Below are 71,983 nucleotides of genomic sequence, written 5' to 3'. Positions count from 1 at the left end.
CGATTCAATTCCAGTTTATGTGTTAAAAGTTCGGTGACCTTTTTCAGCAATCCAAAAGCAGAAGAGGTGAGGATGTCACATGACTTTTGGTAAGAGTCACATCATGAGTCACATGATTGTACAGAATCAAAGAAGCGACTTCTCACAAGTGACTTGTGGCTTCACTCTTTTATTTCTCTTTTATTGATATGCGTTTGTTACATTGGAACATTTGTAACATTTGGAACACGGTGGTGTTCCGTCATTCCAACGCTGCAACATTGTAGCTGTTGTTTGTGTAATGTTTTTACTGTGTGTGTTTCTGTGTGAGAAAAATTAATTGTGAGAGCATATAACATAGCTACTGTATATTTATTCTGCCTGTGTATATATAATATTCAGTTACTGTAGCTTCTTCACTGTTTTATTTATTACTGTTTTACAGTTTGTTGTTTATATTGTTTTACGATATCTTTAATGTGAACTTTACCCCTTTGCTGCTGTAATCCTGTAAACATGCCCACTGCTGGACTAATAAAGGATTATCTGAAATAAATATTTTAAATAATATACAGAATGACAAAGCAAATATCATGTCATGCATATTATGCAATGGATTATCTTTCTTATTATCCTATGTTTGCCCATCATTTATTTGTTTTATTATACACACAAATTCACATTGGGTGCTTTCACATTTTATTTAATTTTTCAATTCCAGTTGTGTGATATACGATTTAAATTGTAATAATATCTATTTTCTTACCATTCTAATATGTGTTACAATTATTTCCATTACATTACACATTTTTACAAAGCATAATGATCTTTTAAAATACAAAATCTTAACTAAGTAATGAATGATCTTGGTTTTATGTGACATTATATCCACCATTGACACTGTTAAAAAGGACAGTACCTCCACTGTAACCTCTTCAGATTATGGCTATTCGGATTAATCGTTAGAACACGGGTCCAAGAAATGCTGAGGTTTTGGAAACGCATCTTGAATCTGCACACAAGTAAGACATAATTAAAACACTTTATGTAATGGGTTATAATCAATTAACATCTGTGTAAAAATGAAAACAAGAAGCAGAATTGTTTTTGAAAATAATTTGCATTGTCGGAATATTGCATCTATACATTTCTATATGTATTGGACCTTTACTGCCTACAGCTTCAACAAGGAGTCGTATATTTGGCTGGCCTTGCTTTGTATTATGGACTTTGTTTTATCTTCAGGCCTCAAAACCTTGGGACTTGTTGGTCCTGATTTGAGACTCCAGTGCCTTGAGACTGCCTGAACACGAGCACCTGTGACGAGCAGGCAGAGGGAGTCACGACCTGTGGATGAGTTTTAACGCGTCAACGCAGGACGAGTATGACTCATGATGAGATCACCCTCACAATGGATGATGGATGGCGGGGGGCTCTTCTCTCTCCCTCTCCCTCCGATAGAGCACATGAGTCATACTCTACAGGAAGTGTGTGCCTTTATGAATGAAGCCTCACTGTTATCAGCCTGATTGGAGACGGGAATCGTGTACACATTCACAACGTCTGTGACGCCTGTGTGATGATGAACGCATTAGTTATAGCAACCAAGAGACCCACGAAGAGTCAAAGTGATGCAAACAGGTGCTGCTGTATGAGCTGTGGTGTTATTAAAAACGGATTAAATTCCCAGGCTGTTGAACGTGCGTCTTTTTATTCTGACGTCACACAACAACCCCTTCAACACGTTACTCATCACTCTGGCTATACTATATTAAGGACCAAGCTATTTGTGTTGGGGTGGGCGGGGGGGAGAAAATGTGTATCATCCTTATGTGGTCATGGGTAAATATAGAGAAGTTAAAAAAGGAAACAAACTGCACCACTGTGGTAGTTTGTGGTACTTATGTCATCCCGATGGTCTCGGTTGAGCCTATTTATAGAAAGTGTTGCCTTATACATCAATGGCAGCAACAGTGGCCTTTAATCCTCCACAGGCAGACGAGCATGAGTTATTGCTTGTTGATATGGCTTGAGACTGAATGACTCAGATGTGCTGTGGACGACCACGAAAACATGACCCCAAAATAGATGTTGCTGAATATTTACTGTTTATCGTATTTATTTATCGTAATAGAGCATCCTCAAATATGAACTTTGAATTCCATTTCGTGTTTATTTTGTTTATGGTTTTTGGCAGGTAGGTAGTAGGCTTTGAGTTTGTTTTTGTTTTCCATTAATATAAATACCACAAGTTGTAAACAGGAATTGAATTTCTCATAATTAAAAAAAAATCTTTTTTTCTCAGAAGGGTTCTGCAGAAAAAAGAAACACAAGCCTCCAGCTACAGAGCCCTTTGCAAATGAAAGGTTTCACAACAGTGGGTCTGTCTGCCAGGAGCCCGATCTGCTTGTTTTTGCTCTGAAACGTGATCGCCCCTCGGGACACACCACTCAGTCTTCACCACCGAGGGACTTCTCGGGAACAGAGGGCTGCATCTGCAGGACAAACAGCATGTCGCCCTCGCTTACTACCATCCTGCCAACTGCCCTCTCTGCCGGTTACCATGACAGCGTGGAGAAAACTCCTGGAACCAAAACACCGCCTCGACTCAAAGACGTTCCTTCAAAAGCTCGCCACACAGAATGTAGGACGTCGACTGAGATCAGATGTAAATATCAATCGAAACAAATCAATATTTTGCATGCTTCCTGAAAGAATACAGTTTGTTTCAGAAAAAAGTCACCAGCCCTTCTTTTTCTTCACAAAAGCACCAGGTGGGACCATACGGTGGAGAGAGCTAACCTATAATAATACACAAAAGGCTCAGCTGCTCCTTCCCTCACCTACTGTAGCCTCCGCGTCACCCTATCAACGGAGAGTTGCACAACAACGCCTGGCTAGAGTGTCAGTCACCATGGTGATGGAATATACGCTGACAAATGTTGTTGGGGGGGGGGGGGGGGATGTACAAGGTTTGTGCTCATTGCTAGCGGCTTAGTCTAGGAGGGAAAGAAGGCCGTGGCACAGATTGACCAGGGAGCCTCCAATCTTGCAAATATAGGTCACGGATCAAGTAGGATCTTTTTATTTCTTGAGATATTTTTAAAAATATTTTATATCGATCGAAAGTCACCGGAACGGGCTGATGTCTGAGTAGAGCGAGTGTTTCTGCAGAGGGTGGGATGTCTGTGTTTCACCACACAGACAGCAACAGTGTGTGTCACCCTGCTCCGGGTTTATTTCAAGTTCAAGCTGCTTCAGAGCGTCTGACGATCTGACTGTCACCGTGACTGACGATGTGGAACTAAAGCACACCTGGCCAAATACTGCTCCTTCTCTGTCTTTGTCTCTGCAGCTCTCTCTCTCTCTCTCTCTCTCTGTCATGACTCATATGTGCTGCCGTACGCCCGAACACAGACGGATTCATGACTTGATGATTTCTGGCCACGCCGTGAGTCAGCCCCAGCACACGCCTCCTCTGTGGTGGTGTGGGCTCAGCGAGTGCTAGTGGCCACCTCCCTGCTTTTGTCATCAGTTCTGTGTGCGCTCACTCGAAAAGAAAAAAAGATTCTTCTGTGTATTGTAAACTTTTATATTGATGCAATTACTTTTTTGTCTGGCATGAGTATGGACACTTATCTAGAATGTGCCTGTGGGGGGTGATCGGTGTGAACTTATTGGACAGAAATCGATGCACTTTCCTGTTATTTCTGACTTTTTGATCCACAGAAATGTCGACATGCTTGAGTGGGCGGACTCTGGACATTCAAAGTGAGATCCTATAAGCACCACTAGCTTCACAGCGGAGCGTTTAGGCCCAGAACAATGCGGCATGGCGCTATCAACACCGACCACACGTTTAACATATAGCACGTTTTACTGCTCGTAACAGATGTTCAATAAAAAGACGATTAAACACATTCGGAGAGGATAGGAACTGTTATTTTTATTCGGAATTCTTATCATTTTGGTGCCGGTGATGTTCCTTCAGCTGTGGCCAAAACCGCTTTGGGGAGCCGCCAAAAATTCCTCTATGCAGGAAAAACCCTGCTGATTACCTTCGCATTGAAAATGCCGGAAGGTTATGTTTTGATCGCCGTGTATTTATTTATTTATTTGTATGCGTGTTATTCGCAAAACTCAAAAAGTATTGAACCGAATCGCATGCAATTTGGTGGGATGATTGTTTATTATCCGGGGACCAGTTGATTAGATTTTGGGATCGATCGGGTCAAAGGTCAAAGGTCATGAACAGGTCAAAATCTTTCGCAGAACTCAAAAAGTATTGAACCGAATCGCATGAAATTTGGTGGGATGATTGTTTATTATCCGGGGACCAGTTGATTAGATTTTGGGATCGATCGGGTCAAAGGTCAAGGTCAAAGGTCATGAACAGGTCAAATCTTCTTGAATCACATGGAATTTGGTGGGATGATTGGTTATTATCCAGGGACCATTTGATTAGATTTTGGGATCAATCGGGTCAAAGGTCAAGGTCAAGGTCATGGAAAGGTCAAAATCTTTTTTTTACCATAGCACGATACATTTTTGTCCAATTGGCATGAAACGAATGCCAAAATGTTCATAATTCAATGCCCAATCTTGTGATATGCGAAGGTATGCGCTCTACCGAGTGCCCGTTATAGTTTGTATTTGTTTTGTACCTGGTAGTTTAGGGCTCCATGTTGTATCTTCTTCTTTATGACATACAGTACATGTACACATGCTAATCACATCATGAGCACCTGTTAGCACATGTAGTGATAACAGCAATGACAGTCGTTCTCTTTGCAGAGCAATTTTCATAGAAACAAATCAAGCAGCAAGACATTTACACAACTGTACACTTCTGTTTAAGAAAGAAGTTAAGATTAAATATTGAGAGGGGAGAAAAAGAATGCCGATGAAAAAAAAGCTATCCTACAAAAAAGAACATGAAACTATAAATGTTAACCTGCTGGTGGCAATGCGTGGACATTCAGGGAAACTAAAGAGTTATTAGGCTTCATTATCTGGGAAGTCTATTTAAAACATTACCCTTAATTACACAAAATACACAAATATTTATCAAGAAAAATGGTAAATTATGCAATTCACAACTATTTTTTTCTGGCTATGTTGGTGCATTTCTACCTTTCTGCGTAGCGTTTGTGTGAATACATGATTATCTAGTGACTGTCTCCCTTTGTGTCAACAGAAATACAGAAAGGACCTGTTCAACCAATCAGCTTGTAGCTTTTTTCTGGTAGGTGTTTTATGGGTGAGTCACACAACATTCCTAAGACCGACTTCAAACATTATGTTTTTAGAGGAGCTCATCAGCAACTAACAAAACGATTGATGATCGATTTCTTCGTGTATAAATATGATTTCATTATAGTCACAACTTTTTAAAATGAAATGGCATAAAGTAAGTAATTAAGGAAGTAAAGTTTATTCATATTTATAAAACAAACATGAATGCAGAGCCTCAGACCTGCAGTGACAAACGTACCGTATGTGTGTATGTGTGTACGTGTGTATGTGTGTATGTGCGTGTGCGACCCTGAGGCAGACCAGGTCAGATGGAGTGTTACATGGCCGGAGATCAGAGGTCAGAGCTTCGTGTGCCGGTTTTATCAAGCTGCAGCTGGGTGTGACGTACAAAACACAGACACACACACACACACACACACGCACACACACACTCTTACACTTACTCACACGCTCTTAACCTGCAGCGACACATTTGCACACTGCGCTACACTATGTACACTGAGATCACGGTCGTCTAGTTAATGAGTGTCCTTTAACTGCCTGCTCCTTGTTTTACTCACAAGGTATTCAGAGCTTCAGTTTAGGTGTGTGTGTGTGTGTGTGTGTGTGTGTGTGTGTGTGTGTGTGTGTGTGTGTGTGTGTGTTGGTTCTGTCAAGACCCCTCTCCTCTCAAACCGCTGTGTTTGCTGATGAAAGCAGAAAAGACAGATCTGGCACGTTTGCATGTTGATGAATGTGACGCAACAGAAGAGATGAAGTATATTGTTTTTCCTTTAAAAACAGACTTTCACTCTTTCTCACATCAAATATGTGTCACTCAGTGACGAGAAGTATTTGTTATAATTAAAAACTAATGAATTGGTCTTTGTAGTGTACAATGCGTATAAGAGTAGGGTAGTTTTTTTTATTTGTGCTGAATTAAAAACTGATTCAGTAAAGTTATTCCCACTTCTAATGCTTTATGACAAGTTAAAAGGCAAAGTGTCAGCATGACACGCCATTCAACAACGTGACCACCAACAGAGTAATGGTTACATGCAATTGACATGAATCATATATTTGGCTTAAATTTCATCTTTTTATTAAAACACTTGACAACACTCGTCGTAAATATACAGAAATAAGAAAAGATTTCCCTTCATACTGTTCTTAAAAGGTGTCTATCAAGAGCTACGGCTTATTTCATAGTAACACCGTGGGGTGGCGGAACAATGCTCTGATTGCGTAACACTTCTTCCAGCATCCCCGCACTAAATCAGGTCTCCCTGAGCTGGTGTAAAATATTAGTGTGCCATTACCCAAATGGCGCTGTTACCTCAATGAAGCAGGAGAAGTGAAGATCACATTTTTATGAAGAGCACTACAAACCAGCCCCAGAGTCGCAAATAAAATAAGTTTATGGCCGCCTGTAGATGGGCTCATCAAATATGTCTGCGTGTATTATTCATAAGATAACTACTTGTGAAAGGTATTGCAATCTTGTGGTTCATAAATCCGCACTGACTGTCTGAATACTGATGACTGCCCTGTTTAAAACTCTACAGGCTGTGTGTTTTACTGACTCATCATGTGCAGTCTGTGGCATTACACCTGCCCGGGGTATTCTAATGTCTGTTCCTTCAGTTCATGTGTCTGTAATGACCGGTGCTCCTAATATGACTTGTGAACAACACACACACACGCACACACACACACACACACACATACACACACGCATTATTCAATGCTTCACAACAATACCAGGTCTCTCCCCAGCAGGCTTGTGGTCCCAGTCGAGAGAGCTTTCAGGCTCCTCTTGGTCTGTCCTGATTAGCTGATCACAGAGATGCAGGTCAGGGGTCAGGCTCCAGAGGAAAGGTCGCCCTCCTCCTCCTCCTGGGGCCGTTCCTCCTTTTCAATAGCCCTAAGCTTATTATTTGATTACAAACTGGCTTCTATTAGATTTCTTTCATTTGTTTTGACCAATCAATTCATCATTTGATCTATAAAAGGCCCAGAATCCAACATTTTTATTATCAACAAGATGTAAGTACCATTGGGCATTGCTTCGGACATACGTCCATGTCCGAATCCGGAGCATCAGCCTCTGTTTATCTGTGAGCCTGTTGATAAATGGTGCAGCGCTCCAGGCATGCTGTAATGTACAGACAGTCCAGACCAGCTTATTGTGTCAGTGCCTCCGTCTCCCCAGAGCACGTCTGGTATGTAAACACTGAGGTGCCACACGCCTGGAGAAATATGTTCATCACGGCCTCTCCTTAAGCCTGTGGAATGTGTGATTCACACAAACACACACAGGAATGTGCACCTCCACCACTGGACACACACACACACACACACACACACACACACACACACATTCACACACATTCTATTGGCCGGTGACCACAACAACATTTTGTGAAAGTTTATTTTTGAACTTTGAAGCAGCTTCACACCAGCACAACGTCAATAAGCAACACAAAATAACATTTATTTATTATATATTTGTGTGATTATTCATGTATGTTTATGTTCATGTATATTTTTTATTTGAGATTTAAAATATTAATATTTATCTGCCACCTCTCACATTTCATGATGATGGGAGGGGGGCTCACATAAACCACCACGAGGTGAATGAAAAGAGAAACAACATGCAATTTAAATTTCAGTTAAAGAAAAGATGACAATTTATAGCAAATATTTTCAATAAAAAGCTGATGGAAGAGGCTCCGCTATTCCCCGTTAACGCATTCATAAATAAAATAGAGCAACACAAACAAACAAGCAGCTCGCGTGAACATGAGCATCGTGTTAATGAGAGGTTCCCGCTGCACAGTTGCATGAATATAATTAGACGTTTCCAGTCAGCTGATGTCTAAATAGCAGAAGAATGACCCAGTGATTGTAAAGCATGAATGAAACAGCTGGTGCTAATCAGCTAATGTAAGTGTGAATTTAGTGCTCGGCCTAAATTAAGGTTATAAAGGTTATTTTAAATCGGAAGCCAAAATGCCATGCACTCTATCTGTAGTTTCATTGGTGATTGATTATGCTGGCGTGATCTTATCCCGTTGTAGCCTATTGGAAGACGTATGCATGGTGTTCGTTGAGAGGCACAATGCACATTTACGTATTACTTCATTAAACATGTGGTGTCACAAATATAAAGTGTCACCAGGAAATCGTATTTCTTTTTCCCTCTGAGCCTGGATCACGGCACACCTGAGGATTCAAGTTGAGCCCTGCTCTGCACCCACAGGACCACCGACCGCAAAGCAGTCACCGCTAACGCTGAACAGATGTTCATCAGCCGGAGAAATGGGCTGAACTCCTGCTGCACGGTGACTGCTTTTATTGCGGCTCTCGCTGCGTTAAGGCGCCGCTGCAGTTTATTCGCTTGCCGCGATATAAAAAAAAAATCACACAACATACAAGGTACATGACCTAAATTCACTGCCTGGCTCTGCAGTAAGGGAAATAGATTTGTATCTAGGAGACATATTCTAAAATGGGTTACGTGTGTGTGACGGTTATCAGTGGCGTGTTAACGTTTTTAATGCTTTTTGCGGTTTGACCGAGATCTGGGAACTGCATCTCCCCTGGCTGTCGTCCAGCACAGTAAAAATGCTTCTCATGACACACAAAGAGGTTGAGGGGGATTGAGGGGGCCGCATGGAGCTCCTGCCGCTAACCCGGCTACGCAGATGGGTCATGTGGGAGGACGAGGGCAACGGACTTGGAGAAATAGAACGACAGGGAGAGATTAGCTTTACTCGGAATTGACAGTGACTTTTGTTTTCTTTCCTCCGCTGTGGGCAGGAGTTTAGTATGAGGGTCAGACGAGCTGGAAGCCTTTATCTCTCCGGACAGCAGTTTGGAGCCTGCATTTGCATATCATTAGCATTTTCACCGGGGATATGATTTATCAAACCACACAGCAATCAGTGAGAGGGAGAGAGGAAACCTTCATCAGCCAGGGGATATGAGGACATACGTCTGGCTGATTAGAGCAGCATTCACCTGCTGACTGAGATCCACATCTTGAATTAAGATGCCTCGATCACAGCAGGAGAGGCATCCAGAGCTGCTAAACGCGACCGGTAGAGACACGCGTCTCCACAGCAAGACCAGAATCCTGCTGGTAAATTACGGGTCACCCGGCATGAAGGAGACGGCGCGGAAGCTCGCAATAACAGCAACGCAAAGGTCACTGCAGCGAGGTCACAGGATGTGCACGTGTTTTACACAAGCTTTCATGGTGTGTTTGTGTAAGTGGCTCAGGCAGTGTGGGTCACTAGACCTAATCCAGTGTGTGGAGCGTTGCTGCTCTATACCCAGATCCATTTGATGAACTTCACGCAGGCCATTGACTGAGGTGACCTATGAAGTAGCTCAGGCTGACTCTTCTATGTGAGCCTACAGATGGATTAATTGATAACTGCTGCCCTTCAAGCTCCTTTTACATACTCCGTTGAATTTATAAGCAATATAAAAAAATCAACTATATTCAATGCACTCAAAGGTTTTACTGGGACCTTAATTTGTCTAGTATGACCTAAATCTTATGTGTGCTAATATTGTCTAACATTTAGAGTGATATTACTGTGTTGCTTTCTGTTCAACAGAAGTTACAAAGTAGGGAGACGATAGCTTTTGATGCACACAATGTTGCGTAATACTAGCAAGTTCGGATGACTCAATGTTTACAATCTTTCTCAGTAATGTCTGTAACACAAATATCTACCTAAAGTTTACTTTACTGACGTTGGCTCATGATACAGCCACACTGGTCAAAACAGAGCAAGTATGGCTGCAAAGCCAACTTGCTCTGAGCTAAGCTCGGGGAATTGTATTGCTTCAACTTTTCAATCTTCAAAGTTCTCCATTAGATAGACTCTTTTCTATATGTGAAGATACAGTGGCATAATGACCCACCTGAGCAGGGAAGTTGCTCTCCCTCTGTGTGTGTTGTAATCTGAGCTTCTTTTGTGCTTTGTTTACATAGCCGGGTCGTCCACGTGCGCCTGTGAGTGCATGTGAGCGCTCTGATTATGGAATATAGCACCTTTCAGTGCACTTTTTTCCGTTCTTTCAAACATTACATGGCGTCACATTAATACGTGCTGTAAGACTAAATGTCCTTGACCCAATTGATAATATTCCCATGGGGTTCATGGAACGGCTATCTTTTGTGATTATGTAAATGTGTTTGCATATTCTTTTGGAAATACCCACATGATGACACTCCAGTGAATTATGTACATAAAAGAAATACATATGGCCGAAAAGCAGTCTTTCTTACTGATATGCAGCATTATCCACAACCGCCTAATACTCACACTACAGCTATTAAAGGCATAACTATGTTGTTACAAACAATATGACTCGTCACCTCTCCCTGTATTTGTTTTGGCTGCAGGAGTCTTAGCCTTGGGGAGGAGAGCCCCTCACACTGACCCTTCCTCTACACGGCCTCCTCACATTCAGAGTTACATTCCCTTAAGAGGACATGCTATCACTACTTATTACACACACAAGGAAAGGCAGGGGGAAATAAGTAGGCCACGCGAGCATTATCTGCTTTTCATGCCGTGAAGTTGGTTCGGATCAAAGCCGACAAGGGCTGCATGTCAGAGAAATAGACAGCGGCATGTCTTAATGTGCACTGAACTGAGGAATGACACCATGTGTTAAGAGATCCCGCCACACACAACAGTGACACATCTGAGTGCTGCAAGCAGCTGATTTGTCCAGATAGTACTTATTTTATCACAAAGTGTTCTTTGAAATTCAAACAAGCATTTCCTCTTCATGAACTTCCTCTTTTCTCTGTTTTTGGAGTGGATTTATTTTTTAATAAGTGGAGCCGGGGAAATGCCTTCAGCATGCTGATGCTCAGGTGTGGTGAGAGATGTCCAAGATAACAATCAGTCAACAGATGGTCCACTGACCTCCCCATATGTGATTAGGCTTTTTAGTAGAGGCTTTCAGAAGATGTCTCATTTACTGCTTATTATACCGTCCACGGCTCAGTGTATTAGAGGGAGAGGCACTGGCACAGATTCATCCTGCTGCATGACGCAGTGCCTGCATCTGCTCTTTATCTAACGTGTGAGTAGAATCTGCTCCTATAGCATAACAAAGGAAACCTAAAATAAAGAAAAAATTATCAAAAAAAGTCTAGAATACATTTTTTCTTGTGTATCTGCTAGAGTTATGAAACCACATTTTTTGTCATTCAATTAGATTATCAATTTTATCTTAAACTGTCTGACTGGAAGGGACAGTCTTTTGTCTAATAAACCCAGTAATCTTCGTGAAATCCCTCAGTATCAACTTGGATTAAGTGTTCAGCTGAAGATCCAGCCGGCCGTTATTAAATGTTAAAGGGGCGTACGCCTAATCAGGCGAAGAAGTCCACTCTTGGGACCGTCCAGGGTGCGAGGCCTTCCTGCTGGCAGACTCCCGACCACCAGGCAAGAGCGCCGCGGCTCCTCTGTAACTCGGTCCCTCTCAACCTCTTCCAGGGCTCTTTTCCCAGGGTTCAATTATTTATCAAGCAACAGCTCGGTTCAGGGACCGCGTGACTAAATGTTACTTTTGTTGCCGACTGCTGCATACTTTATTCAGACACAGCTAGTCCGTCGAGCCCTGTAAAACACATGATGACTCAAGACGTTTGTCACTGTGTCAAACTGGTGGAACAGGGTAACGTGAGCAACGGAGTCTGTGTCCGTCATGTAGGGGTCACTCACAGTGTCTGCCGTCTCAGACACATGATCTGAAATCCTCTCACATCTCATATTTCCGGGGGAAACTTCCAGACAAGGGCAAGGGCGTGATTAAAAAGAAAAGAAAAAAGGAAGAAGAAAAAAATCATACAATCTCCTTTTTCCATTATAACGTAGATACAATAGTGCATTCATCAGGCTACACTCAGTGATCATTCCTCTGTAGGCAACGTGCTCCATTCCACACTCTGTGTCTGCCCCCCCCCCCCGTCCCCCCTCGTCTCCTCTCCTTCCTCCTGGTCAGCAAAATGCTGATATGTGCGTAAGTGTGCTTATTTTTTCTCATCCATTACCAGATTAATTAAGTGTGGATCTTGCCAATGCCCAGACGGATCCTCAATACTTCAAATGAGCTTAATTACCATGCACTCCCTAATCTCGTGCTAATTTAAAGAATTGCCTGGAACATATGACTGGACTCGCTTTATCTGCTCTGACTAGTTCCGCTCTGGCTCCATCAACCGCTCCTCTGTATTTCACGTTGAGTCGAGATATTTGACCGTTTTTTCCCTCCTTTTTTTGGATACGGTGCTTAAAGATTTCCCTGTGTTCTGTGACATGTAATGCTCCCTATGCATGGGGATCAGCTTGTGTTCTGGGGAGATAGTGCACTGTGTGCTGCCTTCTCAGGCGCTGTGTGTGTGTGTGTGTGTGTGTGTGTGTGTGTGTGTGTGTGTGTGTGTGTATGTGTGCACACTAAAGGCAGGCATTCTTGTAGCTCTTTGTTGTCCACATGTCATGATGGATTTGGTCATTGGCAGCAGTGAGCGAGGCTGACACGAGAGCATGCAGTATGCCTGCAGGAAAACACAAGCTCAGCCCATTGTGCCTATTTCACAGCACTCATTCCCCACTGCAATATCCCACTGACTAATATGCGGCGGGCTCACTGTGGAATGATGCAGATTCAATCAAAACATGCACGCTCAAATCATTTTACTCCTCAAGTGATACGCCATTTTCACCCTCCTTCATTCACTTAATTGGTGCTTTATCTCTTCATTAATTGTTTACCATTCTGTGTTATTTTAGTATTCCCATGGCTAAATAATCTAAATGGGTGCTTATTTAAATGCATATAACGCTCCCGGGCTAATTAATCAGCTAATTCCAGACGGGGACACATATGCCACACGGATATAATGTAAGATGAGAGAATAAATAAATGATGAATGGGTACATGCATTTGAATTGGTTAAGTCAACATACATACAGGACTGTCTCAGAAAATTAGAATATTGTGATAAAGTTCTTTATTTTCTGTAATGCAATTAAAAAAACAAAAATGTCATGCATTCTGGATTCATTACAAATCAACTGAAATATTGCAAGCCTTTTATTCTTTTAATATTGCTGATTATGGCTTACAGCTTAAGAAAACTCAAATATCCTTAAATATTAGAATATCATGAAAAAGTATACTAGTAGGGTATTAAACAAATCACTTGAATCGTCTAATTAACTCGAAACACCTGGAAACACATTTTCAAATGTTTGATTTTGTTTTGCTGTTATAAATCTTTTTTTTACTTGGTCTGAGGAAATATTAAAATTTTATGAGATAGGATTTTAGAGTTTTCTTAAGCTGTAAACCATAATCAGCAATATTAAAAGAATAAAAGGCTTGCAATATTTCAGTTGATTTGTAATGAATCCAGAATGCATGACATTTTTGTTTTTTTAATTGCATTACAGAAAATAAAGAACTTTATCACAATATTCTAATTTTCTGAGACAGTCCTGTATACATCTCATTTGGAATGGTGTGTGTCCAGGTGTGGGGCTTCTCACAGCTTTCCCTGTGCCCTCCTACCTGGAGAATGGCAGCTGATGCCCTCTGTGCCCAGGGCTCTCAGCACCCTGACCCACAATCCTCTTCTCCTGTGTTCCACCGATTCCACAGAGAGAGAGAGAGAGATTAATTCTCTCCATACTCCCAAATCAGCCAGCTCATATTTGCATAAAGATATCAAAGAGACTGAAGGAGAGCAGCGCAGGGCTTATGGGGTATATTCACTGCAATATGCTTCTCGTCTCTGCCTACTTAACAATTTCCCTCGTCTCACCTGTTTTTCCTTCATTTTTAGTGCAGACTCTAAACATGCGAGGTCCCTGGAGTCGTTTCTGAGGATGCTTGTACAACAGCAGCACGATAGATTTGTTTGAAGTGGCAAATTGCCTGATTCATCAACAAGGACAAAAACCCTATTGATGCCATCCATCTCTGACAATTGAAAAGCCCCCCAAATAAATCATTCATCCTGCTGTCAGTTAATGTAACGTGCGAACAACATGCATGCCCAAGACACTTAATGGATCCTCGATGGGGGGAAATAGCTGGGAATCGACCCATCCTCGTAGCCCTTGTGTGTGTGTGTGTGTGTGTGTGTGTGTATGGAGGGAGGGAGGGGTCCGTGGTTGTGTGTGCATGTGAGAGTGTTTGCAAAGGAGAATGGCATTGGCCTTGTCTTTGGTTTCTGCGTGGCTGACCGTGTTCAGGCCTCCGGGCAGTGCAAGAGAGAGAGAGAGAGAGAGAGAGAGAGAGAGAGAGAGAGAGAGAGAGAGGGGTCACATTCTGCTGCTGGGTGGAAGCCCACTGGATTGCCCCCGTCATGCGACAAACACCCCACGGGCTCTTGCAGGGGGACGGGAGTACGTGTGCATGCTCTCCCCCTTCCTGAGCACCATCTGCTACCCCACTACTGAGCCACACCGGATGGGGCCTGAGGAGGGGCAGCTGGGGGTGCTGCAGGGGAGGAAGGACTTTAAGTAGCCTGAGCACTGGCTCTCTCCTTCAAATGCACCCTGCAGGATTCTGTTCAACAAGATGTGCTCAGACCTGTGCACAAAACCCAGAGTGTGCGGTTGCGATATTGGACATTAGACCCTGATTTACACAATGTGGAAAATGTAATGGGCTGTGTCGACTCCCGCTGAGATCAGGATAGAATTACAGAGGAAGGGCCAGTACATTGTAATCCTGCTTTCACAATGCGGCCGCGTACTGGTCCTTTACAGCAGCCACCGGGGGAGGCACTTATGATTGTTCATTAGCAGACTCAGTCGGGGCTTGCGCTCGACCGACCTGCCGAAGATCCCGGATTACACTCTGCTGTCTCGCCTGCAGCCGAACCACGACTCGCATTCAATCGCGAAACCAGAGATGCAACATCAACTTGATGCTCAGATATGGCGGCGGAAAAAAACAAAACTGTTTAGCTTTTGTTTATAAACAAAGGAGTGTTTATTGCATGGCGTGCAGGCACAGGTTTTTTTTTCTCTTCTTCTTTTAACAATTTTTTTTTTGGATCACAGTTGCATGTGTGAGAGTGTCTGTGAGCACACATGGTTCATGAGCAGAGCCTAAAGCCATTAATGTTAATGTGTGTGTGCATCCCCTCACTATTCCCCCGCGCTGCTCTATATATAGGGCTGTAATGATAGCCAGCTCGGGGAGATGAGAGTAGTGAATTAATAAGCCTCTGTAGAAGATCTCTGCACCGTCTCTAGACAATGCGGAGGCTCACCGCGGAAAAGCAGGAGAGATGAGATGTTAAGATTTCTTTTTCTGCTTTTACACTGAAAGCTGAAAATAAATTGATTTTGAGTGGGGGCACAAATAGTTCCATTTTAGTTGGGAATTCATTTCGGTCCCAGACGCGTCTTGAAATTCTGAAGCGAAAGTCTGATTTTTTGAAGAGCCCGGGAAGCATTGTAGCATTTTTTACATGATGATGAAAGGGGTCATGGGGTTAAATTAAGGATTATAGGCATCGAGTCTCTGGTAAATCAGAACCAAACTGCAGCAACAATGGCTGAATTTGTTTTCGAACTAAATACAGAACAAAAGGAGGCAAAAATTAAATAATTTGTTGCGTGAGTGTGACCAGAATTAAGGGAATTGTTAAAAGATGACAGCAGCTGTTAAGCAGCTCCAAGCTGCTTCAAAGTTAGAGACCATGTTTTTTCTCGCTGTCCCTGTGTTACCTTCTGTTTGATTTGAGGACACGACCCCTCCCAATGTTTCCGCTCCTCTGATACTAAGCCAGATGAGCCAACGTCCAGCCGGAGAGGGTGAGCCGAGGACAAGATGCCCTAGTTGCTAGGAGTGATCGACTGTCTGTGTCTCCTCCGGGAGGGTGCACGCGTGTGAAGTGAGGACAACGCACAGCTCTCTGGCTCCTAGAGCTTTATGACACGCTGCGTTTTGTCCCCGGAGGTGCAGCGGCGACGCTCCGGTTCCCAGTGATCCGGCGACTGGGTGGCAAATGTGTCGCCCTCGTGTTACAGCATCATATCCCCCAGATACGTGTGCGTGGGTTCGCTGCCCAGCTCGTCCGGTTCACCGGAATGTTTGATGACCATGTCATCACAGGATATTGTTATTTTAGAAATCATGAAAACAACTACGACAAAAAGGAAGGCGTGGAGCAAAACTGTTACAGTCTCCCAATGTTCAACGGGTTCCCATTCAAATGTAATGACATCCTGGTCGTGATATATTTGCAAAATCACCACAATCTCTGAAATACAGATGAAATGTTGTAAACATTAATAATGTAAATAATGCTTTTCCCCGTCACAAATTAGCTTACGCAACGTTTTATCGAATTGTGCATGCTGTGGTTTGGTTAATTTGAGGCCGTAACACCTCACTCACAAGGTAAAACTAGGCAAGGCAATTTAAAATGAAAGATATGAAAAGAAACACAAGGTAACATAAAGCAATGTGCAAATAGGATTTTAACAGTGTAAAATAAAATAGAAGATACAAAACAAGCTAGAAGCACGTGAAGCAGAACAATCAGGAGAATAAACATGTCAGTTACAATGTATGATATGAATGAATGCCCCTGAGTTTAATTCAATAAAAGGAAAACAGAAAAGTCCGTTGAGTCGGCTGTTGGCTTCAGCTGTGGAATTATCGAACATTTTGCGTATACCTAACCGCACTGCATTTGCTTTCCCCCAGGCTACGTCTACATATTAGCCTACTGCCTGTTTCTAGTTGTCGCTATAATCTGTGTGCAGTGAGGAAATGGACCTTCTGTCATGTGTTGTGGAGCCGGCACTACATTAGATTTGCATTTTAAGACGGTGTGATCTTTTAACAGCATTTCTGATGGACAGGCTGAACTTACTTACAAAAAAAATCTGTTGTCCAGTTGCAATCTCAAGTCCAAACTGGATTGGCCTCTGCAGGGGTCACGACCCCTCTCTCCTGTTCACTTAAGTCAGTGATTTTGTGACACAAGCTCTTAATCCAGACAAAACGGAGAGCTTTTTCTTTCTTTCTTGTGGCCGCCGCCTCTCCAGGCATCTGTTCACCGCCATTAACATTCATCCGAGCAAAGTCACATTCAGGCGCTAATCAATTGATCAATATTTGCTCCTCTGTTGCATTTACTGCAAAGTGAATCAAACAATGTATAATGTCGCCGACTGCTGTGTTTTGCTAATATGCACAGTTTGTGCTCAAATGTCTCTCCGTTTATTTGAGGGCCATTTTAGGTTGCCGCTGCGTGGGATGCAGAACAGGTTCTTCTGTTTCCGTCTGAGATGATTGGAGCTCTGAGCGTCCCCGAGGACGTCACGGGAGCAGAGCAGACCTCACCTGTTTGCTTTGTGTTGACCATCTGTTAGAAGGACCAGCTTTACAATACCTACTTGTGATATAGCAGGATGAGTTTGTTCGGGAGGTGGGGAAGACGAATCGAAGCTAGCATGCTATTTATGTGAATTTGGCCATTTTCTAACATTCGATTATCCTTATTGAAGAAACGTGACAACAGGAACTACCTGAAAGTGAGCGGAAGCAGCACCAAAAGAACAACACTTGACACGTAGTCCGTGCACTGTGAGGTATTTAATCCTCATTCTTTTCTTGCCCTAAAGAGCTTTTTTATTCCAGGCCTCCCACTGACTACAGCCACACTGGCTCTTAGTTTTTCAAAGAGACCCTAATCATTTTAATATGAAAGCTGCTAAGTACCCCCAATAATCACTTTGATGAAATGGAGGACATTTAAACAGCCCCCCACCCCCACACCCACCCACCTCATTTCAGCTTTTCACCCCTGCCTTTGATCATTCTTTTCATCACTCCAGCTCCATTGACTCAAGCTGGTTTCTGATACGCCGTGTAATTTACAACCTTTCCGCTTTTCCAACTACATCTTGATTCATCTCTTTAGCTTTGTCTACCTTCTTCCAATCAAAGTGACCAATCTGGTCGATATCAGCTTAATGTTCTTTCTCTGTAGTTTTTTTTGGGTTGTTGTTCATGTGATACTTAAACAGCTGGTTCTTGTTAATAGCAATTCAACAACCAATTATTGGATATTGGATTTGTATTCATTCTGTTGCAAAAACACCTCCCAAACTCCAGTGGGATGCTCATGTTGCTTTGTGGCTGATGGATATGAAGGAAGACATTGTTTGCCAACTCATTAGCCATAAATACTTGATAAGATGTTTGTTTTTCAGGGTTGTGTTGGTTTGGGAATCCTTCTGCCCTGCGCTGTTAAAACATTACTTATTGTAGCTATAGGTTTATTCGAAATTATTTGAATTCTACAGGACGCATCTCAAAAGTTATCAGCTAGACCGTCCCGAGAAAATGAATCAACAAAGTGTACAATCACCTGTTTAAAAGTTTGTGCCAGCTTGAGCTCGTGCAGAATCTAGGACAAGGTTTGTCTTTATCTGCAGACCATAGCTGGAGCAGAAGCGGGGGGAGTTGGAATATAGATATATATATATATAAATTAAAAAAGTTATTATTATTATTATTTTCATAGAGGTCAGCATCGTTGATTCAATGACCTGTTATCAATTATTTGTCAGAGTTTCCAGATGTACATGTAAAACAATGGATGTGATTGTGGTTGGCGAGGTTGGTCTAACTGTAATAGTTAAGTCCAACGTTCAAAGTATTTATTTCACACAATTTTGTCCACATGTTGTTGGGAGTGCTTTATTGGAGCATTTTTCACATTATACCAGCATTATGCAATACTATATAATGTTTATATTTCCAGTAAATTATTCGGTATCCTTAAGATGGAATCCTCATTTGTTATGTGCTTATTCATATGGAAAACATCTAACGTTGACATTAAATATTTATAAAAATAGCTTTTTATCAAATATTCCATTTGCCACAGAAGAGATAGTCCACAGGAACATTATTAGACAACATAGTTGTGTTTACACTTTTTGCAGTAATATAATAACCTTGCACTACAGGCAAGTGCAGGGAAAACAGCAAGCAGGACCGGGGAGATATCAACCACTGCAGGAGTGGTTGATATCTCCCCGGTTCTGACTGTCTGATGTCCTTTTAGAAACAGTAACCTGATGTTAAGATATCTTTTTTTAAGGGTAAATGTATTGTATCACTACAGCCAATGTGTATCAACAATGGCTGAACTTGTGAATGGGGGGAGTATTGGAAGATAGGAGCTAAGGTGCAAAAAGCCACGCTCTTGCCCTTTGAGTTATATTTAGAAACTAGAAGTGGTGCACAAATTGGCTGTTTTGGTTCCAAAAATGTATTCATGCATGTTCATCAGGACCGTTGCTCCCTCTCAAACTCAATTTAACTCAGTGTCACAGTGAGAGTGATAGAAACGGTGCAGAAAGTAGTGCAAATGAGTCCTTGTTGACTTATTAATCACCTCTAGTGTGTTACCTTGGTATCTCTCTCTGCCTTTTGGCAGTTGCACTGCCTTGTGGTTTATTTATACCACATCTCATCATTTATTAAAAACTCAGTCAGTGGGGCAGGCGAAAGAGCATTAGGGAGTGAAGTCGACAGGCTGCTCGGGAATCATCCTCCCCTCGTGCCAAGTGGGGCTGCTTCTGCCCTCGCACATCGCACTGAGCGCCAGCAGCCCGCGGAGGCAGAGAGACAAAGGGAGGAAGACCGGGAGTGCCAGAGAGAGTTGCTCTTCCATCTGATGTCAGAACCATGACGGCTTTTAGGAATCTGGGGTCTAATTTTCATTTTTGGACAAATGCTTGTTGTTCTCTTTGAGGTCTGAGCAGTCTGTGGCATCAGATGACAAACTGAGCGCACATGTTTTCACCAGGCAGACAAATGACTTCATCTGCTCTGCTATGAAAACTATAAAACATCAGAAGAAGTCTGGAAATCACCACACAAATCTGTGGACGTGTTTTGTGTCTTTTGAGGACATAACAAGGTCGACAAAGCAAACTGTGATTGAGTATGAAGTATTTTGACAATGCATTTTTGAATTGTGGCTGCTGGAGTGATCAGTGACTTTCTGTTGAACTTTTTTTGAAGACATTTGTGTAATTCAAAAGGCATTTGGAAAACCTGTTTTCAGTGTGCTACACGATTTGGAAAGATCTAGAGTCAAATAACAATTACCCTCTAATTGGCTTGTATTCATACATATCTAATCATCTTTTAATGGGTCAAACCACAACTTTGTTTTCCCAATGAACACCTCTTGCATTTAAAGATGTAACAATGGGGATCGTTTTGTTTTCATTACTCCAGGTTTTGACAAACCAACTTCTGTCACTTCTCCAGTCACCGCAATACAGAGAACGACATTTAATTGGTGGTGCTCCAGCAAAGAGTGTTTAGAGACTACTTTACTATGGTAATCCAAAGTGAACAATTTCGATCTGGAATATTTTCTACAAAAACAAAAACGATATCCCTAAACCTCAGTAAATAAAACCTGACACTATCTCTCGGTGTATCATTCCAGGGGTGAACGGGGGAAATATGTTTTCTTAGAAATTGGATGAAATGACCCTTTAAAGATCTGTCCATTCCTTCTCATGCTGTCCTATTGTCCAAAGAGCAGGAAGACCAACAAAGCACAATGCAAATTCTTAAAATGTCCAAAACATCAATGAGAAAGCACAGACCCTGCGTTAACCCCGGTGAGGAATGTCACACGAGTGTTAGACACAGTGTGTGTGTGTGTGTGTGTGTGGAGAGATGGCGGGACAACGGGACCACCCAAAGATGTCTGTCGTCCCCCTGCAGTGCTCAGCGAAAGGGAAGTCCCTGTGTCTACTTAAACACAAGCGCACCCCAGATACATTTGTGAGTCTGTAAATGCAAACGTTTGTATAGGTTTGGTTCTAATAGCTTATTATTCGTTACAAGACAAATATCTCTATGTGTGACTTTGAGAGGTTTTCACTGTGAGAGGGTCCTGGTTTCTTTTTGAGTCGGCCTGTGTGCAGTTCAGATAACTGATTAACTAGATGCCAAGACACTGCCCGGCATTCGCTTATACCACCAGACAGGTTTTGAAAAAAAAAATATATTTGACATTGCGCCGCCGCCTGGATGACATTATATTTCATTGCTTTGTGGCAGAGGTCAAGTTTTTAGTTTTTTTGCTGACGCCCCCTGCACTGGCACCCCAGCTGCATCAACGCAGTAGCCACACTAAATAAATGAGGGGGGTCCTTTTTTCCCACAGTGCTGTTCAGGGAGCTTCCTCGACTTTTTGTGTGCAGCATTCTGGGAAAGGCTCCAACCCCCCTTGATGCCAACAAGTACAAATAGATGGAAACGTTATGGATGACCACGAGGTTCCCAGAGACACCATATAATGTATTGCATATTATAATTTAAGAGTTGTATATTGTTGATGTATTTATTCACTGATTATGCAATCTTTGGTTTTTAAAAGTCACCATTTCCAGAGTATGAACATTTCCATCTTCAGCAACATCCAGCATCAGTAAATAAAAAAAGACCGTTTCAGACGTCAATATTTCTCTCTCCCCCACCCCCGCATAGATTTGACCCAGGGATAGCGAGATGAATGGGCTGAAAACTGCAGCGGTCTTCTCTGCAAACGTGTAATTCACCCACAAAACACACAACTCAATCCATCGGGATCATTTAAAAGACGCTGCATCTCATTCCCACACGTATTGGCTGCAAGTCACCAGCACATATTGGAGAGTCACCTCGAAAATGTATTTAAAGCCTAAAACAAACTTTGATTGTGTAACTTGAGCCCTGCTCTCCTGTGACCTTTGGTCGACAGTGTCCTTTGCACAGCGCGAGCACCTGGCCGCAAGCTGCCGATTCAGCATTTAACGCGTGCTTTGCCTGTGGTCTTTTACAAACTGCGGTCGCTCAGCGGGAGCAATCAGCCGTCATGACTGACATAGAGATAAGCGGCCTGATAGAGATAGCATGGAGGAAAGACTAAATAATCACTTCGTATAGATTTGTTTGTGGGCTGTGTGTCCAGCAGCCCAAAACCTCAGAATTGCAAGTCATTTGACGAAGTATTGAGAGCCGGCCGGGTGGGATCACGATCACTCAGAGTGCAGAGCAGCTCAGTAAATCCTAACCTCCTTTGATGGAATGGGATATTAAAAGCAGCTAAACGGGGATTGTGTTGAAAGGTTAATTAAAATAACTAACTTGGTAATGCATTCATGCTGTCGACACTCTGTGGAGGAACTGGTTTTGTCATCATGTCCAGGTGATTAGGTCTCTCCCCTTTGATCTGTCTGAATGGAGAAGCATCAAAGGAAGCCTTCTCTGGCTCTGTGTGTGTTTCTGTGTGTGTCTGTGTGTCAGTGAGTAATGAATGGGGAGTGATTTCATCTTAAGGAAATTGTTTAACACACTGTAGTTCTGCCGCATGAATTGCCGCGCTCACATTTGAGGAATCACCAGTTGCTATCGTTAAGGGAGTCATTAGGACTTATCTCAAATGTCACTCTATTTCACTGCTGCACTTGCAAGGTGCTAAAATGGGACATGATTGAGCTCCGGTGTTTTCTCTGAGCAACGTGAGCGTTGGAGCCAAGACGTTTCCATTTCCCTCCCTGTAATTGAGAGAGCTCTCCATCATATTTACATTCGTAATGATAGGTAGTGCACCTTCCCCAGGCGGCGAGGCACTTCATTGACCGGGAGGAACTCTCTCATCTAAAGGCCGTGCAGAATACACACGGCGTCTTGAAAATGTTCCCGCACGTTCATTTGGCAGATGCTGACCCTCTGAGCACACAGGGGGGAACACAGGTGCACCATCGGCCCCCACCACGAAACTCAGATAGGAAGTCAGTGAGGGGATTATGTCATTGAAGGCACATTTTAATCAATTATTACTGTTTTAGTTCATAATTTATGGTTAAAGTAAATATTAGATGTTACATCACTTGTGTAAACATATCGTATCAAAGATTTAAAGCTTTTGCTTGAAATTAAAAAATTTAAATATGTCCATTGGCTTTCTGACTGTGTTTTTTAATCAGTTTTTTTAAATTGTAAAAACATATATAAAATGTCCTCATCTATTCATGTTCTTCCAAATAAAACAGCGTTGTGATTAAATTCACAAAGTATTTAGCTTCCATTTAGGGCTATGAGGTATTGTCCGCTGTAACATCTTCAGCAATGTTGTGGTGTTATGACAAGAAGATGACTCACAATTACACAAATACTGGGTTACACATGTGTGTTTTTCCCCCCTGATTTGGATATGTCTCTTAGTCTAAACCTCTTGGCTCTTTTGGGCATCACCGAACAGTTAAACTTTCATCCGTCCATTCCTCATAAGCACTTCTGCTGAGAGGGTCTCAGGGGACATTCAGAGGCACCATTTAATCTGCATGTCTTTGGACTGTGTGCCCTCTGCCCACCGTGCCACCGTGGTTGGTGGTGAGTAAAAAACGTCTATGTACTGAATAACTGTCTCATGATGTCAGTATTTGTAAAGTCCCGTTTACGGCCCTGATTGCCGCATGAGAAACGTTTTATTCAATTGATATCTGAGAGTAAGGGGGGAATAGTTGCTTGTGCACTCAGCACATATTGTTCTCATTTCCTTAAGCATACATTAGAGACACATGGCTAATGCTCTGTTCCATTCTCTGGCGGCCCGGTAAAACTGCATCGGCATTTGATCTGTAAAACTGATTGCCTCCAGTCATGCTGCTGCTGACGGACTGACCAAGTGTCAGAAGATAAGATCAGGACATCAGTCGTTGTTGATGAGGTGCCGCCTCCTGCACTGTAGACCTCTGGTTTCCTTTCCCCCGGCCATCTGCCAAGTTACCTAGTAGCAGGCAGAGGGGAAAACAAAACAGATCCCTCCTTGTTTTCAGATTGCTTTGAAGTTTCCACGGCATCAGCAGCATTGGGGTGTGGGTGGGGGGTTTGGGACACGGGGGTGTGCGGCGGGGAACTCCACCCTCCCCCCGTGTTTCGTTGTTGTCTTCTCGCTAATTGTCAGGGCTTGGTCTCGTACTTTCCAGTCTTTTGGTTTTACACGCTGACATCATACATTCCATTCGTGAAAATCACCTCCTGAAGCAGACACACTTGGTTGCGTGTGCGTGTGTGTGTAGTGTGTGATGTAGTGTAACCCGTGTCATTATCTGCTACGCAGACTGCGTATGACACAGAGGTCTGGTTGTTAGAGATCCAGAGGATCATCACTTGTTGGAGCCATATGATGTAATTCAGCTGTTTGAAGACCTTTCCTAAACTGCCTCTGCTCAAGGAATTGATTATGTATCTGTTACAGATTTTCCGTGCATTTTCACAGGACAGTGTGTTCCTGATGGGTCCATTGTGTTTCTTTAATATCGCGGCTGAAATAGCCAGACTAATGCCAGCAATAACTTGGGGAAGATTCAAGGGATAACATTGGGAAAGCCATCCTGTGTGTCTTTTCTGCCAGAGGGCCTTAGAATAACAGCCTTAAGATTAGGGAGGAAATATTTTCTGCTTTCGCTCACTGTTAGTACAGCTCACGAGAATTTTCTCAGCGCGAAAGAAGTCAGAATATTCCATGTGGCTGATGGTGATGAGTAACAGGGACGAGGTTTAGAGGACAGCCGTGTGACGACAGTACACCATTTGCAAATTGTAAGATGATATTTTTTTCCCTGAGGGAGGAAAACAGTCGACTTTTTATTCAAAGTACACAACCATTCAAAAGTTTGGGATCACCCAGACAACTTTGTGTCTTCCATGAAAAATCACACTTTTATTTATCAAATGAATATAAAATATAGTCAAGACATTGACAAGGTTAGAAATAATGATTAATATTTTAAGTATTAATTTTGTTCTACAAACTTCAAGCTCAAAGGAAGGCCAGTTGTATCGCTTATATCACCAGCATAATCGTTTTCAGCTGTGCTAACATAATTGCACGGGTTTTCTAATCAGATATTAGTCTTCTAAGGCGATTAGCAAACACAATGTACCATTAGAACACTGGAGTGATAGTTGATGGAAATGGGCCTCTATACACCTATGGAGATATTTCATTAGAAACCAGACACTTCCACCTAGAATAGTCATTTACCACATTAACAATGTAGAGAGTGTATTTCTGATTAATTTAATGTTATCTTTATTGAAAAAACAGTGCTTTTCTTTGAAAAATAAAGTCATTTCTAAGTGATCCCAAACTTTTGAACGGTAGTGTACCTTCGAGAAAAAGCTAAACGAATGCAGAACTCGAATCGCTGGTGTTTGTGAACACAACATAGTGGGAATACCGGCTGTCATTAAAAGCCTTAATGAAGGCAGTGTGCCAGTCAGTTGTTTGAGTTATTGTGTGTGTTGGCTCACTCTCATGGGTTACATGGGTCACTCGGAGGAGCAGACCGGTTCCAACTTGTTCTTTGAAGTAACCTGACTCTCGTCGCTCATCTATGGCTTTAACTTTACATCGAACACATCGTAGACACAGCCCGAGGAGCGAAAGCAGCATCGTCAGTGCTCCGTCTGCTCCTCACCGGAGCCCATGCTTATACAGTCACTGTATTTGACATGCTGATGCCTCGCAGGTATAACCAGATTTACCACCTTGGTTTAGCCTGTTAACATCTTAACATTTGAATCAGTAACTTCTTTTAAATCACTTCTTAAAACCCATTTTTATAGAGCAGCTTTTGAGTGATCCATTTAATTTTAAATTTTAAATATACTTGAAAATGTAATATTGGTTTCTTGCTGTTCCAATTGTTTGGCTTTGACTCTTTGTGGAGCACTTTGTAAACATTGTTTTTAAAGGTGCTATATAAATAAAGTTATTATTATTATTATTATTTGCTTCCGAGCACTAAACATGAAGTGGGCCGTTGGGATTGCTTTAGTTTGCAGATATCGTGAACAAATAGAGAATATGCCCTGCTGGTGGCACTGGAGGTCAAAGGGTCACGAACGTTATTTGAATCTTTCCTCTCAGGACCTTAAATATCTGTCGGAAATGTAACGCAGAACCACAAACGTCAACCTCGTGGTGCCGCTGGAGGAGTCGTAAACGTCAGTAAGCGTCAGCCTCTGAGGACAACGAATGTCTGCATCCCAGCTTCCCAAGGGCCACGCTACATTGGCCCAAACAAGGCTAGTTGTGACTGGAAGACCCAGCTTCATGTTTTAAAACTCACACTGTGGCCTCAGCAGCTGAGAGAAAACTCCTCCGCGGCGATATCAAATCACAGGGACTTTCCTCAAACTTGTTTTTGAGACATATATGAATAAACCATTAACTTTCTATGAACATTTGTACGGCTCAATTCTCCGGGTTTGTCCTTGTCTCCTGGTTGTAGGATGTTATTTGTTTCATTTAGCAGGACATGTATGTACAGCACCATAAAGGGCCTGACCCTGCAGCTGAGACAGTTAATGTGATGTAGAGGGCCAGGTGGTAAGAAAACAACTGAAAAGCCACAGTTAACCCACGAATGCTCGTTGTTTTACAGTGGTAAAGTTATTTTTATGAGTAGTTTGCAACAAAGCTACACTTATGCATTTGTCAAAAACATTCAATTTGGTCTTCATGAATTGTTTTTTAGTTGGCCTACTCCTACAGTGAATGTTACAGTGGACGCATTTTACATATAAAAAATATAGTTGCGTTAAATAGCTTTCTGTTATTCAAGGCACATGATGCAAGTGTGATTTTATCATAAACATAATGTAATGATTTCTTCATCTACCAGAATGTTGCCAAAAGTGTGTGTGGGAGTTGAGTTTGTGTCACTAGTGCCATAATTATCATACGCCAGTTTAAAATAACACGCAGAGCTGAAAACCCTTAATTAGAGTGCAAGGCCCCCTTGTCACCATGCACTAAATCTGCCACGCTAATGACAAACTTGTGAATTAGGAACACTTGTTCTCTTGCCTCCTTCGCCCTGACAACGTCTGTCTTTGTCATTTGTTCCATTTCCTTCTTTAAAAAAAGAAAGAAAAGTCATTCACAGCACCTGCAGTCGCATGTTTATCTTTTTTCACGACAGACTTCACCGTATCAGCTTCTTTTCTTCCGTGCATTCAAAGGATTTCAAATGAGTCCCCCCCCCCCCATCCCCCTCGCTGAGAGCCTCTCCGGGGGCTGATCTGACGCGGACCACATGCGGAGCTTGTGTATGATGGCATTGACTTTACATTCAGTCTGCTTATTCTCCCAGGGCTTTCCTCGGAGAGGTAAAATGAGGTTGGTAACTTTTGCCTCCTGTAAAAAAAAAAAAATTGTTAAAAAGCTCTCAGCGAGTTTTACGGATGCCGCGCTGATTTACGGGTTACGTTTTTATGAGTGGTGACAATATGCAGATGTGACGGACCAATTATTTAAGAGAACAAAAAGATTTGCGCCGCTTTAATGATGTGATTGACTAACATACCAATGATGTCACCGTGCCAGTGTGAATGATGTCATCCAAAAGAAAATGGTTGGAGCCAACAGAAGACTGTCTAGGAGCCAGAGCATTAGCATAGAGGCCAGACAGGTCCACTTTCAAACCCAATCACCCGAGCTGTCATCGTCCTGCCACCGCTGCTTGTTGCTTTGAGCCCCTGCCAGGACTCAGTCTCAGAATAACTCTCAAAATAATATTCAAAGAAATGGCTATTTTCCATAAAGATATTTCCCCCGCAGAGCTCATCTCTCTGCCTTGCTGTAATTGGGGTGTGACCTAAATATCTGACTGAAGCTGCACTTGTGCGAGTCTGCAGCCTCATTGACCTACATACAGGGAGAACATTGGTGAAGCTCTGCCGGAATCAATACTCCACAATGTCCTTGCACTTGGCACCGGGGTTGTCCTTCCAGTGAAATGCACTGTGTTGTAATTGCTGTGGGAAAACAATCATTTAGATTCAGTTTGTGAATGTGTACAGTGATACACACGCAGGCTGTCTGTACTTTATTTAATTTCAATATTTGAGGTTTGATATGTCAGCATTTGTTGAAGTTCACAGCTCTTCTCTACAGAGAGTTTAGTTACCACTCCCAGTGTATCCTCTTTAGGTGGCTGCGTCAGCTACTCAAAGAGCGAGTGTATGACGTGTTATTGGTGTCGCTCACGTTTACTTCTGACCTGTTTCTGCGTTCGCAGTCGTCCCACTAAGTGTTTCAGTTGTGCCGCTGTGGTTGAAGTGTGTGCCAGACGTTTGTGGTTTAAACACAACGCTTGCCACCCCGCCCTTCTTTTGAGCTGCGGCGAGCAAAAGGAGGACGATAAGGAGTATTCTTTAAAGAAAACTTGATTCTGAAAAAGCTTAATTCGCTTAATACCAGTGATATTTACCTGCACAATATAAATGAATGAGTCAAACATTATTCAAATGAATTATATTAACACATTGACGGTAAACAAGAGGCTAATCTGTCTGCATTTCTGTCACAATGCTGTCTATGTTCATATATAACTTTTGATATTCCCGTAAAATGTCCTAAATATACTGTATTTTGGGGAAAAAGGGAGTGACATGTTCAGAGTTTATCAGCATGGAAAAGTCCTCCGTTAAAACAAGGAGATACAAAGGCTGCTATCAAAATTCATTCGGGCTATTCCCCGTGGTCTTGTAATTGATCGTGACAGATCCACCTCCTGTTGATGACGGCCTCTTTCCTACTGTGAGCCCCCTCAGTGAGTGGGATTGATTTAGGACTTCCTCCATGCTCTTCTTCTCAGCCTTGGCAACAACAATAAACCCGGCTCCAGCCTGATGTTCCTGTTTCTTACCCCTCCAGGGGTACCCAGGCTTGGTTTGGTTTACACATGGCCTGTAATTAGGAACATCCTCTGGGTCCTGTAATGTCCATGAATTAGGAATTGTTTGTGAGGAGATGACCAGCACGGGTGTATAAAGTTAGAGACACTGCAGGAATAAATGTGTCTTTTACAGCGTGTGTACGCAGGGTTTCTCACGTTTTTAATTAAAGGGCCGTCCTCACGAAGATTGTTTTCCATGGGTGAGAACTAAAGGCCAGGCTAATTAGAGGTTGGGCACCTTGTGGCCATCTAATGTTCGGTTCTATGTGTGCTATTAGATTTGACAATAGATTGCTGATGCAAGCGCATCTTAAGATATGCCGTTGCTCTACTTTTGAAGATCATTGAAGTGTCACTGTGTAAATGGTAACGACTGTGTCAATGAAATGATCAAGACGACGTGGCATACGGGGTTCTGTTTCGTTTCCGTCATTGTTCCTAATTGTTTGTCTCTCTTTTGTCCCGTTTGGTTGTTTCGTTTCTATTAATCCAGCAGTATTTCTCTTTGGATGGTAATGTAGGTCAGTCGCTGGGATGGTTCACCACAACAAAATATATTAAATGCCATTAAATGTATTCTTCACAGAGGATGAATATTGATATTGATGATCCTTTGAATGTTCCTCCAGTGCCTAGGTTGACTTTTAGTGAAATGTCTCAGGAGTTATTGATTGTCCATAAATTAAATTCACACATTCATGTTCCTCTTAGGATGAATTGTAATAACTTTGGTGATTTCTTCTCGCTGTTATTGTTGCGTCATCATCAGGTCACACTTTGAATGTGTCCAATCCTTTGGTTTATGAACACATATTTGTAAAACCAACAACACTGTCATCAGCCTCAGCTGCATGTGTTTAATACTTAGAAGCAAATGTTGAGGTTAGTATGTAGTGCAACCCCACATTTTACTATATTAAGCTAAATATTTTCTAGTATTCCAATTCTGAGATATATTTATTCACTGAAAAGCCATCAACATGTTCTACGGTGGCACAAAAAAACATGTCCATGCCATGTTGTTAACTGTGTGCTAATAATCCCACAATGCATTGCATCACATTTTATAGATGTAAAAAAGATTGTTGTGGGAAATTACAAATTGATAAATTTGAAATCTAGATTATGACCTATATAGTACACATATTCAGTGTTGATTATATTGATGGCAGTGAATGAATGAAAGAGGAATTGATGGGTCTTTTTTTCCAGGTACAACACATTTAAATATAGCTGAGAGGCCATTTGAATGTCTTTAAATTGGACTTAAGCGTAGCCGATGCTCCAACTCATTTGCAAAGGCTTCGCAGACAGCTGGTAATCAAATGCACAGAGGTTTGCTTTGTGCACCTTGAGGGATTCCTTTTATTGATCTGACATAGATCATATAATACAGGGTAAATCAATCATGGTGGCTGCACGCAGAAAAGACATTGTCAACGAAAATGTATTTCATCTTGTGTGCCATCTGCCTGCACTGAACATAGAGGAGTCAAAGTAGTTGAGATTGAGTCCTGATAGCTGACGAAGTTATACGTCTTCATTCTGATGACGGTAATAATTGGTTCGTGGATACTTCACATTTTCACCAGTCAGTGTTACTAATTGTTTCATTCACATTCCCACGCCATCCCTTCTTCCTCCGCTCTTGCGTGATCTAAGCAGCGACTGATGTTCAGGACTCTTTCGCTGTTAGGAAGTTTCTTTTTCTCTGACCAGCAGCCAGAATTACAGGCAGGAAATTGAGAGCAGAATCGGTGCCAGAGGGTGTGTGTTTGTGTGTGTGTGTGTGTGTGTGTGTGTGTGTGTATGTGTGTGTTTTAGCAAAGGGTGTTTTGTGGAGACAGCAAGTTGGATTGTGGATCCTGTCCCCCCGCTCGGCGCCATGAGGCCCACGCACAGGAAGCTTCCCCTGCTAAATACAGCTGCACCCCCCCCCCCCTCCTGCCTCCTCCCACCTCCTCCATCGACAGGAGAGCTGAACAGACAACAGACAGTGAAAGTAGCCTCAATTTCCTCCCTTCTGCTAATTCGCCATCCCTCCGCAGCTGTGAGTTTTAATGAGGTCTCAATTTTAGGCTTTGTTGCAACTCTTTCTTTTTGAACCATATATTTATGACCGTGATCTGACCTCACTGCTCAATAATCACACACAAACAGAGCTCCACTCTGACCCCCCCCCCCCCGACACACACACACCCTCTTCGGGGGGTGGGGGGTAGTAAAAAGCGAGAAACGGTCTGTGGCCTCAAGAAACAGGCGTCTTTACGACCTCCCTCTAGTTTCATGGGTTGTCATCACCGTTGCACCCTTTCTCTGCCCGTTTAAATCCAGAGCGTGGCTTGAAAATCAGTGTTAGAGGTGAGGGAGGCTCTGAAATGAAACCCTGAACACAACCACTATCGAGCAACACCGTGTTAATAATGTCCTCCCCGTTGGTTGTTTAATCTTAAACACCAGAACAGACGGGAAGAGGAGCAGTAATCTCTGCACCGTGCCGTCTGACTGGCTGCATGTCAATCTCCTCGCCTTTGAATCAATGGGAACACTGTGCATCAGCACTCTGCAACCAGCAAGTCGTTTGAGAGCACAACATTTTGGATTCAGCTTTGGACAAATGGAACTTATTGGGGCTGATTCAAGGCAGCTGAAAGATCCGTTAGCAATAAATATAGATTATTCAAGTAATTTATACCAAAATTACCCAGTGAAAAATGATTAGTTTTCTCATGGCAGTCTCAGGAGGAATTGTGTTAATCCTTCACGTCCAATGCCAACATTCATTGCCAATGCAGGGAGTGAAGTGCCCTTAATTTAGATAAGTGGCACGTTTGTGTCGAGGTTTCAGACTTCATGTCAAACACCTGAGACTGACATTTTTCTTTTTATCACCCGTAAAAATGTTAAGTGAAGCCCACATTTACAGACAACGTAAAGACAGCATTGACAAATCATGACCTTTTAATTAGATATGTAAATGTGTGAGCCAGTGGTTTAACATTGTTGTATTTACACATATATAGAAGAACATGAACTCTTTGGGTCCTATTCCTGCTCCCACCCGATGAATATAAGGCCAATAATCTGCCCCTCAGCAGCAACGCTACGTGTTGTTTGGTGGTGGGCAGGTAGCGCGCAGTTGCATTTCAGAGGGGGACTAATGACCCTCTGTGGGTTTGTTACCACGATACCCCTTTACATCACATGCAGCCATTTGTAATGGAGTGCAATCCTGCATTTTGCAGAATATTCAAGTAAACACAACACATGTGCCCACCGACCACAGTGCTGCCAGACAGCAACACGAATCACAATAAACAGGTCAAGTGCTGACGCTCTCCAAGAAACGTAGCCAGGTGGGCCTCTCGGAGCAGCGAGCCAAAGCCTGTGTCTCTCAAAACTACTTTGTTAGGTCCACAAAACAAAAGTACCGAGTTAAAATAAAAAAAACAAGATCATGAAAATGTAACAATAAATGTCTCTCTCGAAAACAGATTTCACAAAACGGTTTTGTTGTACGAGACACAGGTAGCCTACCCAGACTTCCTGTGTTTCCAGCGGAGGAACGGAGAGTGTGACAGTAGCTGCTCATGGCTGGTTAGCTCTGACCCGCTCTGTGCGTCGCTGTCCACGCTACACTGAGCGGAGTTCAGTCGGCCTCCCCCGCTTCCCCAGGCCCTCCACATCACACACTACGGAGCATTGCTTTGTAAAAAATAGATATTTTCGTTTTTTTAAAGCAGAATTTGAGCTTGTAGGTCTAGTTCTTACAGTATACACTACCGTTCAAAAGTTTGGGATCACTTAGAAATGACTTTATTTTTCAAAGAAAAGCACTTTTTTTCAATAAAGATAACATTAAATTAATCAGAAATACACTCTCTACATTGTTAATGTGGTAAATGACTATTCTAGGTGGAAACGTCTGGTTTCTAATGAAATATCTCCATAGGTGTATAGAGGCCCATTTCCATCAACTATCACTCCAGTGTTCTAATGGTACATTGTGTTTGCTAATCGCCTTAGAAGACTAATGGATGATTAGAAAACCCGTGCAATTATGTTAGCACAGCTGAAAACAGTTATGCTGGTGATATAAACTATACAACTGGCCTTCCTTTGAGCTTGAAGTTTGTAGAACAAAATTAATACTTCAAATATTAATCATTATTTCTAACCTTGTCAATGTCTTGACTATATTTTATATTCATTTGATAAATAAAAGTGTGATTTTTCATGGAAGACACGAAATTGTCTGGGTGATCCCAAACTTTTGAACGGCAGTGTATGTGTGTTTTGTTTAGTGGAGAACAAAAAAAGGAAAGAATACAGTAATCCTCATTCACATTCACGCAAACATCCAAATCATTTAACCGTGTGCAGAAAATGATCCGCTGTCGTCGAGAGTGCGTGTCTTGAGTGTTGCAGTTTGTCCTCCTTTAACTTCCTTTATATTGTACACTAAGCCGCAGCAGTCTGTGGGACGTGCAGCTGGCAGATTGTGGGCAGATCAATATGCTCCGCAGGAGGCGGCAAATGAAGGAGATAAGAGGGAGAGGCATCGGGATGAGATGGAAACGATGAAGACAGCGATAATAGGAAGTGGGAGGAGGTTTCTGCTGTGAGCGCGCATTGGTGACGGAGCACTTATGAATCAGTACATGCGGAACTAATGATGAAGTAAGCAGTGTACTGCATGCGACCATAAAGACCTGATGGAAGTGAGACAGGGCATCACACTGGAGCCAACAGAGTGTGTGAAGAGGATCTGAGTGGCTTGTGTTAATGTGATTCGGGCTCTTTGAGCCCTCACAGGCCAGGGAGGACCCTTCACATAAGTAACCTTCTCCAGTAAGTTGCCACTGGGTCGCACTGGGACTGCTCTCATTGTACCCACTGGGGCTTTTGAAGCTGGCAGGTTTTGTGAGATAATCAGGGATCATGAGACCGTTTATGCTCATTAATCACTTAGCAGTGGATGTCACTGCATTCCAATCATTAACTGTACGAACGAGAGACTAATCGAGAGACATAATGACACGTGATACGCGTGTGATGCAGGTTGCCACACACTGATTAAATAAACCAAATCTACCAAATCATGTACCGTCCTACATTTATTAAGGTGCTGTGGTGATATGAAAACCAGGACTACAGGCACAGAAGGATTTTCTTTCAGGCTTCAAGTGAGCTGAAATGCGACCGCGGCTCAGTAACAGGAAGATGGCCCCGATAATTGGAGCATTCTGTGAATTTTCCACCGGGAATTGCCGGTTGTGAGCATAATTGACCGGCGGCACAGCAGCAGAGCATTGATAACCAAACATGGGCAGAGTGGGCTCAGCTGTTTAAGGTACTCATCTGCTGCCGTGTATTAATGGGGCTTTGGAGTGCGCCTGAGCTCTGCGGACTCTTTATCCTCGTCACTGTTGTGTAAAGAGAGGGAGCCTAATCCTATCTGGCTTGCAAATCCTCCTCTGGGGCCCAGACTGTGTGGAAATGGGCAGCCCAATGTCTGACTGGTCCTGTTTCCGTCTTTTTGTACACTTATTCGCACACACACACACACACACACAAACACACACCTCTGGCTGGCTGCCAGCGCCGCTGCAGTCACAGGTGAGTGCCTTCGTTTACTGCAAACAAAGAAAGGGATTGTCAGGATACTTTCCTCGTCGCAGACACTGTGGTGGAAAGTGTTGCCTCTTGTAATGTGTGTGCAGAAGGGGGGAAACGTCATGCATCGGGAGGTTATGAATAGACATGCACGTCAACAAAGTCCAGACTGTAAACAGCTGAGAACATGTGGAGCTTTCATTTCACACGACATCTCCCAGCAGCGAGGAGAAGCGGCCGGAGAGGTGGAGCGCGTGTCCTGCCTTCAACTCTCCGCTGGGTCGAGTGCTCTTTTACAGGAAGACGGTTTGCAAGTCGATTATTACAGTGACCTCCTCTCACCTCCCGGTCGCGGGCCGGAGAGAACACTCTGATTGTTGCTTTGCCGCTCTGTTCTCCTTTTCCAGCCGGCAACATTATCCCTGAAATTACTAACACACAGTGTTATTTTAGGTGAGTCAGGAGTCTGCATTAAAACACACACACACAAATGATAGTCTGCCACAGTCTGGTACACAAATCATCCACTAGAAATATGCAGTGTGCATCCAAAGCTGCCTCGGTATTTTAAGAAAGAAAACCAACGAATCTGAGTTTTGATTTTAAATGACAGGTTATTATTCGTGACAGAGATTGTTCTGTTTATTTGAGTTTCTTTCATGTTTTCTTAGCTCTTTCATTTTTAACCTGACATTTGCTGCTGCTCTAATCAAGTGGTTGAATTGAGTTTGCAGGGATTCCTGCTCCTTAATGCGATCCAGTTGGGTCAGTAAGCCTAAAAGCAACCCAAAACATGCCCTTTTAAACGCAAACAGAGGTGTGTGTCGCCTTAGAGTCGGCGTGGGGGCTGCTGCCCATGTGTTACTGAAGCATCAGAAGATAAGAGAAGTGAAATAGGAAATTACATATTGTTTAAACCGTTGAGCCCTTGCGCCCAGTCTTTATGCTAAACTAAGCTAAAAGGCTTCATTTATCCAAAGTGGTATCAATCTTCTCCTCCAAACCAAATAACCATATTTACCAAATTACCATTAAATGTTTTGCCACTTAAAAAAAGAAAAATCTATTGCTGTGATCATCATGATGAAACAACTTGTATTTCCCTGTCATCAACACAAGAAATCATTCCATCACATCTCTGTAAATTTGCATTCTTGTTAATCCCAAATCAGCGCCCTGAATTGGAATTATTCCCCACCGATTAGCACCTCTCTTTATTCCTCTGAGGTTTATGCTCTTATGGTCGATCTATCACAGCTCTGCAGAGCCCATGAAATGTGGCTAAAGAGGGTTGACAAACACACGTGGCTGGTGGTGTGGGAATCGGGCAATTTAATCCTTTGTTATTATCTGGCAGGCCATGCCAGCAGACATCTGCTTATGAATGCAGTATCAGGGAACACTGAGAAAAAAACGGCGTTACTTCGGTTCGAGAGGAAGAGACACACCCCGGTCCCTTTATGCTGCGTACATGCTCTTCATTAGGGTCTGGGTGTTCTTCTCAACAATAGAGGACAGGCCCTTTCGCTGATAGCTTTATCTCTAGGTTTGCGAAAACAGCCGCCAGAATCCGCCCATGCAGAAGCTCTCCATCCCATCACCAGCTTTGGGCAGAAAAATATATACTGTACCTTCCTGTATCCTCCATCCTATACGGTCTCAGAGAATGATGAGTCGGGTTAATAAAGGTGGAATGATGAGTCACGCTTGAAAACGAGCACAGAGAGTGCCGGAGCAGTGAAGTGAAACCCATCGCACCACGCAGGGAAGTCTTTTGTGTAGCAGCACCTGGCTATAGTCGACAAGACGTGTTTGTCCAAAATGAAAATAAAATAAATAATTGTGAAAACAAAAACAGAGAAAGCTGATCTAGTTTGTTTCTTAAAAAGGACCATTAGAAAGGCAGTGTGGCCGTCAGAGGAAAACAGAGTCGGGGGGGGAAGGATACTAATCTAGACCTAATCCCCTCAGCATCTGTCACTGATGCATTAATCAGACAGAAAGGAAACATGTTATTCTGTAATGCCTCCTCTTATCTAAAAAGCCAATGTTGTTGAATTTTGCAGACTGGATGTGGGTCACATGGTTCTAGAAACGACAGAAAACGCTTCCTTGTAAACCAGTGTCACCTCCTCGCGAGATTCTACTAGATTATGCCAACTGCGATTATTTAGTGTCAGCGCTCTGAATTAAAAGTACACATGTAAATGGTTTGCAAAGGATTTCCAAATTGCTTTTAATTAGATTATAAAAGATTTACGGGCTGCTTATTTTATGTTTGTGTCCTCTTAAAGAGCTTTATTACATCTGCTGCTACTTTAAGAAAAGCATGCAGGTTTAAATAGACTCACATTTGCTCGTGAGGTTTTAACAGTGCCGACGTGTCAGATTACATCCACGTCTTGGGTTGCTTCCCCATCACACCTGCACCCACGGAGCTGATCTACTGAAGAATTGACTGCAGGAAGTTAAAATAAATAGACACTGTTTTAAGTAGTTTAATTAATTAGAGTATCGGGGCGCCATTAGCACATTGATGTGGATCTGTTAGCTCTGCCGTTACACCTATTCCCACCACACAAACACTTGTCATCAGCGTTATCACAGCCGCTCCCCTCACAACTGTTGATAGATTCATCGCCCTCGCATATGGATCCATCGTGCGTGAGATGGAGGAAGAGTATTGTTCAGATGATTAACAGCACTTGGAGGTGCGATGCCTGGTCAATGATGGGCTCCTCGCTCGGCGTTTAATCATCATGAAGCACATGCTGTCAGTCCACGTCCCTGAGCCCCATCAGTTAGAAAGGGGCTTATGTTGGGCCAATCCCAGCGGGGCTTTCACCACCGGGGATGAGCCAGGGGCGAGACGGGGCCTGACGGCTAGTCTGGATGCGTCTGCAGAGTCTGCCGGTACAGCGTGATGTCACGTAAGGACTGAGATGATTAAAGTAGCCACAATGTGCATCAAATCTCAAAAACACCATGACGATCTGCCGCTTTAATCTCTCCACGAAGGCTGAGCTTTTCCATGAAAAAACACTCAGACTCCTTTTAAAAACATGTTTACACAAACTGAGGTCAGCTGCTTGGCGCTGATTGGATTCACTTTGTTATGTGTTTTTGATGTCATGACATCAGAGCTGGAAGACAGAAGTATGGACGAGATTGGGGAACATTTAGTGTCGGCCTTCATTTGGGTTTCTACCTCGCCACACGCGGGATTTTAGACGGAAAAACGTCTCTGCTTTAGCACGATAAACACATTGATTATGCAATAACACATAATTAGGATAATGATTCCCTCGGTCGCACATGACAGTAAACGCCTGCGTTCAAAAGGAAACAAATGGCCCCTTTGGCGTATGGCTTTTGTTTGCGTTTTCATCTCCGCTTATCTAGATTAGTCTCATTAAGATCAGAAATCTCTTTTTTGAGCCACACAGCAGCAGCAGCAGCAGCACATGTGGGCTTCGTGCAGAAAACAATGGAAGCATCACACAATAAATGATACATAATAGAAAAGTAAGAACGCGTATTTGCATCTGTCATCATTTTCAGTGGAAAATAAAAAAGTGCTTGCGCATACATGCGCGAGAGCCCCAACACGCATGAGCTCTACAGCACTTGACTAATAGAGTCCTGTGTCTGGACGTGACGCGCAACTCCCTCTCCATTCCACCTCGACGACCTTCCTCCCGGTACACAAATATTGCTCATTACATGGGGGTTTATGTGCTCGATATAGCCATTGACCCTCAGCCTGCCGCCTGCATCTCTCCCTCTCTTCCTCCTCCCTGTCGATGGCTAGTTACCGGTGGGGCAGTAAATTATAGTGGCTGGGCTGGGATTAGGTATATGAGAGGGGGATGTCTGAGAGGCCAAGTGTAGGAGGAGGAGGAACACACACACGCACACACACACACACACACACACAAACACACACACACACACACGGACAATTGTCTCTTCGTCTGCCAGACAACTCCACATTTTACCGCTCCTCATTCTCCTCCACCTGCAGATTGTGCTATCAATCAGTTGTTTTTCTCCCTTTTTATGTTTGCTTATGCGCTGCATACAATACACGACATGTTAAGGTAGAAAAGGCTCGTTTCTGCAGGTGTTTAGACAACAAACGACATGGTGGATGATTAAGAAATGAATGTGCGGATTTGTTGGCGAGAGGCTCATTTGTTTTATTATGCCAAGCAGGTTCCAATTTTGGAAAGAGGTTTTTTCCTTGAACCAAATGAAAATGCTGCAATATTTACATGTATGACTAGTGACAATGAACTTGTTTAATAATTTATTTTTCATGGATTCAGTATAATCTTTGGTTAATAATTGACTATATTTCCAGTGTAATCCCCTCCCCGATGACGCAATGATTTTTTTTGGTTCTATTTCATAACTGCATGTGGGAGTGAATGAATCGCTACGACAGATTTTTGTCATGCAGTGCATGTTGGGGGTAAGAGAAGCCTGCGGTCTTAATATAGGGGATGACCTCAGTAGTGTCCTTTCTGCGACTCCTACGATAGACGGACCGTGCACACATGGACTCGCGCTCACGGCAACCGATGGAAATAGAATCGCTGCGGGGATTTCTCCACCAAATGACCTGGAAAACATTGCCTGATTAACTTGTGAGATAATATGTGTATCCCCTCCTCGTTTATGCGCTGATATCTAATTTCTCAAGACACCAACGTCTTCTTTAGCTATTTGCTTTCTTGCTTAATGATCAGATACTGGGTTTTTTCTTGCACCACTGGGAATAATATGAAATAAGCTGGTTTGGCATCCCAATGTTTTAAATATCAGGACTGTGATTGATGTGTTGTAGGAACAAATTCCCTCTCTATGACCAAATGCTAAACCAAATTGGAGACAGTTCTGTTGATGTGACTCCAAACTATTTGGCATTCCTTTCTCAGTTCTCTCCGCTGAACGCTGCCAAAACATTTTTGAAATAATTATGTGTACCTCTGTGAAAACGCTTAGGAATCTCCTACCTCTCCCCTGCTCTCTTTCCCTCTTCCCCTGACATGCGCAAGCAGATATGCAAGTATTCATAGTGTTTGTGTGTTTGCGAGTGTCTGCAGTGGAGTCGGCGTGTGGGGTCTTTGTGTCCAGGAGTGAGAGACCTGCTCCAGTGATTAATGGGGTTCCTGTGTGAGGCACCGCGAGGCGCCGTACACAATCACTGGGCCAGACCGCAGCCCCGCCAGGCTTGTCCTTCACATGAGGAGAAGAGAAAGGCGGGAAGGAGGGAGGGTGGAGGGGAAACTATTCCCTCGCCGTCCTGACTCTCTCTTTCCTCTCCTCTGCCCATCCATCCTGCTTTTCCCTCCTGAAACGGTCTACTCCCACCCCCTCCTCCGTCCTCTCCCTTTCCGTTGGCCCCTGTCCTCCGTTCAACTTGATCTGTGGCACGTCAACATGTACTCATGTGCACACGTGTGATGTGGAGAACACAACATTTTGGGGGGAAACACGGAGGGAAAAAGTTCAACGCAAAATTCCAGTAGGAGGAAAAGATAAAGTGAATTGTCAGCACAACACGAGCTGGGCTTTAAAGAAAAAGCTGGGGTGGAGGCCGAGGAGCCCGCTGTGAATCCCTCTCCCTCCCCCCACCTTCCCTTCCCTGCGGTTTGGGTATGCGGCCCCTCTTCTCAGTGTTAAACAAGCCTTTTAAATAGGCTTTAACCTGGGCCCACCCTCAATGGGGCCATTGTGGGAGCGGATGTGTGGACAGTAGTGCTCGGTAAACACTGCTACTTGTCCCTTTCTCACATTCGGAGGCCATTCTGCACCGGCCAGGTCGGAGGTTGAAGCTGTAGTCTGTGAGTGTGTGTGTGTGTGTGTATTGGGGGAAGTGTGTGTCAGAGAAAGTCAGATACAGACGGAGAAAAGCTGAAATGGACTGATAGAGGAAGAGAATGAAAGAGAGAAAGGGGGGAAATAACAGTGTGTGAAAGGAGGGGAAGTTGTGGTAAAGAAAGCAAATCAAGAAAATAAAAGTCTTCTCTGAAACAGTACCCGTCAGTCATCGGTCTGTCGAGGGGTCTGTGACCACTTTTCCTGCCCTGACATCCACCCGGTCGTCGTTTTTTGTTAACGCTAAACGACTGTGGACTTATTTAGTTAAGCCACGTCAGTCCGGGGCTGGATTTCATTATCTTTCCTCTCCCAGGGTCTCTAATTGGGCCTCACTGTTGTCGGCCTGGCACCTCCATTTGGCCCGCATGTCCCTGTAGCCGTGGTAACAGCAGCATGCTGTGATGCAGATTCTCCGAGCCACGGTGACTGCACGTCCCCCAGACACCCCCAACCTGATCCTCCCCTGCCGTCCCCCCATTACCAACCCCGTAATGTCCTCCACACCCCCCCCCCCCACCCACACACACACACACCCCAAGTGAAAAAATGCCACTCATTAGGTATTATGGGGTGATTTTGTTTGCTGACAACAAACTGCTGCAGAGCCAAAAGCTGAGATTTCGTAGTCCAAAGCCGCTTTAAGGGAGTGTGCTCACATTCACATTTGGACACAAATAACTGGATAAAACCACCAAATTAAGTTATGGTATATATTTAATTAATTACCTGACTTCCTCTGTATGTCTAGTTTAAAGGAGTTGTTCAGTAGCTGTGATGTTTGTTCGTCTACACTACAGCCTAAAATGAAAGTGGAGGGACCGTGTCGCTGCTAATTGTTCCGTTCTCTTTCTTGCCAACATTTAAATGGGAAGATTGATTCAACTCTCACGTGTGTCCGTTAAACACGCCAGCCAGCAGTTAGCTTAGCATAACGACTGGAGACTGGAAGAGGGAGCAAGCCTGTCTCATTTAACTTAGTGAAAAAAATATCTTCCGAAATATCAAACTATTTCTTGAAGGTTTGCAGCCCAGGAAAATGACCATATTTAGTTTTAGGGGCAACTTTTATGTTCTAACAGCTGTAGTAAATCTTCTTCATCCAATTTGTTTATAAACTCAATGACATGTGAATAAAACCAGTCATACAAAAAGGTTCATTGAAAAACTGATAACTACAGTAACCCATCTTTGCTTGTTGTGGTTATTACACTGGTATATGTTTTAGTTACTTAGTTCGTTAGATATTTAGATCGTCAAATATATAGAAAAATAGATAGATAGTTAGTTAGATAGATAGATAGATAAATAGTTAGTTAGTTAGTTAGTTATTTAGTTAGTTAGATAGAGAGATAGATAGATAGTTGTCGACACTTGACTCACACATTTCTTTTGAATCGTACACGATCAATTACTATTGCTGGAAATCCGGCTCACTTTTCCCCCCCAGTTAACATCTATTGTGACGTTGTGAGATACTGTTTGCTTTAAAAATTGTTACACACACAAAGAAGAAAAAAAAGAGGAAGTGCCCAGTTTGTGACGGGGAAACATGGCACTGTGTGGTTTCCTTCTCCTTGTGTCAGTGAGAGTGTGACGCTGCGAGGGACTTCCGTCATCACACCCAGGCCCAGCCTCACCTTGGGTTGCTTAGAAGCAGCAGTGCAATGTTTGGTCAGAGCACATTATCTGTAAAGCATGTCAGGAATAACTGACAGAATGAGAGTTGCTTATTACCAGTCAGATATACTCATAACTTCTTTCCTGTGCTGGGGCTATACATCTAGAAAACAACTTTGAGTTGAGGGGTTACGTTTATAATTCTATATAATAAGTTTGCATCGTCTTAGCTGCTCGATGGTGTGCATGTGAAATCCCTCCATGTGCAGGACCCGACTGCTATCAGCTCTGTATCAGCATCAGCAGAGTGACTCTCCGCAGAGCGCTTCCTGTGCTCCAGAAGCCTCCGTCTCTTCTTTGAAAGCACGTGTGCTGCATGTAAACATCTCAATGAGGAAGTGCTGCAGTAAAAGGAAAATAAGCAGATGAGGGTTCTTTGCTTTTTGTCTTCTGGCGCTCAACCGAGCTAATAAGTCTGCGTGCACTGCTACTACATCTTTGAGGATTGTTATGTGCTCATAAAGCACTGGTTGCCACGTATTGATTTCTGGGCAGTATACCGGGAGCCGTCCGGAGCTGTACACTTTGCAGAACACGTGACCCGACAGCACTGACAGCGGTTTCCCTGAGGAGAGTGCGATGGCAGCTTAGACGTGATGAAGCGGTCGAGATGAAGGCCAATTGCAGGGTCCGGCCTGGAAGTGAAGTTCTGCTCAGTCATGTGAATAACAGGGTGGTTGGGAGTGATTTGGTATTTTCCAAGCAGGGGTCCCATTTCTGTGTCACTCATTGTTAACCCTCTCAGCGCCAGATTTACGCGCCTCCTTTTTTGACCTGTGGACTTCGTTCCTGTGCAGGGAGAGGTGCTGGGTGCTGAATCCCTCACCTGTTTGCGTCCCAGTGCAATAATAGATTTAGCCTATTCATATCCTAGGTGCCAGTGCCATCTGTATATTGTCAGGATTTGGAAACTGGAAGGTAACCTGGATTCACAACATATATATCATGTCCCAAAATAAATGAAAAACAAAAGAGCTCAGTGTTAATGTTAATTAATTAGTTAATCGTTTCTTTTAGAGCTGAAACAATTGGCAGATTAATCAGTGATGATCAATCATTAAGCATTTTTCAAGCAAAACAAAACAATTCTTAATTCCAGCTCCTCAGTTTAAAAAAAAAATGCTGATTATTTTAAAGGCTGCAATTAACAATCAATTTAAAATATCACACTAAGTTATTAGGTTTTATATCATGAACAATTCTGTAAAATAGCAAATATTCACATTTTGCTTCAAAATAATTCGGTGATTAAGACATTATTTAGATAATTACAGATTCATTTCCTGCCGATCAACCGATGGATTAAGTTATCGTTCCAGCGTGATTACTCTTTGTCTCGTGCGGTAATGTATTGACTCTTTTAGGCTTGTAGACTGTCGCTTTGGCTTTAAAGGCATTTTTCACAGAACAAACCATTTATTAGTTAAGTGAGAAAGAAAGTCAGAAGATGAATCGATAGTGAAACTGTTACTTGCATCCCTACTAGTTGAAAATCTAATTATCCATGAAAAAAATAAAGGTACTCTAAAGTCTCGAAGCCTTGAGTGAGGCTATTCTTTTGATAGTCTATTAGGCAATCAATAATATTATGTCAGGGGGAAGTCTATCGCACATCACAGCCATGAATAAAACATAGAACAAACGTCCTGGGAGAGACTATCCAGAATGCATCAGTCAGACAGGCTCGACGCTGCCAAGTAAACAAAACACAAACTGGCAGCTTCCCCCCCCCTAAAGCTGAAGACACACAGCACAGAGGACCAATAAGATCACACACACACACACACACACACACACACACACACACACACACACTGTATGCAGGGAGGGCGTCCCAAAAATAAAGCTTGTTTGTCAGTGAATGAATGGAAGCATTGAAAACTGAACATTTCTTGTCTCTGTGTTGCGGCGATAAACGACAGCAGCAAGTTGTTGAATTTATGAATTGTGCCTGTCTCAACACCGCACAACTCATGAATATGATCCAAGCAGTAATCCAGTCAATCCTGGAAGGCACAATGGCAACAGACTGCCACAACAATCAAGTTATGTCCTATCGATATAAGGGCAACAAAAACCAGGAGAGGTAGCTACTCGAAAGGGGCCTTCGTTGCTCAGACGATGTTGGAAAACGTCACACTTCCTGCCTCATCCTTAGAGGTGGAGGAAAATGGAAGAAAAGAAAAAGTGACCTCTCCTTTAATGGGCAGCTGATGATGTCATATCACCACACACAGATTCTTTGGTCTCCAAGTAAACCAGCACATCTGCGTGCTGATTGGCTGGCCGGCTGCCAGAGGGGGAGGGTGTCTCTTTTTTCTTTCTTTCCCCTCTTGCTTCTGGATTAATCCCTGTGCCTGGATGAGCTCATCTCTCCTTTTTTTCTTCTTCTCTTCCTCTCATGTAACAACAGTTATTCTCCATGAAATCATGCGTAGAAAACCGGCTGATTTAAAGGTCTGCGTTGTCCTTAGGAGATGATGAGGTGTTTTGAGTCTTATTATCCAAACACTTTAAGTGCTTGAATTGCTGCTCCAAATCCAATAACGTAGAGCATGCTTTCCTCCACTGCTTCCCTTTCCTCCACTGCTTCCCTTTCCTCCACTGCTTCTCTTTCCTCCACTGCTTCCCTTTCCTCCACTGCTTCCCTTTCCTCCACTGCTTCTCTTTCCTCCACTGCTTCCCTTTCCTCCACTGCTTCTCTTTCCTCCACTGCTTCCCTTTCCTCCACTGCTTCCCTTTCCTCCAATGCTTCCCTTTCCTCCACTGCTTCTCTTTCCTCCACTGCTTCCCTTTCCTCGAGTGCTCTTTTATTCTTTGACTCTCGTCCCCTGTCGCTCCGCCGTTAGTTTTCTTGGCTGTGATGAACAGGGGCCTGAACTCTGCATTGCACTGGTTGCCCTCTGCAGTGAAACACAATGCCACGCGCCTCTCTCTCACAGCCGTGTCTGGGGCTACAGGTGACCAGCTGTCTGCCTGTGTTCCTCTCCTCTGGGACAGCTGTGGCTATCAATCAGCCCCCCCGAGCCCCGTTGTGTCCGTCTGCCGCGGTCTGACCACCACGGCAACAACATCAGCCTTTCGCTCCTCCGGGGGACACTTCTGAACTTCTAACAACGCCGGGAGTTGTTGTGAATTCGTATTGTTTATTTCCCCCGGCCTCCCGGACAAGCTTTCTAATTCTCGGCTGACATTTTCATGCTTTTTTGGAAATCGCCTCTGTGTATTGATGGCTTTGGCATTTCACTCCTCGGCCCCGGTCTTCACCTTAGGAGCACTTTTATGGCCGCTGTGATGGCCATAAATTAATATATATTGTTGAGCCCACTCCACGCAGCACGTGCAGTCACAGGCCTTTCTCTCTCTCCGCAGATGGAAAGCATTGAAGCCCATTATTATGCTCTTGGAGGGGCGTCTTCCACCATGAACTCTCTGGCACACTTTTAAAGAGAGTGGCCTTAATGTATTCAGGCCCGATTCAGTGGCTTTGGCTACCCCCCATACAACACACACACAGCTCATTTTCTTAGAAGAGAGGGTAAACATATGTGAGTCGCACTGTTCACTGGAACTTTTCCTTGTTTATCAAAAAGAAGTCCTGATGGCCCTGACCGAGGACTTCAAAGGGCAACATAAAAAGGCATGAGTTGCACCGCCAAGACATTTCCTGTTTATCTCGAGAGAACTTCATGAAGGACACTGCATCAAAGACCAGAAAACCCGCACGAGAACTCAAAACAAGTCTTTGTGCCGCCCCGATTCTTACATAATGTGCATCCATCAAAACAACACGGTTGAACCTGTCAGTGATCTGATGTTTGCTAACGCCACTGCCAAAATTAAGCTTTACGCCGAACCCAAAGCACCGAAGTGGCAGAGTGAGGGAGAATGCCTCCAGGCTCTCGGGGACTTGTCAAACAGAGGGTTAATTGTTAAAGTTGCCGATTATTAGTTTTTTTCCCTCCTTTTTCCCCCTTCCTCTGTGAAGAGGGCAGAATTCCTCAGTAATGGCTGTGACTGCCGCTCATGTGACTGTCGGCTCCTTCCATGGGCCGTGGATGGCTCATTGTTGTGTCTCAAAGAGTCGCAGGGCGACGGGGAAGCTAATTGGGTGGAGTCTGTCTGGACATTCAGACTCCCTGGCTCACACACTTTATTACACACCTTAGACTCGGAGACGGTGCCATGATTATTACATCTGCTGTCTGACATGCAGATAGCGCTGCTGGAGCTTTATTTACTTGATGACTTGTTTGTTTACATAACACGTTATTGCATTGCCTTGTCCTGTCTTAAAGCAAAGACAGAAGAGAGAAGTTTTATTATGAAGGATTTTAGAAGTAGTAAAAGTGTCCAGCATTTCACAACTAATGGGAATAATTGGGAGAAAATCCCAAAGCAATAACATAAAAAATATTATTTTCTTGCTTTTATTTCCCCCTTTAATCATATTCTGACCCCAGGTTTGAAACCAGTACCGTCTCTGCAACTTCTTCCATTTCTCCTAGTTGCAATAACAACAGAACAAAAGGCTCTGCAATAACATTTTAAATGGCTCCTTCCCTCCTCACAGTGTAATTGGGCTTTAGCAGTATATGATAACATGGATATAGTATTTACCTAGATCTCGACTCCCGTATGTATTGAGGAAATGTGTGTTGGAACCTTCACAATTATAAAGAAAGACTTTGAGGGGTTCCCTTTAACCAAGATGTTAACACTCATCAGTCAGAATCTGTCTTCAATGTGAACACAAAGGTTTTAATGTCAAAACCTCCAAGTGTTTATGAGTGCTCAGTTGTTTTCATGCGTAACGTGTATTTATATCCCCGGGCACATCAACACACAGTACATTCTCTGTGAGTTGTTAATCATCAGCTTTTCACACAGTTTTACTCTGGCTTCATACATAAATTGCGTGGCCTGTCATAATCTCTGTTATCTAACACGTTGATGATGGCTAAGCCAATTACTCTTTTCACGTGCTAATTTATGACTCTGGTGAAACGACTCTCTCCGAACTGAGTGACTCAAAACAAGTAAATCCACACGCTCGCACGCTGTATTGTATGCAATTTTCATGATGTAATAATTATAAACTTGTAAAAGAGAACTTGATTTGAAAACAGAAACACCGAGAGCTCAATCAGAGCACTAATGGGCCAACGTCTGCTGTCATTCAGCTTGATGTGCTTGTTTTGCTTGGAGGGTGAGGCCCTAAATGGCCCCCCAGGCTCAACGGGGTAGTGAGAATAGGGCCCTCTATTAGCAGGAGACAATTAGCATAGCTTTATGTATACAGCTTTAGAAGACCTCTCCCCAAATACCTGAGTCAAGCACCTGTATTGACATTGGTGGAACACAATGTTCAGGTCCGGCTGAGAATGAAGGCATTCGCTCGCCGTGAGCGGAGGAGGGGAACTGGTGTGTGGCCTTGGAAGCGGTAGCTTTAGGGCTGTATGCGTTTTTTAATCATCTGGATTTGTCATCTTCTATGTATCGAGTTAGTTTGAAGTTTTACTTAAATGGAAAGCTTGTCTCGTCCTCTGAATATCAACAAGCGCGGCTAAACTTTATATATAAAATTTGTGACATGACATTTTCTAATTTCCAAAAAAGTAGTCAGTCACTTCCAGGAAATGTCTGTTGGAAGCTATTAGGAAATCCGAGACCCTTAAAACTACAAGCCATCTCCATGGTGTCAGGAATATTTGATTTATTTGTTTTTAGTGGCCTGAAATTAGTCAAATTTAAAGCGATAATTCGACCTTTTGGAGCATGGCTTCCTGGTTTCCTCACCTCCTCCTCAATATGACCGGACACAAAACACTTTTTTTTTGTACAGATTAAAGAAACATACAAATAATCAATAGTATCAATCAGTGAGTTTTAGAGGTTTCTGAGCTTGGCTGCTCTATAGCTACCCCTGTTCCCATTGGTTGTGCTCAGCTACGCTAACTGGCTGCTGGATGTATAGCTTTATGTTCCACAGAAAAATAATCTGCCTCAAAATAATTTGGTCAAACCACTAATAAACTGAACTTTCATGATACAAAGCTATTTAGGTAAAAACTCATATTCAATTAATATCAGCCGAGTCGGAGTATATTTACTGAACATCGATATTATGCTAAAAGCATTGGTTTCTTTTGAAACTGTATTTAACTTGTGTGTTCCATTAAAAAAAAGTGAGTCATTTAATTTCGGCGTTTCATACCAGCTTAGTCAGTGTTTTCCTTTAACTGGAAACAAGCCACAGCAGACAGCATCACAGCACCTCCCACATCACTGTGAAGATGTTGTCAGTCTTCTGAAGATCCCACCTCTTACCCCAGAGCAGTTAACTCAAACGGAGAAGTATCAGGGATCCTCTCAAAGTGCTTTATAGAGGGTTACAACATTGTTTTTTATGTGGGGATGAAAGATAGACTCACAATATAGGGTATATTATTTTTGACCTGTTAAAACCACTATCTTAAAAAACGTCAGTCCTGTTTTCAGCTTTGTTTTATTTCTGTCTGTTTCATTCTTGTCCAATCTTTTGTATTGTTCACTTTACTAGATCCCATCATATTGTTTTGCATATTTTGGACTATATGGTGCTGGTTTTAGTTCAGTTTTCAAATTGTATTAATTAAATCTATTATATAAAAAAGATTTATAACTTTATTTCTTCTATCTTTCTCTGTCTGCCTGTTTGTCGGTCGGTCTGTCTGTCTGTCTCTCTATACATATATATATATATATATATATATATATATCAATCTATCGATCTTTATACATGTATATATATATACACACATATATATGTGTGTGTGTGTATCTGTACATCTGTCTGTCTAATATATCTATATGTTTATCTATCAAAATGTCTATATATATATATATAGACATATATCTGTGTGTCTGTCTGACTATGTGTCTGTATGTCTCTTATCTATCTAATTGTCTGTCTGTATTCACAAACTCACCACCAGAGGCTCCTGTAATGTCCCAAGGGTATAACTATTTATATTATAAAACGACTTTATTGTCTTTTCATATCATCATGCTAATACAATACATGGCCATATGCATTTCCTCGTGCAAGTATACAGCCACAGTCACATCAGGAGGAGGCAGGAAGCGGCGTGGGCAGCAGCCTCCCTGTGTCACCGCCTGCGTCAGACCAGACGCCAGGAGGGAGTTTTCCACTGACGAGAAGGGCTGCGCTCGTCGGCAGTCTGCTCCAGACAAGGGAAGCGCTTCAGCTGGTACGGAGCCCCGTGCGGCGCAGAGACGCAGACAATAGCACCGAGAGCGGTCTGTGTGCGGGGACAACGCGCTGTCTTTATTTGTGCCATTTTGGATTACTTCCACTGTTATCCCATCGGCTGTCTATACCCAACGCTGGTTCGGTCCCTCATGCTGATCGCATACTCCACTTGGTGGTGAGTAGACCCGGAGCGGAGCTGCATGTTGTGCTGAGTGAACACCGCATTGTGTGTGTTTAACCTCCGCGGAGGAGGGGAGCAAGTAGTTCGGACTGTGCTTCTCGTGAGTCGGGGAGGGAGGAGGGGGAAGAGGCATTTAAACGCGCTGCTGGTTGTGCGGTGTGACACTATGTTGGAACGGATACTTCTTGCTGGATTTGTTTGGAGACCCACTTCTTATGGTCATTTATGTTTTTAACTTGACGCTTTATTGTAAATATTGACTTGGTCGGCTGCTCGCGCGAAGTGAGTGAACTAATTTAGCGTCGCGGCTGCTTTACGCACAGGTGATCACAATTTTGATTTTATTTGTTGTGTGTGTGTGTGCAAAGGAATAAAACAATGTATTGATTTTGGCGAGATTCCAACAACCCGCTTTCGTTCCCGTTATTGATTAATAGACCGACCGCTGATCCATCGGCTCATCGGAAACTCCTCGGCTCGCAGCGGGAGCGCCGCGCTTTACATCGCGGTGTGGATTCATTAATGTGTGAACTGTTGATGAGGTCGGCTTTGTGTATTCAGCGCGTGCGTGAGGAGTTGTTCTTGTTTCACCTCCGCTGTGCTGGTGCGCCTCTTGTAACTCGAGCGACTCCTGAAGGCACTACATCTGAGCACACACACACAGCTGACAGGGCGGCTGTCATTAGAATTAGCATTAATCATGAGGAATGATCGGGTCACATGCCACAGGCCTCGCGACGTGAACGTTCGGCTACAGTGATTACAAAAAAAATATTATTTAAAAAAAAATCGTTTTATATTTTTTAATGATTAGGCCTATTCATTTTTTTTCTCTCGCCTCGTGCACGCTTGTTACGCTGTGAGCCAGGTGTGGACGCGGAATGTTGCGCCTCTTCATTGTTTGAATAATTCTCCCCGGCAGCACATGGATATTTCAACCATGATCAGAATTTGTGACGCAAAAAGAGAAACATGTTTGTGTGAATTCAATACAGAGGAAAGCAGCGAGTGCGCTCTCTGTTTGTTTATTTGCCAGATGATTATTCTCATTCAGAAGCTGTAATTAACGCATCATTTAGAAATGACACTAATCTGAAGCTCTTATTTTATAGAGCCAGACTATCTGTATTTTTATCATCGTCTCTAGCGCGACCTCATCCGGATCTTTCTTGGAATCATGTTTTCTGGAATTAGGCTACAGAGAGCTGAATGATCCTTTGTTTACAGAGGGGGGGATATGTAGCACTTGATGCTGAGCATTTCATGTGCTATTCAATTCCCAGGAATGTGCAGTGACGTTGAATAACTCCTCATCGCCACTTGTGTAGAATCATTTTAAAATATCTTACATTTTACACCATGACCCCTAAACATTTAAAATATACTGATCGTCTTAATCACAAGCAACCAAAGGTATTCACGATATTTGGAGGAATTTCAACAATGATAATTAGCATCCATACCTCCTGACTCTCCTCATCTCCATCATATGATTCTGTGCTTGCCAACCTTGTGGGGCCGGCAGCTGTCAGCATAGATGATCTGGATGGCCACTTCCTGTGCTCTGCAGTGTGCGTTTCACAACCTCAGGAAGCTCACACACACGTTTAGTGTCTGTCTCCCCAGCTGGGAGAGGCTGCAGCAGCCCTGCTGGGTTCAGACAAGGATGCCTGTGCCTCATTTCGGTCACGCAGGATGGCCCCCACGCTTTTGTGCCTGGAGACGCGAGAGGCGACGAGGGGAGGGGGGGGGGGGTGCAGGGAGTCTGCTGACGGTCTCCCTCACAGCACTGGAGAGCTCCCATCTGCTTTGTCCTCTCCCAGCATTCCATACTGCAAGTGTCCCAGACTGGAGCACGACCCCTGAACCCCAAACCACCTCCTCTCTTCTTCCCCCACACTAGCACACACGCGCACACGCCCACACTTGCACAGGCATGCACACACACTCACACAGCTGCATGCTTTGTTATAAAAAGAGATTTTTTTTTTATTACACATGGCAGTTTCTGATCAATGCAAATATGTAAGAGGAAAAAGAAAAAAAATCCCAGCTACATATATATATATTTGTTTTACTTCTTTAATATATTTGTTCAGTAGTAAGGTTAACCAGGAGTCAGTTTACACTTGCAGTCAGCCCTCTTGTTGGTTTACAATCTGAGTAAATGTACCTAAATCCACCAGAATCTGACTACTGCATAACATATTAATGACAGCTAAGGGCATGTGAGGTCCATGTGCAAGCTAATCCCCTGGCAGGTGTGGCCAGCAGAGGTAGCTCTCAATGCTGCCTTATGGGAGTCGGACTTTCCAGTGGTTAGCAGTGGAAAGCACATCTGGCTTAGATAGAGCCTGTGTTCTTCTCCCACTATTACAGCAAGAGAGCTGCTGCCAGAATGGAATTCCTGTGGCTTGAAGACATGACATTATTTATTTGTTTTGTACAATCCTCTCTCCTCCTTCCCACTACCTCTCCGTTTTGGGTTGGGAGTGTGCCCGGGTCGGGCCAGCGGAACAGAATGTCTCTGTGGCACAGTCACAGCGAGCGTTGGGCTCCAGTGAGAACAACAGGCTCATAGAGGAGCGAGCAGGAGCTCTCCCTGCTTTGTTCCAGCAGGTGGAGCGCTTCAGAGCGGCAGCTGAGTCTTAAGAAACGAGCCAGTGTTCCCCCAGCTGTGCACGCGCTGGAATCCGGCCCGACGTCACCTTGATGGCTCTGATCAATTACCCCCGTCTTCTCAGTGACGGAGCTGGAAGTGAGAGGTGCATTACAACGATGCTGAGAAGGGGGGGGGGGGGGGCGGCCTGCCCAGGCATGCACACGCACACTCCCATGTTCGTCATCATCACGTTTTATGAGCACTCAGACAGTCGATAATTCTGCACAGGGTTGCCAGTGCGCCATGTAAACGCTCTGGGCTGCATGGCTAAGTTTACTGGGACTTGTCCCTCCCACCCACTCAGTGTTAAGGGGCTGTGAGCTGCCCCTCTGGGCTGTGGGGCAGACGGGGTCAGTTTAAAAAAATGTTGTTGCACCACTTGAGGGCTTTCAGAGATGTTCCTGGACTTGCGCGTTTCCCTCCGTCGTCACGGGTTTCCTGTTTTTGTGTTTCCGATTACAGCTCTTGTGAAAATGAATGCCTTTTGTCAATTTGTGTTTGTTAATTTGGGAAACGTGATGATTCCACCGTAGTTTCCTCTTTTTAAACTGAAGCAAAGTGGTACCAATGTGTGCTGTTGAATGTTCTTAATGAGGAAACGTATTCTTCCCAGTTGGAATAATTTAAGGCTTTCTCCCAAAAAGAACTTGAGGAGCTGTCTGCAGATAAAATGGGGAAACAATTGGGATTCTGAATTCATATCAACAGCCTGTAGCTGCATGTATCAAGATAATCTTCTTGCACTGACATAGCTCTGTGTCTGACTCGAGCTGTGTAGTGCTTCTGGTGACAAATCTCCTCGCCAGAGATTTATCTCCCCAAGTCTGTGACAACTGGCGAGGGAGCACCTCGGCGGATGCGTCCTTTATCTGCCCGCCTGTGTGTGTGTGTGGTTGATGGAACGACAGTGATGCATAATTTAGTGTGCGTTGAAAACACGCTGCGCTCCCTCTCCGGCTCGGCTGTCCGATCACATCCACTCTGTGCGTCGAGCAGACATTCACAGGCACTGCTTTCTTGAGGAGCCGGCTCTGAATTCTTCTCTTTCATTTTTTCCCCTCTCCTTCCCTCCTCGCTTTTGCAAATGAGTAATTTGCACGATTGTTGTCTTCTCACCCCCCCCCCCCCTCCATCCATAGCTCCTTTTGACCTTGTTCTGTGGGTGCAGTGAGAAGCTCCAGATTGACTACAAGCCGTCCCCTTTGCCGGGATTAACCTCTTGCCATTGTTTCTGCCCGTTGAACAGGATTAACAAATCAATGTGTCAGGTAGACTGCAGTCAAGAGACAATGACCCAGTTCTGACACCGCTGCCCCCCCCCCCTCCCCTTCTGCCTCACTGCAGCTTTTAATTAAAAAGACTTTGCTTAGCTGGCGCGATGCACTCCCTTGAGGATGCCTCGTGGCTTTGTTTTCTTTTTCCTTTTTCTTTTTCAGGGAAAAGGGGCTGGGAGTGATGGCAAAAATGCAAGGTGAACCCATATGCGCCCCTCTTCTCTCACACTGAGATGTGTACGTTGTGGTGTGGCGCTGAGGACACTTGTTGTCTGATCAGCGATAAGCAACAGATGCTGCTCCCCAGGTGTTTCTAAATAGTTTCAAGGCAGATCCCATGATGCGATAATATTCGTAGCTGTGAGTAAATTGATGTATTGGAATTGAGCGATTGGCTTTCTCCTTGGTTCAGGAATGTAAAACGCTGACGTGGTCACAGCGTAAAGGACGCCTTTTCGTCCGCGCAGAGACGGTATGTGCCAGCTTGACCTATAGCAAGGTGATTCATTCATCATATGTGCTCTGGGGACAGCAATATCTGACTGCACAATAACAACAGCCCCCAGCTGTAAAGCTGCCCCCACTGCCTATTCAAAGGTGTCAGCCTCTTGCCCTTGACTCTGACTTCTCTTTCATCCTTGTCAAAAGGCAAGACCGGTTTTGCATAATTGCTCCCTGTCGCATGCTGAAAATGACGCTCTGCTTGCATACCTGCTTAGGCCCTCAATTCCTGATGCTTACATAACATCCTGATGAGACAACGCAGGCACACAGGTCACACATGAGTTAAAGTTACGTATCCTGTCTTTGACACAGTTAGTTGTCCTCTAAGGAGTACAGTGGTGACAAATTAGCCCGTTGGCAGGTCAGCGTGGTGTTTGTGTATCGGAGCTATATCGGGCTCATATTTGACATGCTTGAACCAATTTAAAGATCCCTAATCGGCAATTATATCGAGCCAAAAAAGCTAAAAATGACAGTTCCTGACAGACATGTCTCGCAAAATAACCAAAAATCAATTACACACTCGAGCTGCAGCAGCTGTAAACGATTTGACCAATATTCCAACCGACGGTTCAGTGGTTTACGGTGACATGATCTCTTTAGAGTAAGCCCCCTTTCCTTTCCATTCCATATTAGCGTAGGGAGTGTCTGCACTGGAATTGAGCCCAGTCATGTCTTCCCTCTCCTCTCACTTCCTTCCTCCGTTCCTCCTTTATTTAGGTTAACGGGGGCTCGGCCTCCGGACTCCTAGGATGACCCGTCTTATCTGGGAGTCGTCGTTGTCTTTCGCCTCCCAGAAGACGTGAAGAAGATTGTCTGTTGTTTGTCAGAGCCACGTGACGCGTGTGTCCCATAACCGTAAAACACAGCAGCAGTAAACCTTCCGTCTCATTCAACTGTTTTTCCCCGGGACATGCTGAGGTTGAGCTATGGGAGTATTATTTATTGACTGAAACATTTAACATTTAAAAGGTATCAACAGAGCTTGTTCAGAGAAGAGGTTTAACAGGTATTAGGTGAGTTGTTTTTGAAGATTAGAGGGTGAATGGCGTTCTCCCTCCTCATGATCATCTCTTTCTCCTTGTCTCACTATGCCTGCCTGTCTTTCCTTCTCAAAGGATTGATTGTTTTTATCGCTGAACCAGCAGCCTCTCTCGCGGGAGTGCCGAAAGAATGCACACGGCGGTTGCATAACAAAACATCTTGAATACGCGTAGCTGTAGATATTTACTATGACTGCCATGCGAACGCACCCAACGGGACAAGCGGCACATTGCCCTGGCTTTGGGCCTCTTATTTGATAGAGCTGATGATAGAAATTAAATGTCTATGACTAAATTATTATTTCTTCACCTCTGTGCTCGGTCCTTCTCTGTAATCAATGCATTTGCTGAGCCGATGGGATTTGGAAGAGGGTGAAGGGTCCAGTAATTGTTGCCTTATGCGAATAGGCCTGATTGATTGCTTCCTGTGCCGTGGCTAACTTCCACTCTCAGCTGAGTGCAGCAGGAGATTGGGAGGCACACGGCCGAGCTCCGGACCCACGTGGACCAACACCGCTGTAAATGGCCTGTGCAACATGCCGATGTTGTATATTCACTCTGGTTGTGTCGTATTACCAAATACTGTACATTCATAAGACCCAACTTCAGAGCAGTTATCAAAATAAATAATTGTGTCTAGTTTGCTGATTGCCCCTCCCTCTGCTCTTTCCTGCAGATTGTTCGCGCCAACGCCATGAGTGGGCTGTTCAAGAGGAAGTTTGAGGAGGTGGATGAGGACCCATGCTACTCCTCACCCTCCTCCTTCTCCTCCGCCTGCTCAGGCTGGGACTCTGAGGGGGAGAGCTGCTACTCGGACACCCTGGATTCCACTCCCAGCAACCCCAGCTCCCCGGCAACACATTTCAACAGTGAGTGTTCTCTTCCGCCAATAATAAATCATCGAAGGAGCTGATACATGGTACATGCTTTTGAATGCGTTCTTTAGCCTTGTCTTTACTGCTCCGCAGAGGCTCTGATAACCAACCCATACAAATGGGGTCGAGTTAAGGAATTTAGGCAGCTGGCAGCCGATGAAACATTTCATAGAAATGAAAGACTTCTGCAATGAATACCCCGTTTGATTTTATGCCCTAAAGCTGCGAAGTGGCTAATCGCATTATGCAGTGGCTGCTCACCTTGGTTCTGTCTCCGCCTTCTTCCCAGAGCCTTGAAGACAGACAGGGCCTCACCTTTCCTTGAACGATGCGTGTCCCAGCAGCTTCAGGGGGTTTCTGTCTGGACCTGGGTACGTCTGCTGGCCTCTAGGGGACCGGCCGGGTTGGAGAGGGATTGCAGGGGAGAAGGGCAAAACAGTTGTGGGATTTCCAGGACGGCGGGGCAGGGAGCCAGGAGGAGAAGAATGGCAGGTTGCCAAGGCTGGGAACACACAGAGCCTTGTCTGAAGCCCGGGCATGCACCCAGCACAGGTGCTGAAAGAGGCTGGGTGAAGGGATACGGAAAAAGGGGGGGGGTGGGACAATCAAGAAAGGAAGGCTTGCAGACACATCTAGAGAAGCAGATTGTGCACACCATTATAATCCGGTGTTTGTGTTGGACAGAAATTGGCCTGCCATTGTGAGGTGAAGGGGGAAATAACAGCCAGCACAGCTATCCCATTAAGAGGCAGCGGAGAAGGTATCATTTGTCTCCTGCTGGTGTTATAAACCTGACTGGATTTGATGGATGGGAAGCTGGAACTGGCAGTTTGTTTCATCTGTATTACCCCTCGCGGCAGATTTAGAGAGACATAGTAAGGCTGTTGTCTGTAACTGCTTTGGGGTATAAGGTTGGTTTTCTTCAATTATTGTACCAATTTGAGAGCAATGGTTCAGGGTGTGTCTCAGGTGTGTGAGACAGCAGAGAGAGAGAGAGAGAAAGAGAGAGAGCTGGCCGACAAAATGGGAATCTACACGGAATTCCCCACCATGAGGTGTAATGTTAGAAGAAGAAAAAAATCTGCAGAGGAAAAAGTTGCGTTTCTTAAAGGCTCCAAAGTCGTGTTTAATATTCCTCAGCAGAGGAATTTACGATAAAGAACATATGGTTCCACTTTCATTCCCATATGGTTTTATTGTATTTGTCTGAGGATAGAAAGATGGTTGGTTGCTTTGAGTCCTGAATGTTTTTAACAGAGAAAGGGTTTTTGCCTCCTCGGATTGTCAGCTTGCAGGGAGACCAGGGTGAGTTATTATTCCTGTCCAGAGACGACATTTCCATCCTCCACCTCTTCCGGAAGCCCCGAGCCTTTACTCGCCCAATTGTGATCCTGGCAGCGCTGCTTCCTCCTCTGTGTTGGCCACCACAGGGAAATTCCAGAGCTGGGTGGTTTCTGTCCTACAGTAGGACGAAAAGAAACCAAGCCGAGAGGATTGTTGTTAGTTTAGGTTTCACTTTACAGGATGTAAGTGTGTTGAACTGCTGTTAGCAGTGTCTTTTAATTGGGTACATGATAAGGCTTGGTTGAGGATAGGGCAATGAATCAGAGGGGTGTCCTGTTACAGTCTGTTCAGTATGGTTGGCACACTCTGCATGGCGTGGCATTCTGCCATCTAGTGGCACATAAAAGCAATTGAGGCAGTTCAAAAAGAATGCACGAATGCTCTATTCATCACGCTACTCCCCTTCGTGGACGAGTTTTGAAAAAAAAAAAACATTTTTTAAAATGGTTTATTTAATAAGGGACAGTGCACATTGATAAAAACATTGCAGTAAATGTGCCAGAGTTAGCCAAGAGGCTATTTTTCATCTGTAGTCCCAATGTTGCTGATGTTAAGAACAAACCTAAAAACATAAGATTGCAAATACAATCTACAGATAAAGCAAATAAAATAGGGGAGAACAATGTTAAAATGGACAGAATAAAAACATAATGTCAGAGAGTTGTATCCTCAATCTATTCTTTCTCCATCCACAGCAACGTCCATCCTTAAGAAATCCAAGCGAGCGCGGCGGGGCAACGTGACCTTTGACCAGGTGACGGTGTTCTTCTTCCCCCGGTGCCAAGGCTTCACCAGTGTTCCGAGTCGCGGAGGGTGCACTCTGGGCATGATGCAGCGACACAGCGTGCTCCGCACGTACACGCTTGCCGAGTTTGCGGTGGAGCAGCGTCTCCTACGCAGGGAAAAGGTCCTCAACCGACTCAGGGAGGAGAAGCTGGAGGCTCTCAAATTAAAGGTGAGCAAAGATGCCTTCAAGTGTATCGGATCATTTGTTAAAATAAAAAAAAAATCCCTAAATTCTGAGATGCAAGTTCAATGCAACAATTTGTTGTCTCTCCAGCTGACTAAGAATGGCACCCAAGAGAACGAGGAGGCGGAGCGCCTGACGGTGGACGACATCCCCGAGCAGGACGTCGACATCAGTGGGGCCAATTTGGACGAGGGCTATTTCCTCCAGCCGTACCCGCCCAAATGCCGCTACGCACTGCTCAAGGCAGCCGGGATGAAGAAGATCGACAAGGAGGAGAAGAGGCAGCTGCATGAGCTGAGAATCTCCAGGGAGAACTGCGGTTGCGACTGCCAGGGCTTTTGCGAGCCTGAGACGTGTAGCTGCAGCCTGGCCGGCATCAAATGTCAGGTAAGCCAAAAACAACACCTAAACCGCGGTTCAACAATAAGGGCTCCAAATCACAACACCACGGGGACTTCTTATCCATATTTTACAAGTAATTGAACTCCTTCCTTCTGCTCCCCGCATGCAGATGGATCATTCCTCGTTCCCATGCGGCTGTACCAAGGACGGCTGCGGGAACACAGAAGGCCGTATCGCGTTCAACTCCACGAGGGTCCAGACGCATTACATCCACACGATCATGAAGCTGGAGCTGGAGAAGAGGCTCGAGGAGCAGTCGTGCACCGAGGAGGTGAACACCTTGCCAGCGGTGCCCTCCTTCCCCTTTAGTTCAGAACTAGCGGCAGCTGGAGAGAACAGTTGCAGCAGCGATATGACGGACTTATCGGACTCGTCTGGGCAGAGCGAGGACTCTGAGGCGGGCGAGAGCCGGTGTGAGCGTCGCGCACAGCTGGATGTGGATGAGAAGGGCCTGAAGCGCATTTTGAGCTTCAGCGACACGGGGAACGGCTCCAGAAGTAGCAGGGAGGGTGGCGACTGTAAAAGCATTCGCTGCCCAGATCAGCAGCAGCCGTGCACGGAGGCGTTTAGTAGCTTCAGCATGGTGGACTTTGCGGACGAGAATGACAATATAGATGCCACGCTGTTGGACGATCACACGGACAATCGAGCTGCAGCCATCTCAGAACTTTTGGACGATAACGCCAACCAGGGAAACGGCCTGTTCCATGGCAGTAGTGTGCCACACACGCCCTCCCCGACCGTCGACCGCTCGGCAAGCTACAACATGGACCTGAGTCTCTCTTCGGAGTCCGACCTGGAGTTTTTTGACGGTTTCCCCTGCTTGGGGCCCAGCTCGCTCTACAACTCCCTCAAGGAGTACGAACACATGGACAACTTTTTTCAGTTTCAGTTTCCTAGTTACTCCAGCCTCCCTCCGCCGAGCGACCCCGGGACCTGCCTCCTGGAGTCGCTGATTGGCCTTTCAGAATCCGTTCCAGAACCCCCTGCCACATTTACAGACAATCAGCTGTTGGAGGAAGCCATGAAGTTGTCTGTGATGGAGTCTGTGAAAGTTTGACAAAAGGTGAAAATGTGTGGACGGTGCAAGAACAAAGACAGGAGTTTTGGAGGGGACCGAAGAAATGCACATAAGAAGTCAATGTCGACGTGATATTTGGAGGAAGCTGTGATTTCCCCTCTTGCCTAATAAATGTTCAAATTCAAGACTTGCCTTCAAAACGTTAGCAAAGCAGTTTGGGATTATTGCTGTGAGAGATGGCAGCTAGTGTTAAAAGTGAAAAGATGCAAAACGGAGATCAATTTGACCAGGCCTACAGAAACCAATGACGGCTCTCAGTTCCTAAGAAAGCTCTTTTAACCAAACCAAGATCAGCATCCAGATGGTAAACAGGAATCCACCTTAACCGGGGCCAGGCTGGGAATCTCTACACAGCTGAATGTGCACCTCAGGGAATTTTTTCTAGCTTTCTAGCTTTTGGAGGCAATGTATGGTGACCATTGCTGTGATGGCCTTCATATGGAATCTGAGTCAAATCACAACAAAGTCCTGTTCATGTTTTCCCTTTGGGCTTACGCCCAGATGACTTGAGTATAGGGTCCTCCCTGTGTTGAATCTTGGAGCTAGTGGACTCTTTCTCCTCAAGATCTCCTTTAAGGGTCTTATATGGTACACAAAATCCCTCTAAAAGCTCCTCGATCAGCACTTTATCTGTGAAAATAGTTATGTATGAATAGGCATTGTTGTGGTTGTATGGGATCGATTCAACAGTCAAACGCTAAATTATGGCGTTTCTTAATTATGAGCTGGGTAACTAGAAATAATGCTGATGCCATTTAAAGCTGTAGCTTGTATTGTCTTTATTGCTTTTGTTTTAAATTATTTCCTTCATGATATTATTCTATTTATTTCCGATAAACGCCTACTTTCACTCGAGAAGCACTGTGGTTTGATATTTTCACCTAAAAGTGCAATCTTCCTTCCTTCTTTCCCATTTCATATTAAGTCATTGCTATGGGAAATGGGACCACAAGTCCATCAGAAAGTATTTAATATCTATTCTCTTTTACATTTTACCTTTTTTTTGTAACTTATTACATCATCATTTCATTTAGCTATTTAATTTAAGACATTTTGGCAATAAAATGGGGTGTTGTGAAGTTTACTGGATGTGCCTGCTTATCAGGGGAGCCACGCCTGCCAATGGTGTGTGCACAGTGCTTCCATTTAAGCTTTGGGACTGAAAACTGTGGAATCTCCCGAATCACTGAAACTAAATTATGGGTCTATTGTATCGCTGCCTATAATGTAACAATAGAAAATTACACGAATATTTTGTAACTAATTTATGTAGGGTGAAAAAAAGAATTCTAATCACTTACAAATTGAATATTTTATTAAGAATGCGAAATGAGTCATTTTCAATCTGGGAGAAGCTTTGTAATATATGAATTATAGAGAAATGTATACTTATGAAGGTTATCGCTCTCTAGCGTTCTAAAGTATTTTTAATAGGCAGACTTATGGTTAGATATCTTAGAAATGCCACTAAAAAAAATTGCAAAGATCAATTTGATTGTATTCTGAATTGCTTGGAAGTCTGTGACTTGGGTTACAATATGTACTACATACCACATGTAAAGGGGTTTTGTGCATAACAACTGCATATATTATACAGTTCTTATTACATACAAACCCTAAGAAAATGAAGCGTTGCCTCATTCATAATAGAACAAGACCTTTCAAAGGTGATTCTGTCACCAGTGTGAACACTTGAGGACACGAGAGAGTTGATGTACATATCTCACCCTTTCTACGGCTGTTTCAACAGCCTTTCTGGACCCTTTAGAAAATATGCATGCAGGTCCTGTTTGTTAAAACTTGTTCTGATTAATTGTATACTTTGAAAAAGTGCTGAGTGCACATTGGAAATGTATTATTCGCTTTTTGCTTTTTTAATTACTTTGAAATCCATCCGATATATGTTCTTATGCCAAGAAGAGGGCACTGATTTTTGCAAGCAAACATTTGTTTCTCTTGTATAAAACATCAATTCTCATAAAGAAATGGCAACAGTGAGTGTTTATCAATGTAATGTATTACAGTTCAGCTTTTTTAAAATTTTATTTTCAAAAGAACGTGTCTTACTTTTTTGCCTTTTGTGTTGTACATATTTCTGCTTGAATGGTCCTGCAGAGCAAACAAAGCTGCTTTATTTTTTACATATTCACACTTTAACCTGCTGTTAAAAAAATACTTTCATCTAAGCCATTTTGACAGCCTGTCCCTCCAAATAATAATAAAAAAAACATTTTCTAAATGCTGTTTGTCATATGCTGATTTTGTTACAGTTAAATGTTAAGGCAGTTTAAAGGATAAGCAAACTTAGCTGTCTTTGATTTATCATATGCATATGTAGACTTGCTAACTGAAAACATGTTCAATGGTTTCACGTACTTGCCCACTAAAATCTGTAGATTTTCTATAGCATTCAGTAGATTCTTCATGTTTCTTTTGTTGTAAACCACTGGATTTCATCTGTGGCTTTTGGTCGCCTTGGATAAGAGAAAAACACTTCGTATGATGTCATGCTGTAGTCTCTTGCATGACGACCACCACAAACATATGGCCTGCAATCCCAGACAAGACGGAAATGTCGGGGCCAGTGACTGCATATAGCGCACATTTGGCCGCCATACAAACATGTGGTTCTTGTTAAGCCTTTAGGTAGATCTTGCAATAATTATTTTTGGTTCTCTTTGATCTGACTACAATCAAAAAGGCTTTGTGTCCATGCCGCTTTGCCACTTAAGTCTAGACCTAATATAAGTCCGGTCCCTTTGGTTGTTCTTCTTAATCATCAGGAATGCTTCGTTAACAATCTTTCATCTACTGGGGTTGCAGATTGGGAGGTCAGAAAATCTGAATCGTCACCGTTTCTTCTTCTGTTGGCCACATGACCCTTAAAATGTGTCCCAATTTGGAGACTGGTTGTAATTAAAGTAGGTTACTATGGTATGGTGAGCATGGCATTAATTCTAAACATGAACCACTGTTGCCACCCTTTGGCTAAATTAAGAACTACATTAAGAAAACATTCACTGAACATGTGACAGAGATGCACATGAATTTAACTTCACCCATTATTTGACAGCATACATTCCATTTGAAATCTATCCTACAACCTGGGGAGAAAATACATCAAGAAATAAAAGTCAGGCAACTAAAATCTGCAGATGAAGACATGTTTCGGATTGTGTCATAGAGGTATTGGGAGGCTCACTGAATATATCCAGTTTAGGAAAGAAGAGACCCTGGTGAAGACTGTGGGTTTTGACACTTGGTTGCACTCTCCAGATGGACCGTAACTGACAACACCGTGGACTCTCCAAGCTCCATCTGTGAAACAGCTCAGGGGACCTCCGGAGTCGTCCTGGGACGGGTAGCAACAAGAACAGACATAAGAGAAGAGAGTCCAGCTTGAAGGCCGTGGGATGAGAAGTCGGACGTTACCTCTTACTCAACCTGTTTTATACGGCTTTTACTCAGGTGGAAATCTGCCGCTAAAGCAGAACCAGTGACAATTAGAGTCGCTTAAAATGTGCCTTAGGTTAAAAAAATTGAAAAATTATCTACAAGAAATGAACACTTGTATGGTCATGGTCTTGCATTAAGGAACATCAAAAACAGTATGCACACATATGTTTGCTTTACCTGGCAACCTGATATGACCACATCCCCTCTGGCACATGTCATGGATCTCAAAGCAACGCTGCCCCACCTGTCTGGCTGGGAGCAGACTGCGTGCTCCACCACCTGCACGATGGCACACAGGCTTCCGCCTTCATGTTTGTGTTAGTTGCACATAAATAGTGTGCATGGGACATATAATATTACTGTGCTCTAAACAGCATACTTTTTCTTTTCACTTTTTAGTACATCCTGCAGCTGCCCTAACAAAGCATGTGTTGTTGCATGCAGTGTGCAATGCAATCAATTGTGACATACGACTTCATCAGAACACTGCTCCTTGAACTTTGACAGTTACTCTACATTGGAGTGCCGCGGACTTTAAACTTCAGCTTCATCTTCATTTCTCTGTCTCTTTCTCCAAAGATTTGACTCCAAATTAATAGCTGACCGGTGAAGTTTACAATAAAGCACTTGTATTTATCTAACATCTTCCCACTCCTGTAAAATTAGCCTCAAATGCCTCTCCAAGGCATATCCAAAGTAAACTGAAAGCTGTTCCCAGAAAGCCTCATTTGAGAAATTGAGGGAGAGCTCTCGTAAACCTTTGGTGCAGTTTTTTTCTGTATACATTTATCCTGTATATTTAGGTTTCTGAAATCGAAAAAATAAAAAGTGGCGGTCAACTCAAGTTACACATGGTAGGTTGTCTTTCGAGTGAGTATCTTCTGGCTGCTGATGCAGTCTAGGTCTGGTCTGTTTAACAAAGTGATGTTGATGTAATGTTCCATTATACAATTATATTCAAACTAAAAAGGTGCGCTCAGTAGAGTGTGTGTAACGACCACACCGCTGTATTTTTTTGACATCCCGATCGCTGTGCGGCCGAAGACGAGAGTTCTCCAGCTGATAGAGCTTTAAATAGAAGTACTTGGAGGGTTGTTTTAGACAAAAGTGGGCCTTGACATGGTATTACACACACCCACACAAGAACACACACACACACACACACATACACACTCAAGCACGCACACACACTTTGCCTCCATTTTCAAACAACGCCCTCAAATCAATAGCCTGATTGAATTTGGTTCTCTACTTCTTGTTCATGTTGCTTTAACTTCCTGATCCAATGTGAGGTCAAAGGCCAGGGATTCCGTATGTGTACAGATTGAAAAGCTCTATGAGGCAACATTTGTCATTTTTAATATTGGGCTCTATAAAATAAACTGAATTAAATTGTAAATGAAAGTTATAACCGGCTCTCTGAGGTGCAACCATGATGCTGAACTGCGGCCCACGGTGAAAATGAGTTTGACACCTAAATCAATGAAACATGGAAGATAAATAAACGATTTACGTTCAGCTAGTGCTGTAGGTGTGTTCTCTCTATTGGAACATAACTATGTAACCAAAATGTAAACTCTTCCCGTGTGAAATCAGGTAATATGTTTATTTCACGGCGTCCGATTCAATTTCATTGTAACCTTATGTTAGCTAAAGAGCTAACCTAAGTCAATTTAACGAGAACAAAACACAGTCACAGTGTTGACCTTTTAGATTTGTTCCGGTATATGTAAGACTGAACTGCCAAACATATTTCTCAGGACATTATGTATTAAATATCCAAATGTATTGCGGACAATGCACATGTATCCTGAATAAAAAAAAGCATGTGCAACAGCGTTATATGTTGCTAGGCAACCGTGTGGCAAACGGCAGACAAGGACAGCTAGTCAATCGCAGAGTGCATGACGTCATCATGGCAATCAATCTTAGTACGGGCTCGATGTTTCTGACATCTTTATGTATTATCTTTGCCTTGCTCTGAAGCGGCTGCTCGTCAACCTGCTTCCGACATTCGTGGCTAGCGAGCTTGAATCGGCTACATAGCCTTCAGTAATGCCTTCCAGCGTTGCTCTACCTCAGTGACATTACGTCTGTATTACTTAACAATAACTGTCGCGGGCAATGGGTCTGCAGCAGAGCTCGTTCTTGTCGGGGAACGTGGGAACGCACAGTGGATATCATGTCCACGGGGTACGTATCGCAGTGCAAGGTTAGCCAACAACCCTGAGGAACGTTACAGCTCGCTTTCCCATCTTTAGCTCACGGATTTTCTCACTCGTCTATTGTTAGTCCTGGACAAAGGTCGCTGCGTTTAGCTGCAAAGAAACACAGTCACTCGTTTTTAATTGTCGGGTTATTATGTGTCGTAACTCGCGACACCTTTCATGGTGTCCGCCCATGATGAGGTGGCATTTGGCATCCGCCCAGACTGTTATTTGCCTTTGCTGGAACACCGTCATTGTTCAGAAGCCGCCCACTGCGGAACCGGATACGAGGAACCTCCGGATACGTGAAACCGGTCGTTACGGTTCCATTATCAACCTGTCAGCCATGCGATACCTCGCAACGAGGCTCCCCCAAACTCTGGCCAAATGCAATATCTTTAGTTGACACATGGGGGCGACTCACTGTACCCTTTATGTCAAATCAGCTGTACAGCCATGGCCAGATCTCATATGTTGTTTTTGTTTTATTGTTATCATATTTCAGGTTCAAGATGACTCGCCAGCTCTGAGGTCTGGTCTGGAGCCCTTCTTTGACTTCATTCTCTCCATAGGAAACACACGCCTTGTAAGTTGAATATATTGAGGTTTTGAATGTCCACTTGCCACCTATGGATGCGCCCCTATGTGTGCTATGACAGGCCTTAGTGCACACTAGTCACACTAGTTATGAAGCACAGACAGACGCACATCAATTGGTGTATTACCAACAATGTGTTGGATTTTACGGTTTCGGAGTTCCTGAGGCTGTTGTGTTTGGAACAACTCCTTCTCTCTACAGGACCCTTAGAGAGGGTCAACTCACCAAATGTAAATGTATTACCAAACTACACGCGTTGATTAACTAAATGGCATTGAGGACTAAATTAATTCAGCATTTTAATGAATGCAATCAGAGAAAGTGATTATTGTATGTCGCTGTGGATGTTGACGTATGAAATGTTGCCATTTACTTGATGAGGACTTTTTCTGTGATGAGTTTTATCTTTTCAATTTAATGGAACTCAGCTGGAGAGAGATCCAACATGCAACCATGTAGCTCTACATCCCACGGTGTTGGTATAACTTCATTTATGAAAATCCACTGATCTTTCCCTGCAGTGGCATTTTGAGCTCTTATCTATAAACTGGCATGAGTGTAGAGCTAGATATTTGTCAACTGTCTTAACCCTTGTGTTGCCTTAGGGTCATTTTGACCCGAATCAATATTACACCCTCCCCCCGCCTTAGGATTAATTTGACCCCATTCAATGTTTAATGTCGGTGTTCTTTCGGTAGTCAACAAACAAACATAAAGTGCCTCACACTTAAACTTGGAAAACAATATTAATTCTAATAATTTTCTGGAGGTTTTAATTGCTGGCGTCAAATTGAACCCAAAGGGTAAAATATGTTAGTAAATATAAAGGTAACAGGAGGGTGAAACATTGAATCAGGTCAAAATGACCCAAAGGCGGGGGGAGGGTGTAATATTGATTCGGGTCAAAATGACCCTAAGGCAACACAAGGGTTAAGTCTTATGTGAAGTTAGAGTTGTATATACTATTTTACGCTACACCAACGATGAACTACTGTGTTTTGGTTCGGTCCCTTTAACTCATTTCGGACTGTTTGAAAACAGGTTGATGTGTGTTTCTGTGCTGCGTTTTTACTGCAAAAACCCTTTTGTTCTGTTCCCAACAATAACATTTAAACATCAGGTCTGAATTATAACCTGGGCCGTAGACTCTGCTTTCATCTCGTGTTGTGTTCTTTTCCATGAAAACTGGTTTGACGTCCTTGCGCTCACACAGCTGGAATTTCTCTTGTTTCTCCAGAATAAAGAAAGTGACTTGCTGAAAGATCTTCTAAAAGCCAATGTGGAGAAAGCAGTCAAACTTGAAGTGTACAACTCTAAAAGTCAGCGGATGAGGGAACTGGAGGTGGTACCCAGTAACATGTGGGGTGGTCAGGGTCTACTGGGCGCCAGTGTCCGCTTCTGCAGCTTCGAAGGAGCCAATGAGAACGTTTGGCACGTCCTGGTAAGTAAAGCCTTAATACCGACTATTCTTTAACTTCATCTGTTTACAAAATAGTATATTTATTCTGTATGTATATATAATATTCAGTTATTGTAGATTCTTTACTTGTTTTACTCTTTATTATTTATATCTGTTGATTTTTATCTTTCGTTGTTACTATGTTTTACACTTTACCGGTTTGCTGCTTTAATCCTGTAAATGTCCTCACTGCGGCATATTTTATATTTTACTTTGTATACTTCTTGTATACATCTATATCTTTCATCCCTGTTTTTTATATTTTATTATTATTTTTTATTCTCGTGTGTTTAGTTTATTGGTGCTGCTACTGCTACGACAAATTTCCCCTTGGGGATTAATAAAGTATTTATCTATCTCTATCTATCTATCTATCTTATCTTCTCTCAACTCCTTCTGGCTTGATATAAAACAGTTTATTGTTTGAGCCAGCACGTTTTTCTTTTAGCATTTTCATTTAAGTTGGGAGAAAAGTGCCAGGGAATCCTCACCATTATTAAAGTGAGATATACTTGTCGGGTTGGAACACCAAATGGAAGAATGGTGGTATGTTGAGATTTAAATATGAACGTCTTCATAACCATCCCTTTTCAGGATGTGGAAGCCAATTCTCCTGCAGCATTGGCCGGCCTCATTGCCCACGATGACTTCATAGTAGGAGCTGACCAGGTGTTGCAAGATGTAAGCTTTTTAAATGTTTTATTCATACAAAAGGTTATATTATGATCCTATTATTCCTGACCAAATGCTGTGAAAGATCTTAAATCCCTGTCGTTTGTGTTGCAGTCAGAGGATTTCTTTTCTATGATTGAAGCCAATGAGGGGAAACCTCTGAAGCTGCTGGTGTACAACAAACAGACCGACCAATGCAGAGAGTTGTTGGTGACTCCAAATGGTGCATGGGGAGGAGAGGGAAAGTAGGTATCATGTCACCTGTAGTGTGTGTACATATGTGCAGACACAAGACACATTTATAATAATACCCTTGTTTTGTTTCTCTTGAATTGTAGCTTAGGCTGTGGCATTGGCTATGGCTACTTGCACAGAATCCCAATGCGTCCAGCTCTGCCTCAATCCTCTGTGATTGACCTGGAAGAGCTGGTTGCAAGCGACCCCGCTGAGGTACACGGGATCACATCTTTATTTTCTTAAATGTCCCCGGGTAGATCTGCACTTCACACATTTCATTTGCACTGCACACATACACACACTTTGCATTTTGCACACTGTCTATATTTAATATTTTTTTATTTGATTTGATTTGTCATTGGTGTTGTGTGTTGTGTATGCATGTGTGTTGTATATGTACATATATATTTTGTTTTGTATTTTACTTTGTATACTTCTATATCTTTCATCCCTGTTTTTTATATTTTGTGTTTTGTTTTTTATTCTTGTTTTTTATTCTTGTGTGTTTGGCTTATTGGTGCTGCTACTGTGACGACAAATTTCCCCTTGGGGATTAATAAAGTATATATCTATCTATCTAGTTGGATAGTTTCTTCCCTTATCTAAAACACACGTTCTTTCTTCGCAGGTGCCTCCAGTGGAGGCATGTAGCCCCTGTAGCGTCGGGGAAATAGATTTGAATCAAATCGAAGAAGCTTTGCAGGACATGTGTACACACTCGTCAACTCAGCCAGATGTGGACTTAGGCAAGCAGACTTTTAAGAAGCATCCATTTGTTTTCATTGTCTGATTCAGTTGACCTGTTGACCGGAATAAAATCTATGAATTGCAGATCTTTCCAACATACCCAAAGCAATTACTCCAGACTTGTCCGACACGTTTTCCACCGTTGATATGGGCCAGAGCTCCATGTTGGCTAATTATGGAGACGACTCTGGTGATCAGTGTAGCTTCGGTAAGTACCTCTAACCACTACAGCTAATTTAATTGTGCAGATGAAAGGAACAATTACATGTTTTCAATGCCACCAAGCTTGAAACTATAAATGTTTTAAACCGGCTATTGTTTGCACGTCTGGGTTCAATGACCCAGTTGGTAAACTATTTTCTACTTTTGTCATATAAAAACATCCCAAGTGATAGATTTATGAATGTCTGTGCAACACAGCTAAAACAACAGCAGCGTATTTCTAAAACAACGTATCCTAAGGTGTAACCTTCCTCTAACTGCTTCGTTGTGTGTATTTCTTGACAGATAACTCATCTGTTGACCAAATACCTTCATGCCTAGAGAGGGACGAGGAATCAGACATCCAGGAGACGGAGCGTGAGGATGCCTTTGACCCGATCACTCGCACTTCTCTGAGCACAGAGGGTGACCTTGCAGGCCTTGAGTCACTACAGAGCACCTGAGTGACGCGAGTATCCCAGAGGTGCAACATCCTAGTTCTGAGCCCTCAAGCTCAGTGAATATTATTGAAGAAGAGACGTCTGAGACTGATGCGTCCGACAGCTAGGAAGGCCAGAGGATGAGCGATCTGTTCAACTCGTAACTGATTAATCATTAGAGGGGATTCAGAGCACATCCAGATACAGAACGCTTCCATTATGATTGTAAGTTACATCACCGCAACTATGTTTTCATTTCTAAGAGTTTATTTTTATTCAGGTGCCATTGCTGCATGCTGAATTGCACATTTCAGAGAGATAGTAAGCTGACAGGAAATAATGTACTCTTTAATTTCGGCATACTGTTTCAACATAAAGTATGACGCCTGAGTTGATTCTTAGCTGCTGGTTAAAGTCATCCTAGTTTGCACTAAACAGTCAAAGGGGAATAGTATTTGATTATATATTATGTTTTGTAGTTGCTCTGACGAAATCACCTGCTGAATAGTATGAAACGCTGTGAGAAAAAAACAAGTTTGAGCTGGAGATCCATCATGTGGTTTCGTTTGGGGTGGAGGATTTTATTTTTGAGATGAGTATACGGGAAAAGATTTCTTAATCTCAGGCATTTACCATTTATGCCACTTGGCCTTGCGTTTCATTTTAAATACCCGCCTTATTACCCGGTTTGACATTTGATTGGTGTGAATGAGTGAGCCATGATTGATGCAGCTCTCTCATTGTATTCCGTTTCTTCTCTTTATATCGGTTTTTAATTAATTTATGTTTCCGATTTTAATGGATGGACAAAACTAAATCAATAATTTATAAAAAGATGTTCAAGATAAACCTGCAGTAGTCTTTTTTTACCCTAGTTGGTGTATGAATAACTACAATGATTAAGTCTCAGCATTTAGTGTAACCACTGAAGATAAGTATATATATATATATTTCACTCTTTACATGTTATACAATCTTGACGTCACTTCATGCTTTGAGACAGCAGGTGTCAGCAGACACCTCATTATAGGTCAGGAATCAGTGTTCTGCCATTAAAAATTGCTGTCAAATTGTAGGCGGTCTGCATCATATCAGCAATAAGGAATGGCGACATGAAGCCGTTCTATATATGTGAAAGAAAGTCATCTCCTCTGTGAACTCTTCAGGGATTTGTTTGTTTCGGTGGAGCAGGAGCAGCTCGCATACGGAGGGAAACGTGACAGCGCTGATGCTCACACAGCCAGTGACATGATGCATCATTTGTACCATTCATATCTTCCAATGCTGCATAGATATAGCTTCATTACCTTCTGGGTTTGCTGGGAAATCCCTCTTCAGCAGCAAATAGGAGATATAAACAAAAAGAATACAGATATTCAGACATAAGATGGTTCTTTTGCTCGTGATGTAAAGACCTTTTGTTTGCATTTAATGTTTCTATTTGATCTCACCCCCTGTGGATCCTTGGGGTATGCAGCATCAACCATTACTGATAGCACTCACACTCACACACACACACACACTATAATGTATTCTCTCTTTTGCTATCCTTTGTAATTATATATCAGAATAACTGAATGAGACCCAGAAAATGCAAAAAAAGAAAAAAGCTTAGCAGCGAAGCTACAGTAACAGAGGGAATACGCTTCAATTATTTACTGGGACCCTCCTCAGTTGAAGCGGGGGATGGGCATTAAGGGAGAGAAAAGACTGTGTGGGAAGAAAGAGATGCGTTTGTCTTCATCCAGCAGCGAGCCAGCGCTGCTCCTCTGGAACACCTGTATGTGTGTTATATTTCTGAGATGAATATGTCGCAGCTCAGTGGCTTTAACTCTGCCTGCACTCTGAAATGTAACATTAGCATTGTTTTTGCAGAAGAATAAATGCCTCAAATCGACAGCACACAGCTGGTGTTTTTCGTTTCTCCTCATCTTCGGGTGAATCCGCCGTTTCATTGCCTCCATGTTCCGTTTGCAACATGAAGATAGCTTCATTCCAGGAAGCAGCCTGAGGCAAGAGCCGGCAGCTGGGTGCCCGGGGAAGCCGAGAGGTGAAGCTCGAAGGGGGCCACCGCTGGAGGAACATGCTTTGCCTTCAGCTTCTCCCTTTTTCTGAGACCGTTTCAAAGGACACTGTGAC

At 43.3% G+C, this 71,983-nt stretch overlaps 2 protein-coding genes across 3 annotated transcripts; both read left to right on the top strand.

The window, feature by feature from the left end:
- The first annotated feature begins 49,463 nt into the window (after positions 1–49,463).
- Positions 49,464–62,066, top strand: csrnp1b (cysteine-serine-rich nuclear protein 1b). Of its 2 annotated transcripts, none has more exons than XM_056434439.1 (5): positions 49,464–49,666; positions 55,832–56,024; positions 58,070–58,329; positions 58,435–58,731; positions 58,856–62,066. In XM_056434439.1, exons 2-5 carry the CDS (start codon positions 55,850–55,852, stop codon positions 59,804–59,806), a joined length of 1,683 nt encoding a protein of 560 aa, XP_056290414.1. In that variant the 5' UTR covers positions 49,464–49,666; positions 55,832–55,849; the 3' UTR covers positions 59,807–62,066. The 2 variants fall into 2 exon arrangements, with proteins under 2 accessions (XP_056290414.1, XP_056290416.1); XM_056434441.1 differs by lacking the exon at positions 49,464–49,666 and adding an exon at positions 49,860–49,995.
- A 3,208-nt stretch (positions 62,067–65,274) lies between these two features.
- On the top strand, positions 65,275–71,746 carry LOC130206102 (Golgi reassembly-stacking protein 1-like). The gene is made up of 9 exons (XM_056433852.1): positions 65,275–65,476; positions 65,996–66,076; positions 67,326–67,529; positions 68,142–68,228; positions 68,334–68,464; positions 68,558–68,669; positions 69,085–69,202; positions 69,289–69,411; positions 69,711–71,746. Exons 1-9 carry the CDS (start codon positions 65,408–65,410, stop codon positions 69,866–69,868), a joined length of 1,083 nt encoding a protein of 360 aa, XP_056289827.1. The 5' UTR covers positions 65,275–65,407; the 3' UTR covers positions 69,869–71,746.
- Positions 71,747–71,983: the final 237 nt, after the last annotated feature.

Source organism: Pseudoliparis swirei, chromosome 16, assembly GCF_029220125.1.
Source record: "Pseudoliparis swirei isolate HS2019 ecotype Mariana Trench chromosome 16, NWPU_hadal_v1, whole genome shotgun sequence".
Taxonomy (NCBI): Eukaryota; Metazoa; Chordata; class Actinopteri; order Perciformes; family Liparidae; genus Pseudoliparis; species Pseudoliparis swirei.
This window is presented reverse-complemented; position numbering and strand designations above follow the sequence as displayed.

Bases quoted from the DNA above. Each gene is read 5' to 3' on its own strand.
- csrnp1b (XM_056434439.1), top strand. From the start codon at position 55,850: ATGAGTGGGCTGTTCAAGAGGAAGTTTGAGGAGGTGGATGAGGACCCA. The intron at 56,025-58,069 runs GTGAGTGTTCTC...CTCCATCCACAG, and splicing joins CCCGGCAACACATTTCAACA to CAACGTCCATCCTTAAGAAA. The intron at 58,732-58,855 runs GTAAGCCAAAAA...CCCCGCATGCAG, and splicing joins TGGCCGGCATCAAATGTCAG to ATGGATCATTCCTCGTTCCC.
- LOC130206102 (XM_056433852.1), top strand. From the start codon at position 65,408: ATGGGTCTGCAGCAGAGCTCGTTCTTGTCGGGGAACGTGGGAACGCAC. The intron at 69,203-69,288 runs GCAAGCAGACTT...TATGAATTGCAG, and splicing joins TCAGCCAGATGTGGACTTAG to ATCTTTCCAACATACCCAAA. The intron at 69,412-69,710 runs GTAAGTACCTCT...ATTTCTTGACAG, and splicing joins TGGTGATCAGTGTAGCTTCG to ATAACTCATCTGTTGACCAA.